This window comes from Talpa europaea, assembly GCF_964194135.1.
Source record: "Talpa europaea genome assembly, chromosome: 15".
Taxonomy (NCBI): Eukaryota; Metazoa; Chordata; class Mammalia; order Eulipotyphla; family Talpidae; genus Talpa; species Talpa europaea.
In genome coordinates this window covers 30,841,662-30,894,022 of record NC_140083.1, presented here as the reverse complement: position 1 = coordinate 30,894,022, position 52,361 = coordinate 30,841,662, and the positions used below count along the sequence as shown (strand labels likewise).

The window sequence follows — 52,361 nt, the reverse complement described above, 5'->3', positions numbered from 1 at the left end:
GTTCTGGGTTATTTTCATTGGCTTCATTTTTCTTCTTCTTTTTTTTTTTTTTTTTTTTTTTTATTTTTTTTTTATTTTTTATTTTTTTTATAAATTTTATTGTTATATTCCCCATACAATTGCAGCCCCCCATTCTGACCCCAATCCCTCCCCTCCCGCCCCCGCCCCCCTAAAAGTGTCTCTGGTTCATAGTTTTTTGTTGATTTTGATTTTCACTTTCTTATAGTTATTCATTTTCCTGGTCCCTTATTTAAGTTTTCTAGATTCCTGCTATGAGTGAGACCATCCGGTATTTTTCTTTTTCTTTTTGGCTTATTTCGCTGAGCATGATCCCTTCCAGCGCCATCCATGTTGCAGCAAATTGCATGTGTTTATCTTTTTTGAATGCTGAGTAATATTCCATGGTATATATGTACCACATCTTCTTGATCCAGTCATCTATTTTTGGGCATTTGGGTTGTTTCCAAAGCTTAGCTATTGTAAACAGTGCTGCTATAAACATAGGGGTGCAGGTGTTCTTTGGAATTGATGTTTCTGTGTCCTTTGGGTAAATACCTAGGAGTGGAATTGCTGGGTCATATGGTAGCTCTATGTTTAGTAGGTCCAGAAATCTCCACACAGCTTTCCACAGTGGTTGGACCAGTTTGCACTCCCACCAACAGTGCAGAAGAGTTCCTTTTTCTCCACACCCTCGCCAACATTTGTTGTTGCTAGTTTTTTTAATATGTGCCATTCTCACTGGTGTAAGATGGTATCTCATGGTAGTTTTGATTTGCATTTCCCTGATGACAAGTGATGTTGAACATTTTTTCATATGCCTGTTGGCCATTTGCATTTCCTCTTCAGAGAAGTTTCTTTTAAGCTCTTCTGCCCATTTTTTGACTGGATTATTTTCTTTGTTGTTGTTGAGTCTCATCAGCTCTTTGCAGATTTTTGTGATCAGTCCTTTATCATTAGTGTTGGGTGCAAAAATGTTCTCCCAGTTGGTGGGGTTTCTCTTTGTTTTTGTTATTGTCTCTTTTGCTGTGCAAAAGCTCTTTAATTTGATATAGTCCCAGCTGTTTATCTTTGCCTTCACTATCACTGCTTTGGGTGATGTGTCTGTAAAGATGTCTTTGATGTGCAAATCACGTAGTGTTTCGCCTATATTTCCTTCTATATATTTTATGGTTTCAGGTCTTATGTCTAGTTCTTTAATCCATTTTGAGTTGATTTTTGTGTATGGTGTGAGGTGGTGGTCAAGCTTCATTCTTTTGCATGTAGCGACCCAGTTTTCCCAGCACCATTTATTGAACAAACTTTCTTTGCTCCAATGCATAGTCTTTGCTCCTTTGTCAAAGATTAGTTGACCATAAATCTGTGGGTTTATTTCTGGATTTTCTATTCGATTCCATTGGTCTGTATGTCTGTTCTTGTTCCAATACCATGCAGTTTTGATGATTATGGCTTTGTAGTATAGTTTGAAGTCTGGGAGTCTGATGCCTCCATTCCCTTCTTTTTTTTTCAGGAGAGCTTTGGCTATTCGGGGTTTTTTGTGATTCCATATGAATTTCATCAATAATTGTTCTATTTCTTTGAAGAATGACATTGAAATTTTGATTGGAATAGCATTGAATCTGTATATTGCTTTTGGAAGGATGGCCATTTTAATAATGTTTATTCTTCCAATCCATGAGCAGGGGATGTCTCTCCATTTCTTTGTGTCTTCTTCTATTTCTTTTAACAGTGTTTTATAGTTTTCTTTGTATAGGTCCTTTACCTCTTTTGTTAGATTTATTCCCAAATATTTGATTTTTTTTGTTTCAATAACAAAAGGGATGGTCTTTTTGATTTCTTCTTCTTCAGATTTATTGTTTGTGTATAGGAAGGCTACTGACTTTTGCGTGTTGATTTTGTATCCTGCCACTTTACTGAACTGATTGATGAGTTGAATTAGCTTTTCTGTGGAGTTTTTGGGGTTCTCTATGTATAATATCATATCGTCTGCAAATAGTGATAGTTTGACTTCTTCTTTTCCTATTTGGATTCCTTGGATGTCTTTCTCTTGTCTTATTGCCCTGGCTAGGACTTCCAGTATTATATTGAAAAGCAATGGTGAGAGTGGACATCCTTGTCTTGTTCCAGATCTTAATGGAATTGCTTTCAGCTTTTCACCATTGAGAATGATACTGGCTGTTGGCTTGTCATAGATGGCCTTTATGATGTTGAGGTATGTTCCTTGTATCCCAAGAATTTCAAGGGCTTTTATCATGAATGGGTGTTGCACTTTGTCGAAAGCTTTCTCAGCATCTATTGATATTATCATATGGTTTTTATATTTCTTTTTGTTGATGTGTTGGATAACGTTGATTGATTTTCGGATGTTAAACCATCCTTGTGCCCCTGGAATGAATCCAACTTGGTCGTGGTGAATTATCTTATGGATACATTGTTGGATTCTGATAGCTAAAATTTTATTGAGGATTTTTGCATCAGTGTTCATTAGGGAGATTGGCCTGTAGTTTTCCTTTTTTGTGTTGTCCTTGTTCGGTTTTGGTATTAGTGTAATGTTGGCTTCATAGAACGTGTTTGGTATTGTCCCTTCCTTCTCAATTTTTTGGAAGAGTTTGTGAAGGATAGGCACTAATTCGTCTCTGAATGTTTGGTAGAATTCATTTGTAAATCCATCAGGTCCTGGGCTTTTGTTTTTGGGGAGGTTTTTGATTACCATTTCAATTTCGCTAATTGTAATTGGTCTGTTTAGGTGTTCTATTTCTTCTTTATCTAGCTTTGGGTGATTGTAGAGTTGTAGGAATTTGTCCATCTCCTCTAGATTGTTAAACTTGTTTCCATATAACTGTTCATAGTAGTTACTGATTATTCTTTTGATTTCTGCTGTGTCCGTTGTGATTTCTCCTCTTTCATTGATGATCCTGTTTATTTGTGCTTTCTCCCTTTTTTCCTTTGTGAGCCTGGCTAGGGGTTTGTCTATTTTATTGATTTTTTCAAAGAACCAGCTCTTGGTTTCATTGATCTTTTGGATTGTTTTTTTAGTTTCAATTTCATTTATTTCTGCTTTGGTTTTTATTATTTCTTTTCTTCTACTGGTTTTGGGGTTTTTTTGTTGTTCTTTTTCTAGATCTTTGAGCTTCGAGATTAGGTTGTTTCTTTGCGTTCTTTCTTGTTTCTTGATGTGAGCTTCTATTGCTATATATTTTCCTCTTATTACTGCTTTTGCTGCATCCCATACATTTAGGATATTGGTGTCCTCCTTGTCGTTCAATTCAAAAAATTTTTTAATTTCTTCTTTGATCTCCTCATTAGTCCAATGGTCTTCCAGTAGTGTGGTTTTTAATCTCCATGAGGTAGGAAAGTTCCTTGCCTTCTTTTTATGGTTTATTTCTAGTTTGATGCCTTCATGGTCAGAAAAGATGGTTGATATGATTTCAATCTTGGTGTATCTGTTGATGTTTGTCTTGTGCCCCAGTATGTGATCGATCCTGGAGAATGATCCGTGTGCGCTTGAGAAAAATGTATACTCCGTTTTTTTGGGGTTTAGTGTTCTATAGATGTCTGTTAAGCCCAATTGCTCTAGGTCTTTATTTAGAGCTTTGGTTTCTTTACTTATTTTTTGTCTTGTTGATCTATCCATTGTTGATAGTGGTGTGTTGAAGTCTCCCACTACGTATGTGTTTTCTCTGATGTCTGTTTTCAGAGAGGACAACAGTTGTCTGATATATTTTGGTGCTCCTTCGTTTGGTGAGTATATGTTAATGAGTGTTATTTCTTCTTGAAGTATTGTCCCCTTGATCATAATGTAGTGACCATTGGGGTCTCTTTTTATCTTTTTGAGTTTGAAATCTGTTTTATCTGATATAAGTATAGCTGTTCCTGCTTTCTTTTTTGGTCCATTTGCTTGTAGGATTGTTTTCCATCCTTTAACTTTGAGCCTATTTTTATCTTTTGTAGCTAAATGTGTTTCCTGGAGACAGCAAAAGGTTGGGTTTTGTTTCTTAATCCAGGCTGCAACTCTGTGTCTTTTTATTGAAGAGTTTAGTCCATTTACATTTACAGTTAATATTGATATGTTAACATCTGTATTTGCCATTGTGTTTGTCTTTCCTTTGATTTTATTTATTTATTCTTTTAATAACTTTTTTTTTTGGCCTTCTTTCATTGTTATTCGTCCCTCTGAGGTTCTGGCTTTAGGACTCCTTGTAGTATTTTTTGGAGTGGGGGTTTAGTTGCAATGAAATTCCGGAGTTTCTGTTTGTCTGGGAAGGTCCATATTCTTTCTTCAAAGAGGAAGGAGAGCTTTGCGGGATAGAGTATTCTTGGTTGGCATCTGTTTTCTTGGAGTCTGTTGACTATGTCCCTCCACTCTCTCCTTGCCCGTAGTGTTTCTTCGGAGAAGTCTGATGTCAGCCTGATTGGTTTTCCTTTGAATGTTATCTGTTTCTTCCCTCTTGCCAGCTTCATTATTTTTTCCTTGTCCTGGATTCTTGGGAGCTTTACTATTATGTGTCTTGCTGTATTTTTCCTTTCGTCGTGGAAGTTTGGTGTTCTTCTTGCTTCTTGTATATCAATTTTCAGCTCCTTCTTCACATTTGGGAAGTTCTCTTCAATTATCTCTTTGAATATTTTCTCTGTTCCTACATCTCTCTCCTCTCCTTCTGGTATTCCTATAACTCTTATATTTCCTTTCCTCATGGAGTCAGATAGTTCCCGAAGTCTTTCTTCATTCTTTTTCCTTCGTACTTCTCTTTCCTTTTCTGTTTTGGTTCTTTTTATTTCTGTGTCTTCAAGATTACTTATTCGTTCTTCCATTTCATCTATTCTGCTTTCATTGCTTTTCCCAGAATTCTTTAGTTCTTCCATTAATTCTTTGATCTCCTGCATTTCTTTTACTTCCCTCTTTAGGGACTCAATTTCTTTCTTCTGACCATTGTTTTCCCTCTCTAGGGACTCAATTGCATTCTTCTGATCGTTGATTATTTTTGTTTTATCATTGTTTTCCTTTATGACTTCTGTCAGTTTTTTAATCACGGCAATTTTAAATTCTCTTTCTGGAAGGCTCAGAAATTCTTCCAAGTTATTGTCGTTGCAATCTGGGGGCTGGCTTTCTTTTTGTGGTGTGCTTTTTCTCTGGAGAGTTGCTAGGTTGCGTGTGGTTCTTCTCCTCCCTACTGTCTGTTTTCTAATTTGCCGTATGCGTTGGGACACTGTGTTGTTGGGACTTGCCGGCATCTTGGGTGGGCTTCTCTGTTCCCCTCTGGTTCTTCCAGGAGTCATCTGTCAGTTTCAAGCAGCCTTTACTGGAGAAAGGTCCCTGTTCTAAAATGCCGATGTGGGGACACACTCCCCTGTGCGCCTGGTCTGCCCCGGCGGTGGGTTCCTGCTCCCCTCTGGGCTTGGACTGCAGGCCAGAGGGGGTCTGGCGTGGGCGAACTTCCCCCGCTCACCTCTGGCTCCTGAGGAAGCCTTCTGCAGGTAGTCTTTACTGTAGAAATGTCCCTGTTCTAAAATGGTGATGTGGGACACACTCCCTGCGCTTCTGGTCTCAGGCACACTATTCTGCGCGCCTGGTCTGCCCCGGCTGTGGGTGCTCGCTCTCCCTGTGGGCTCAGACTACTTGTTCAGAAGGGGCCCGGTGTGGGCTAACTCCCCAGCTGGCCACTAGCTCCTTCAGTAGCCTGTGCTGGGGTCAAGTCGCTAGGTGGCACCAGAGATCTCTCCTAGAGCCCTTGGGGAGCTGATTTTCCACCCCGTGGGACAGGGAGCAGAGCGGGGATGGTAGGGTACACCTCAACGGCTTTGGGGTGCTGTGTCTGCCTTGTGCCCCACCGTCGAGGGGAACCCACGCCCCTAATTTCGTGCCCCGGGTCTCAGTTCCAAAGCCCTCAGTTCCAGGACGCGGGCTGTAGCCCAGATCAGTGGCGCGGGAATGGCACCTTTTGAATCCCGCTCCCCTGCCTGGGCACCTTGTTCCTGCTCACTCAGGGAGGGCCTCCGTCGTCTCCCCGCAAGCCTAGGTCGCAGGCGCAGGGCCCTCGGCAGCTGCAATCCGAGCGCCGCTTTCGCGCAAGCTTACCGGGCGGCCGGGGCTGTGTGCTGGTGCTGGTCTCCTCCTGGTGGGCGGGGCTCTCTTCAATGGCGCCCGGAGCTCACCTCCTTGGCGGATCCTGCAGGGTTCGCCCCAGCTCCCGTTCACGGGGTGCGGTGGCTGAAATAGTTCCTTTCCACTCACAGTCCCACTTACTGCATCCGTTTTTCTTGTTGGGCGCTTTGGTTCGTTGTTTCCCTCGTCTCTGCCGGTCGGAGAGTGCCGCCTCTGTGGGCGGGGGAGGGGAGCAGGGTTCTGCGCTTCCCTCCCTTCTCGTCCTCTTTTATGGCAACTTTCTTCTTTGGGCAGTTTGCTGGAGTCGTCCGTTTATCTTCCGTGTCCCAGTTCTCACTGGGACCTGCCGCTTTTCCTCCCTATTAACTTTTTTTAATGGGAGATCTTACTCGCAGCGTCTCCTCGCCGCCATGTTGCTCCGCCCCTCCATTTTTCTTCTTCTTTATGGGCTAAAATTTTCTATCTTATCACATTGGGTTTTTCCTTGTTGGATGCTGGCCTTATTTATGTACATGAAAATGTTCTTGAAGTGTCTTCTGGCATACAGTTATCTGGAATTTGTTTGATCCTTTTGGCTCCTGCTTTTAAAAAGTGTCAGTTGGAAGGAAAGCATTATTTATTCTGCAGTGAATTATCTACCAGTGAGGTAAGCTTTTTCTGTATTGTCTCCCAAAAGCCCCAGATATTATGAGAGCTTCCTGCTTGCTGCTGGTAACAAGCTTATCCCTGGCCATGCACAAGCCTCAGTATTGTTTCCTCCAGTTTTTAGAAGAGGTTCTTTCCCAGAGGTTCTTTCTAGATTAATTTCTTCACATGCATGCTCTAGTTAGTGCTGTGGTGATGAGGACCATCTGTAATCATTACAGTTATGTCACATCTCCAATATTACACTCTCTAATCTCCTACCTCTCCAGTCTCCACAGACTGTCTCTCAACTATGTGAATCCATTAAGCTCCTCCTGGCTTCCCCATACCCCACCCTCAACAGCTATGTCCTACAAACTCTCTCAAAGAAGTAAGCTGGGACAACTGTATAGCTCATATTCTTTTCTGCTAACACTCAAGTAGTATTATCATTTGTTACCTAATATCCACTATCTTGAAAAAGATTAGTTCTTATAATTTTGGTAAGAAGTAGAATTCACTATTTAGCCAAGCTAATCCTAAACATGGCATTGAGCTCACAGGAAAGTCCCTTCAAACAATACTGATAGCTAACTTTCTTTTCCAAACTTACTCACCTGTGTAAGCTGAGTTAACATTGAGTGTTTTTTGTTTGTTTGTTTGTTTGTTTTTTTGTGGGACCATCGCCTGTAGTCGGGGATCAAACTGGCGCTGCAGAGGCTGCTGGGGCTTCGCAAACCAGCACTCAACCACTGCGCCACCAGGGGAGGCCCAACAAGTTGTTTTTGCCAGAGGTGCAGTGAACAAAGAAATTAGCAGCTCTCGTACTCCCTTCAATTCACTCTTTGCCCAAAAACAGGATACTGTAAATCTGGAAACCCTTTTGAGGATAGATATTTGCAAAGAATATATTTTGGTCATTGCTAGAAAATGAAAGAATAGAATCAAATGTTAGGTGTCCTAATAACAAGCAGAATGCAACATTCCTAATATGGCATCAAGGCCGGGTCACAAGCTTAACACAGTCCCTTGTCTTCACTTTTATTGCAAGAAAAAAAGGAACGCTACTCCCTTTCTCCTAGCATTGCTACATCAGAAACAGAAGTTCATTCCTCAGGGCTAATTTACACATATGCTTAAATAACTTGGAGTGGGTGAGTTATTCTCATTATTGCAGCTACTACGTCTTGCTTAGTATTCTAAACAAAATGAGCTAAAGGTTTCTTTCATTTACCATCCACAGAGGTTCATATTGAAGTAATAACCAATGTTCAACCCCTTCAATGAAAGCAATACGTATTAAACTTATATATAGTCAATATTTTTACCATTCCCAAAGCAAAAAAAAAAAAAGGATAATGATTTAAATATATTAAATATATTAAACAAATGGGATTTCATAGCGTAGTCAGTTATTCATGAACCAAAATTTTAAACATTGGCTTATTTTTTAAAATATATAAACTTGAAGCCATACAATTTATTCATGTTCTAAAACATCACAATGGAAAGGGATTTTTAAAGAATCTAGCTTAATTTGATTTTATTAAGTGGGAAATTAACTCAGAATTCATCTGTCACCATGGTTAGTTGCAAAATTTTGTTGCAAAACTCTGTTCATTGTACTTTTGTTGCAATCAAAGAGATATCAAAATATATTTTGGAAAACTGGCTAAACCCAGACCATGGCAAATAATTACTAAGAGATCAGATTATAAGATATGTTTTAATATATTTTCCAAGTTGAAAGATTTATGTTATCAAGATTTATATCAGTTTTCCTTGGATTTCATTTTCCAAATGGAGTAAATCAGCATTTTTTTTGGGGGGGGGGAATGAAGAAAAAAATATGCCATTGTCACAAAGAAATAGTAATATTCTTCACTTCTTTCTCTCTCTCCCCGTAGCTCCTTTTCCTAAGAAGTCTTTTTACTTTGCATAGCACTGTTATCCTTTGCAACTAGACAAAACTAGAGATTCACCATCTCCATGGCAGACATGTTTTGGCAATAAACAATATATTCTTATCTGTCTTCTATTTGTCTCTTATGATTTAACAAAGGTAAGAACATGGTTAAGACCAAAATATATTGGGGGCCTCCTTGGTGGCGTAAGGGGTTAAGCACAGCACCATGAAGCTATCAGCAGCCACTTCAGCCAGGAAGGTGACCCACATGGTGCAGCAGACCTCTCCTGTCTGGCCCACTGCTCCCCTCAGCAGTGTAGTTCAGTCAGTCTGCCTGTTCTGCTCCCCACTCTTGTCTCTAGTGAATCCTCTCACCCCCCGCCCCATACATCTGGCCTGTTTTTGTGTGCATAAATAAATAAATATTTAAAAAAAAACACAAAATTTTTAATGTGATCATAAATATGTTCTTTCTGAGAAAAAGCAATAAAGTCAATTGTTTATATTTATAAGCTGTTTTTAACATTGCTGATATTATATGCCCATGGATAAAATTAAAATATACATCTCATAAATCATCTAGAAGAATTATTGTTGTTTATTATAGATAATATTTGCCTTTTGATTTATGAGAATAGGAATTTATCAATAAGGAAAAACTAGTGAAGTAACTGTCATGAGAGAGAGAGTAGCCTTCACAAAATAATTGTTTTAAGCCAAATAATAGATATTGATGTACATTCATTTTTCCTAGTATGACAATATTATTCCTGTTTTTATAATGCATTAATTGGCATAGAGTTGTTTTGGTATTTTATTTTAAAATTCCTTTCATTATAGGTAGTTTGGGCCACTTCAAAGAAAGTTGGTTGTGCAATTTCATTATGCCCTAACTTGGGAATCGGTCAAACGTCAATATTTGTATGCAACTATGCACCTCCGTAAGTTATTTGCAATTAAAATATATTTTCAATTGATGTTAAAATATTTTTAATTTATGTTTCAATTAATGTTTTAAATACATATTAAGAATCATTTCCCAAAGTAAGATCTTATACTAAAGAGACAATATATTATTTATATAAGAAGTCTGCCTCTACATTACTTATCAAAAGAAAGAGATCAAAACAGTAAATGATAAGAGAATGTTACATGTGTAAAGAATTATAATTGTTATGAAACATTTAAACTTGAAAATGGAAGACACTGCTAAATTGAAAAAAAGAGATAATAGAAAATGTATTGCCACAGTAGTAGCTAAATAGTGGAATACAAAATAGGTTGGCAGAGGCTTCTCTAAGAAAACATAACTTGGAATGAGTCAATTATTTAGAAAGGTGGTGAAAAGCACCTTCCTCTAAGAAAAGAAGTCCATAATTTTAATTGCCTTTCTGATAATTGTACATGTAAATGGAAATACAATATAAACCTAAAAAGACGTTCCAAAAATGAAATTCTGGAACTCTATTTCCAATAGAGCTGTACAAGGAAAAAAATATAAAATCAGTTAATAATCCAACTCTTTAACAAAAATTAAAAAGGATAAAATGTACAAAAGATGAAAACACAGTCAAAGAATATTTATAAAGAACTGGCAAGCAAAAGCTAAGTCAAAATTGGTGTGAAGAGGTACGTGTGTGTAAATATCTTTCTGAATATTTTTTTCATCCTCTCAGAAGCAAAAACAAGAACAACAAATTAATAGTCTTAAAGTTTGGAGTAGAGTACAATTTTTATAAATACTAGAGACTGAAGAACTACTCAGTGCTTATTATCATCTAAAATAAAATACAGAGAGAAAAGACTCCACAATTGATGTAAAGAACATTAGTTGGCTATGTGACAACTTCAGTGGAAATTAATATTCTGAAAGAGGTGGGGCCAAAAAATATTTGAAGTAATTTTCCAAGCTCTCAGGAAATTATAAATTCACAGATTCAAGAAGCTTAACAAGTCCCAGTCACAAGAAGCCTGAAGACTACTACACAGGGAGTCCATGGTGGCGCAAGGGGTTAAGTTACAACCTATGAAGCTATCCACAGCCACTGCAGCATGAGTTCACTCCCAGCCAGGGAGCTACCCACATGGTGCAGCAGACCTCTCCTGCCTTGCCCACTGCTCCCACTCTGTCTCTGTGAATCCTCTCACCCCCCACACCTCTGGCCTGTACCCAGTTCCTATATGCATAAACAAATAAATCTTTTTAAAAAAACACCTACACAAATTCACCTGATAATAAAAAATTCCAAAGCCAGTAACAAAAGAAAAATTATAAATGCAGCTAAAGGACAAAGGCATGTTAAAAACAAAGGAGCAAAGATAAGGATGACAAGAGAGTTCTCACTGTAAGCAACGCAAGACAGAAGACAGTAGTTTCTTAAACCATCAACTGAGATTTCTAGATCCTATGAAAATAGCTTTCAATAAAGTATTTGCAAACCACCAGGAGAGATAACTACATAGGTAAAAATGTAGGATATTTTTCATATTATTTTATTCTTTTCCAAAGATAATTATATAATGCTCATCATCAGGGAAATGTTAATCAAAAACAAAATTAGGTAACTTCTCATACTATGAGAAAGGCCCACATCAAGAAGACCAGAAACAATGAGTATTGGAGAGGATGTAGGGAGGAAGGAAAAGTTGTGCAATATTGGTGGGAATGCAAACTTCTCCAGCCTGTATGGAAAACAGTGTAAAGTTTCTTCAAAATATTCAAGGTAGGAGCCATTCTTACTGGAGGTAGTATCTCACTGTAGTTTTGATTTGCATTTCCTTGATAACTAGGGATGGTCAACATATTTTCATGTAATTGTTATCCATTTGCCTTTCTTCTTTGGAAAAGTGTCTTTTTTGTTCTTTTGCCCATTTTTTGACTGGGTTGTTTGCTTTGGTTTTGCTGTGTTCTGTAACCATAGAACTGAGGCAGGGCTTCCTTGCTCCTTCTCCCTGGCCTGGTTCCACCTGCCTGGGAGTCCCACTTGATTTCTGTTCCTTTTTTCCATAATAAACTTTCATACAGCAAAGGAAGGGACAGGAGGGGTAGCAAATTAGGCATGGTAAGAACACAAGGGAATATGGTGATGGTTCATGGGGGATAAGATGACAGGAAAACTATGGGGACTACAATGATGTAAGAAAAAAATTTAATTAGTAAAAAATTAATTAATAAAAAAACTTAAATGTAGACCTACCATATGATCCAGCAATTCTACCTAAAAAATATAAAACCACTAATTCAAAGGGATATAAATCTGGCAAAAAGCATGTACACAGAAAACTACATAACGTTCAAGGGAGAAATTAACAATGACACAAATAGAGAGATATACCTGGTTAGTGGGTTAGTAGACTCAGTATTGTTAAGATGCAATTTTTCACTGAATTGATGTACAGATTCAATACAATCACAGTGAAAATCTTAGCAATCTTTTATTAATGAAATCAGTAAGCTGATCATAAAATTCATGTGAAAACACAAAGGACATACAATAGCCAAAACAACTCTGAAAGATTAAATTGAAGGACTAACACTATTGTTTTCAAGAATTATTAAAGGTAGAATAATCACATTAAGAAATTTATGTAAAGTTAGACCAAAAAAATCAGTGGAATCGAATACGGAGTATAGAAATAAACCCACCTATGATTTATCACATACTTTCAATTGATTTTACACAAATGTGCAAAGCCAATGAAGCAGAAAAAAATTTTTTTCATTAAATTATATGGAAGAATTTATCATGCAGATATAAAAAAAGAGAAATAAACTTGGATCTATACAACATATACTCTTCGCAAATGAACCCAAAATGGATCACACACCATGTCAAACTAAAACTAAAAAACTTTTAGAAGAAAACATAAATAAAACTTGTGTCACCTTAAATTTTTAGCTTAATATTTTGTCACCAAATATTTTTTAGCTTCCACATCAACAGCATGATCCACAAAAGAACAAATTAACAAATTGTATTTTATTAAAATTAAAAGTTATTACTGTTCCAAGACACTGGTAAGAGAAGCCACAGACTGGAAGGAAATCTCTGCAACACATCTATATTGAGTCAAGGACTTATGCTGAGAATACATGCAATCCCTAACTTATGATTGTTCAAATGACAATTTTTTTACTTTAATGTTATGAAAGCCATATGCATTCAGTAGAAACAATATTCAGATTTTGAATTCTGACATTTTCCCAGACTAGCAATACACAGTTATTATATTTTCTGATCAAGAAGAGCCTGAGCTCCCAGTCAGCCACATGAACACCAGAGTAAAAAAGGGATGTGGCCTCTCTCCCACTTGGGGCCTCTGTACCTGTTTGGCCTCTCTCTCTGCACCTGTGTGTGTGAAAGAATTGGATAAGGCACCCTGCATGACTGCCTTAAGACAATGGCCCACATCACAAGGCAGCCAGGGATACCTAGGAAACCATTGACCAATTGTGTAGCCATGGTCTGAGGTGCTCAGGGAGTAGCTCAGAAATTACACCAAGAAACTGCATGGGAATTCCTCCCTGTATATGTCATTTGTCCTCCTGTTCCCCATAAAGTTGACTACTCTTTGTCTTCCCTGGGCCCTGCTGCCTTTGCCATTGGCACATAATCAATCATGATTGTCTATTACTGCTAATAAATAGCAAAAGAGCTGCCCACTGAGCAGCAGAGTCTTGCCTTGCAAACCTGTCCCACGACATGTACCTGCTGGCACATTCCCGACCCAACTGAGGGAAACCCCATGATATAGTGTTTGTTGGCTTTTTTGTTTGATGTTGTTTCCTGGATATTGTGTTATATTTTCAATGCTTCAAACATTCTTCAGGTTTACTGTGCTTTCAGAAGTATATGACAATGTGAGAATGGATACAACCATTCTGTTTTTCACTTTCAGTACAGTAGCCAATAAATTACATGAGGTAGGCAACACTTATTATTTTGTGTTAGATGATTTTGTACAACTGTAGGCTAATGTAACTGTTCTGAGCACATTTAAGATAGGCTAGGCTAAGCTATGATGCTTGGTTAGGTGTATTAAATGCAATTTTAACACAGGATATTTTCAACTTACAATAGGTTAATTTTATGTAACCCCATTGTAAGTTGGGAGCAACTATACAGGAAGAATGCTCAAACTCAAGACAACTTTTTTTAAAAGCCAGTTTTTTAAAACTGGACCAAAGATTAACAAAGAAGATATGCAGGTGACAAATAAGCACATCAAAAAGAGTTCAATATAATTAATTATTAGGGAAATATAAATTAAAGCCACACTGAATATTATAATAATAATAATATTCTTTTTTTAAAAAGAAATAAAACTGCCATACACTGGCCATTCCAAAACCCAAGGAGAACATGGAGAGACTGGAATTCTCACATGCTACTGATGGAAAGCTAAAGTTTTACAACTGCAATGTGAAAACAATATGGTAGTTTCTTAAATAGTTAAACATACATGGACCATATCCATGGTGCATTCCACTCCTAGGTATTTGTACAAGGAAATGTACGTCCATATAAAGACTTACATATGATTGCGCAAAATGTGCCTGGTAAAAAATAATAACAGTACAAAACACAATGAAGCAAAAATGGACAATTATAAATCAGAGACATTCTGCATGACAAGAGGAGGGAGAGTAATGAGAGGGAGGGAGGGAGGAGTAAAAGGAACTGAGGTGGTGGTGCATGGTGCATTAGTGAAGGAAACTCTATGGGGACTACATCTGAGGGGGTGGGGGGCAGCAAATATTGTTTAAAAATGAGCAATAATGTAAAAAATAAAAAGTAAATATATTTTAAAAATGAACAATGATGTAAATTTATATAAATTATATATAGAAATTTTAAAAAATTTCCTTGCTTAGTAAAACTGGCACCTACCCCACACTCCCAAAAAAAAAAACAAAAACAAAAACAAAAATTTGCCTAGTAACATAATATTTGTAATAGGCAACTACTGGAACAACCCAATTGTCCATAAGCACATGAACGGATAAATAAATTGTGAAATTTTCTTTAATTCTAAATATGAATTTTAGTATTTCCTTAATATTACTCATGTTACTAATGTTTTTCTTTATGTACTCTAGGTAAGTAACATTTTTTAAGCCTTCCACAGACACAGATGGAAAATAAGGCATTTGCTAAAATACATCCACTTATATTATTGAAAAGCAGGCATAATAGCTGTAAAATCTTTTTTTTTTTTAATAGAGGCATGTTTTATTTATTTATTTGTTTGTTTGTTTGTTTGTACATGCACTGGGTACAGTCAGAAGCGCGGGAGGGTGAGAAAATTCACCAGAGCCAGAGCGGGGAGCAGAGCAGGCAGAAGGACTGAAGTACACTGCTGAGGGGAGCAGCGGGCGGCAGGAGAGGTCTGTGCGCCATGTGGGACCCTTCTCTGGTGGCCGGGGAGCAGCCGGGGATCGAACCGGTGCCTCAAAGGCTGTGGGCAGCTCGCAACCCAGTGCTCAACTGCTGTGCCACCCGGGAGGCCCTGTAAAATCTTTTTGATACCTCACCAAATAGAGCTAATTAAGGACTGTGATATTGTATTTTTAATTTTAGATTAAACCATAAGTTTTCATTTGCAATTTAAATTTTGTTTATTCCATTTATTAAATCAAATAGTAATAGTGATTGCAAAATCTTTGTGACTGTCACATTAATAATTACATTGGGTTCACATCTAATTTGTGTCCTAAAGGATATTCAAGAATATAACTGCCACAAGGAGTAGGGACATCCAGTCAGGAAGAGTTTTAAGAGTCCAGCAATTTCTGCTTAAATAAATTGTGACAATGTTGTTCTTTTCTCCTTTCAAAACTCATGACTTAGTAACTAAAACAATTTGCATTAATGCATGCACAAAATTAGAGAAATTAATATCTATATGGGCTAATCAATCTTTCTTTTTTACAGAGGAAATTATCCAAATACGCCCCCTTACACTAAAGGAACACCCTGCTCTATGTGTGAAGTAAACGATACTTGTGAAAACAATCTCTGCAGTAAGTAAAAAGGAAAAAAAAAATAAGCATAACATTCTATTTGGAAAGCAAATCTTCCATAAATTCATTGTATTTTAAAATTTGGTTCAAGTTTTTAGATTATAGTCAAAATTTGATTGCCACTTTATAATGACATAAACCATTTGTCATAAATATCATATTTAAACTCAGATAATCCCTCTCAGACTAAAGAGGAGAACGGAGTGAGGTAAAACTATAATCTAGTTTACTCTATGCCCGAAATAACTATTGATTGAAATGTTTCTTATTTGTATTTGTGTCCATTCACCTCCTTTTATTAGATATTATTAAAATAGTGGCTCACTCAGAAGTAATACAGTAATTTATATCCAAATTAATTATGGTTTAAAACTAATAGGTTTCTCTTCGTTATCAGCCTTTGTTCCTCAAACTAAAGATAACTTTTTAAAGATAAATATATAAATTCTTGATTGAGGATAGTGAAGTGGATGAAGAGATGATTTGAAAATTGTGAAAAAAGAGAAAAGATGTGGTGACATGAAAGACAGACACAAAAAGAATACATATTACATTATTCACTTCATATAAAGTTCAAAATCAGGCAAAACTAATCTAGCTGTGGAGTCAGGTCACAGTTTCCTTTGAAGAGAAAAGAGGAATTACTAATTAGAAGACACAAGGATTTTCCAGGCCTATGTTTTGGTTAACTTGGTGTGTTCACTTTGTAATAGAAAAGTGTAATAAAAAGATCATAATAACAGGATTTATCAGTTTTCCCACTTATGAGGTATCCATGTTTGTATTCATGTTGTATTTAAATTAGAGAATGAATTGGAAGTATGATCCCTCTAATGTCAGATTCTAATCGAAGCAGTTTAAAAAATACATTGTATACATCCTATACGGAAACTCTGTTTTCCCATCAAAGGGATCTAAAATTAACAATAATATACTCTTTATTTTACTTCCCCTTTCCAGTATCCAAGACACTGACATTTCACCTGACTTACTGTAGTCTCCCATTTCATTTCACTCCCTGCTCTATGCTAAATATGAAGAAAATCAGGTCAAATCACTTTTTCTCTTAATTCCTCAATTGCCTCTTATTGCAATTATAGAAAAATCTGACTGCATTACATGGCTGGCAAGCCCAAGTGTGATCTGGCTCTTCCCCCCTCTATCAAAATTTTTATTAACCTTCCTTTGATATAATAAGCTACAACATCACCACCCTCAAATATACCAACCTTTTCCTCTAGCTCCAGCATCTGAATCACCTGTGGGTCTGTTTCTAGTTTTGAGAATGTTATGTTTAGTTTTCTCTTGATTGTAATAATATGCCCAGTTTCTTGGTATGGTGAATTGTCTTTAATTTCACCAACAATTCCTCCCATCAAGAAGTGGAGACTATTTCTCCTCCCCTTGATTTTGTCAAATTTAAGAGTGCTGACAGTTTTGACTTTTGCTTTGTCGGAAGCCCCCCAGCATCTCAAGAAATCCATGTTCTTCTGCTCGAGAGGTCGTGTGGAAGTGAGTGTGATGTTTAATAGAAATATCTGGATACCTAAAACTCAACATTGTTTTCCAGAGACTTTAAATAAGAATGGCAGAATGTCAAAAATATCATTTTGCCAGTTTTAGACTTTTGTGGTTTCAATCTAGGAGGCATGCAAGAAATATTTGGTGTGAAATTGTTGGCAGGACATTATTACAAAATTATAATTTTATAAATTTTTTGTAGTTTAGAAAACAAAGAAGCTTATAAACATCAAAGTGTACATCAAAATACTTCTGTATTGGTTCAATTATTTCTTCCCCTTAAAACTAAATTGAGCTCTGAACTGTTGTGTATGTTTGTATGTGTTTATGTGTGTTTGTGTTTTTTTATAGGCGGCGCAGCTGCAAAGTGGAATTCAGCATCTCAGTGCATAGTATATACAGCAATGTGCCTAATTTACAATCTTCTGAGGGTATTCTAATCGGCATGTATATGCAAAATAATTTCTCATATATGACAATAAAAGAACAGTCTATGACAAAATATAACTTTCATCTGTTTAATTATCAAAACTTCTACACCCTTATCTGGTATCCAAATTTAATGTTTTTGTAATTCAAAAGGTGTAGCATAGTAGAAGTATAGCAGTAAAAAAAATCTTAATTTTTAATCATAATTTCAGATATAACAACACTTCCATTCTCTAATATCCTGGATTATCATATTAATTACAATAGATTAAAAAACATTTGAGATATCTGTTTATATGCCATTAGTTTCCTTAAAGAATACATATGATCAACATATTTCAGAAACAAAATGTTATTAAGAAAAGTTTTAGATAACAAGCAATGCTGTATTATGGTCATAATCAACTAAACTCAAAAAGGAAATGTTAATATTTGAAAAGTAAGCATATGTTCTGAAAATTAAAATCACATTCCTTGAGGATATTTTATTTTTAAATATGCTTTGTGTAAAATAACAGGGTGCAGATACTATGGCCTTTAAAACCTATACAAAATTATCTGTAGTGTGGTTAGCAACATTTCCACAAAGCAAAGAATTAGTCAGTTTTAGCATTTCTTTTGTCTGAAGAACAAATTTTAAAAACCCAAACAATTCCATTAATCCAGTTTCAAAAACCACTTACATTGAATTGTTGACTCCTGTGAACTAAGTATTCTAAATTGTTTTCTTCTCAACTAAAGTAACCACCATCTTCCCTCAGCTATAATTTTTTTTTTAGATCCATCCATCTATACAAGAACTGGGGTACAAGCCAGAGCTGTGGGAGGGTGAGAGAATCCACTAGAGACAGAGCATAAGATCTGAAACCATAAAATCCATAGAAGAAAACATGGATAAAACATTCCATGACATTGGCTTCAGTGATGTCTCTGGAGACTCCAAAGGCAAGAGAAAGAAAACAAAAGCATGCAATTGGTACTACATCAAATTAAAAAGTTTCTGTACAGCAAAAGAAATTATCAATAAAAAAAAAGACCACCAACTGGATGAAATATTTGCACATCATACATCCATCAAGGAGCTAATAGCCAAGATCTATAAATAATTCATACAGGGCCTCCCCAGTGGCAAAGCGGGTTGAGCACAGCGCTGTGAAGCAGTCTGCAGTCTCTGCAGCCCAGGTTCGATTCCCAGCCGGCCAGGGAGCAACCCACATGGTGCAGCAGACCTCTCCTGTCTCGCCCGCTGCTCCCCTCACAGTGTATTTCAGTCAGTGTGCCTGTTCTGTTCCCTGCTCTGTCTCTGGTGAATCCTCTCACCACCACCCGTACACCTCTGGCCTGTACCCCAGCTCTTGTATGAAGAAAGAAAAGAAAGAAAGAAAGGAAAGGAAGGAAGGAAGGAAAGAAGGAATGAAAATTCTACAAGATCCCATTTTCTGAGAACTACCATTACTAGCAAGTGCCAATTTAATACTCTGACAAATAGTTCTTCAAAATCAGACAACATAATTCTATAACAATTTCTTTTCATGTATTCTGTAACACAATTTATCTGATTTGAGGAAACATATGCTTTTGTATGAATGAGACATCAGAAGAAGTCATAGAATAATGTTTAAAATCAGAGGCTATTTGAATTATTAATGAAAAAGTTAAATTAAAAATCTAAGAAAATAATACAACATATAGTAAAGTATACCCTATATATGCAAATTTACCTTAGCCTATTGCAAACCACAAGGAATAAATGACATTTAATTTTCATAATGCAATAGTTAAGCTAATAGCAATAGTTTACTAAAGAGGGCCTCCCCGGTGGCGCAGCGGTTGACCGCTGCGTTGCGAAGCTGCCCGCGGCCTCTGCAGCGCCGGTTCAATCCCCGGCTGCTCCCTGGCCACCGGAGGAGGGTCCCACATGGTGTGCAGACCTCTCCTGCCGCCCGCTGCTCCCCTCAGCAGTGTGCTTTGGTCCTTCTGCCTGCTCTGCTCCCTGCTCTGGCTCTGGTGAATTCTCTCACCCTCCCGCGCTTCTGACTGTACCCAGTGCTTGTATAAACAAACAAATAAATAAATAAATAAAAATATGCCTCTATAAAAAAAAATAGTTTACTAAAGAAATTACTCCATATATAATGAAATGTCAGAGAATATGCCTAATACACGGGACTAGTAAAAGTGTCTAACATTTCCCCCTATAATTGCATTATTCTCTTTATCTTGTGCTTTAAATGAGCAATTTTCAAAGTTTAACAACACTACATAAAAAAGGAAGCCCATTTTTCAACACTTGCCACCACCACCCCCAGCAATAGGCTCCGGTTATACTAAAACTCTTAGCCTATTACATGCTTTCCCTTTGTTTAAAATGTGTTGTTTGGGCCTCTCCTGGTGGCGCAGGCAGTTGAGGGCCGCGCTGTGAAGCTGTCCGCAGCCTCTATAGTGCTGGTTCAATCCCAGCCTGCCTCCGAGGGTCCCACATGGCAGACCCCTCCTGCCATGCCCGCTGCTCCCCTCAGCAGTGTATTTCAGTCAGTCTGCCTGTTCTGTTCCCCGCTCTGGCTCTAGTGAATCCTCTCACCCTCCCGCGCATCTCGCCTGTACCCCGGATCTTGTGCAAATGAATAAATAACTTGAAAAATAAAATAAAATGTGCTGTTTCACCTGTGTGCTTCACCTTCTTGATGTCATATTCTCTAGAAAGACCTCCCTGATCCTCAAAAAGAGTTTTGCACCGAACATGCTGCAAAAGTGTCTTGATTTTGTATTTATCTCATGGAATAAAAGTTACCTATGTACTAGTTCTCTGAACTGTAATCTGCTTGGAAAAAGGGTCTGTGTCTTGCCGGCTGGTCTTTCCCAACCACCTAACATATTGCCTAGTAAATACTTACTAAAAGAATAAGGGCATAAATGAAGCCATCTTTTCAGGCCTCCTGCTTTTAACTTGTGTACAACAGAGATCATTTTTCAAAGCACATTTAAGATTTTTGGCCAACAGTTGAAATGCTTTCTTTGTAGCAAAATTCTGTCCCAGTATTAATGACTTTGAGTATCTCTTTGATGCTATTAAATAAAATGTTATAAATGCAAAGCACATGGGTTCCCAAAAAACAAATTCTTTTATTTTGTGTCTAGATGGTATATTCTTCAAAGCAAGCTTTTTTTGAGCAAAAGGTAAAAACACCAGGTCATTGAAAGAAAGACATGAACACAAAAATGAATTCAACCTTGTTAGGAACAGGACAATTTGTCAGATAAGATGAATCCTGATATTCAGGCTATTATACAGTACTAGTGAGAGAAGAAATGGATATATTTCAACCTTATGAGAATCAATGATCACTAGTCTATCCCCTAAATGCTGAGCTTTTTATTCTTCCATTTATTTTGTGGATTCGATAAGTAAGTAAGCAAAAAAATCTCAGTTAAGGAGGAAGTCCTTTTTAGAATATTTTCTTGTTGTTCGTAAGGAAAATAATAGGATGTGACCTGCATCAAACTTCCAACAAGTAAGAAGGGGAAAAAATAATGGAATTTTCGTCAGTATCGCTGAAGAATGATCATTTGCTCTTCCATAACTAGAAGGTTCCTCTGACATGATAATAACTCAGCTATTGACCTTTAATAACTTTAATAACATGTTAATAACTTAGCAATTGACATGTAAAAATGGCTCATTAATAAACGGTGACACAGCATTTGATGGCAGAAATCCACCCTGAATAACATTGAGCTACATTAGCTCAGTGAAAAGCCTGCACCCACTTAACTTACGCCTCTTTGGCTAGACAGTTAAAAACAAGCTTTTACCAGCCCGCAGTTCTGGCTCTGCTCCAACTTCTCGCTTCTTCTCCTAGGCAAGCACCGCCGCGCGCCTTGGCAGGGCACCCGGGCCGGCGTGCGCGTGACCACGGCCTGTCTGTGGCCGGTAGACCATGGAGGCCCTAAGGTGGTCAGCCCGGGAGTGGGCCGCCCCGTCTCACCTACTGCCGCGAGGGGGCGTTTTGAAGCTGTGGCTCTTTGAGTTCTGGCTATTACTTCTGGGTTCAGGTTTGAACGAGGGATTCTTGCCTGATGAAGAGGATGTGGACTTTATCAATGAGTACGTGAACATCCACAATGAGCTCCGGGGCCAAGCCAATCCCCGACCGTCTAACTTGCGCTTCATGGTGAGGTCCTAAGGGTCTTTGCCCCAATTTCTGATAACCTTTGTCTCTACAGACCCTAGCTCTCAGCCTCGGAAAGTCTGGGCCACTGATCTTTAGGGTCAAAGATCACAGAGAACTTCACTTTTAGCTTGGGTTTTTCTTTATTCAAGTTTGAACAAAGGAATTTGGAACTATCTTATATGTACACTATTATGGAAAACAGTGAAGAAAGTTGCTTAGGAACTTGGATATGAGATTTAGCTTTCCAGATTTAAATGCAGGCTCCACAATATACTGGTATTAAGTAGCTGGAAGTAAGTTATTGAACTTATTTGTGCTTTAGTTAATTTCTTTGTGAAACCAAAAGAGTAATAATAATGCATAGGGTTATTGTGAATATTAGGTGAAATAATGCACAAAAATACTTAGAATAGTGACTGTAAATAGTAAACATATGATGTGTAAACAATATGCAAAATAAGGCAGTAGAACAATAGTCCATGGAGCATTATTTGCAAATGAGAAGCAATCTAATAGGCTATTACTAGTGGAATGCTAACATAATATGCAATTTATAGTATTCAGTATCACATAGAGTTTGTAAAACATTGGATTGGTGCAATTGGCAATTGTGCCAATTTGGTAGTATCTCCAAGTGAAAACCAAAAGTTAACAAGCCAATTATATCGGAGTGTGTGTGTGTGTGTGTGTGTGTGTGTGTGTTATGATTATAGTAGTGCAAGGGAAAAATATCATAAAGTACCCATTTTAAACATTTCTGATGTTTGATGTGTGTGTGTATATACAGGTACAAAGCAGTTGTTTTAACAATGATATTCTAAAGGCCGATTTTGCTTATCTTCTATAATATATTTTCTATTTTTTTTTATAATCTATGAAAATAAAATAATCTAAGGGAATCTTGGTATGGTGTGGGTTCCTATGAGCTGAGCACTCACAGGCAACTGTGACCTATTTCCTATGTGCTAATCACAGCAGAGCATTCTTTGACTACCTACAGGAGTGTAGTCCTTATCAGGAGGCAGGCCTGGGACCACCCTAGGCCGCTCTTGATCTGATTACGAGACTGTCTCCATGGTGGTCTCAGATAACTCTGCCTGTGATAACATCATACTTTGCTGATGCAAATATCTCTTGACTCATGATGTCCCCTTCCCTGTCCCTCATAAAACTTTGTCTCTGATTCCTCCACCCTCCAATTCCTTTGACTCCAATCCCACCCTCCCAACTTTATTCCTCATACCACTGTCACGTGATCAGCTTTTACTGGCCTGTGTGCTTTCAATAAGTGGCACAAGAACTTCTGCTCAAGTAGCAGAGTCTTGCCTTGCAAACCTGCTCCAAGACTGCTTTGTCCCTCATGGTGTTCTCACCCCAAAGCCTGAAATTTTTGCTGCTACTTTTTAGATATACTGTAACATATGACTGCAATATTTTGGTTTTACAACTTAATTTGTTGATTTTATTGATTTTTTTATGTGTTTTGTTCTTGTTCTTGTGATTAACTATAAACAGTGGACTCAATGAGACTCTAATGACAAAGGCACACATTTCTGGGGACATAGACTATCCCTGGTAGTCTAACAGTAGACAATCAGATGACAAAATTTAGGTTTTACTTCTTATTTTACTCCTCACAATAGTTTGCATATAGTCCTTGTTCAAAAGATAGTTCTTAGATAAATATTTCAAATGATTACTATGTATGAAAAGGCTTGAGATTAAAAATACATATTCTGAACAGATTATATGTAAGATTATACTGTTTTGAACAGACTACAAGATTATTATAATCATTTGCATCATCTAACAATCTGATTTAATTTTAAATATATGCATAGTCCTTTCTCTCAAGGTGTAGTAGTTTGACTTTCGATTATCTCCAAAAACTTTCCCTCCATAGAAATTCTGCAAACAAGATCCATCTGCACAAATTTAAATGTGTTTTCCTTAAACTTAACTATGAACACGCAAGGGAAATAATTTTGAGTACACACAAAAAAACTCATTACGTTGTTTTCTTTGCTTTTTGCATTTTTTTCAGACTTGGGATGTAGCTTTGTCTCGGACTGCTAGAGCATGGGGGAGAAAATGTTTGCTTCAGCATAATAGTCATTTAGAAGAAGTAAAGATGGCTCATCCTGTATTTAACGGTATTGGTGAAAATATTTGGGTCGGCCCTGAAAATGCGTTCACTGCAACTATTGCCATTAGAAGTTGGTATGAAGAGAGGAAGAATTATGACTTTGAAAATGACACTTGCAAATCAGAGTGTTCTAATTATCTGCAGGTATATAATTTTTATACTATTAATTTAATAGATGTCTTAATTGCTTTACTGCCAAGTTTTTATTGATGATGTTTCAATTTTATAAATAAACTTAACTGGTAAAAATTATCACTTCTAATAGAATAAAAATTCTAAGCAGTTCTAAATCTTCAAGATGTCTATAATTTCATCTATTATGTGAACCATGCAATTAAAACAATCCTTTAAATCTAGTAAATTGGATCTCCTATCCAAAGGTGAAAGGTGTTTTTCTAAAAAGAATGTGCATTTGGAAAAGGAAGTAAGCAACCAGCAGACAAATTATTTTAAAAATACTGACCATAAATATAAAGAAAAGATTTGATATTTTTATGTTCAGTATACATACTACTAAATAACTGATTGATTAAAATATTTTAATTCAAATTAATAGTTTTATTTCCCTGCCTCAGGTCTAACAATTTACCCTGTCACTTTATACTCTTTTGAACCATTTTTTATTTCCTATATATGCACTAATTATTTTACATATCACCTTCTTCTGTCTTTTTTATTCCCCAATTCTATTCTCCTAGACACTTTTGTTTACAGCATTTGACTTCACATTAACTGCTGTAGACATTCTACTCCCTAGTCTTTTAATGCATCACTGTTTCTTTAAGAATCACATGTTTAAAACCACTAAGGTTGTGGTAAAGAGAAAAGGAAAAACAAAAATGACTCCTGTCTCTTCCACAGAGCTTAACAAACAAGTTTTTGGTTTTTTGTTTTTTTTTTCCCACTTGGAATTAATGGAAATAGCCATACAGAAAATTTCAAGAATACTTTCAGTTATTCTCATATTTTCATATATCAAGACTTGCTTTTCCTTTTATAGACCTGATCTTTTTTATTTTTTAAGAACAGCCCTTTTATTTTATAATGGAATTTCCTCGATAAGTGGAAAGAGAAATGTTAATAACATTCCATTACTCTCTATCTTATATTTCTTTTCCCTCTCTTCTATAATCTTGGGGCCTTTCTTCGCCCTTCTATTCACAACTTTTTTTCTTCCAAAATCTTTCTCCTCTCTTTTCCCTTTTCTTTCTACCAATATCATAGAACTTTCAGATTCAACCAGAAGTTGAAAATTTATTCAGCAGGGATGCCTTCCTTTGGCTCTACAACATCATTCTGGGTTAGTGTTTCTCAAATTCTTTCTCCTATGAATACAGAATTGCCAAAACCTATTAAAATATTTCTCTAAATAAAGTTTTAAAACTTCTTCCCTAATTCATGACAATTTTCTACCTGCATCCAAATGAAGAGTAATTTATATTCTCAAACTGCTTGATTAAAGTTTTATGTGGATTCAATATACTATTGTTTGTAGCATACAAAATAAATGTTTGGAATTATATTTTATGTTTTCTCTGAAATTTTTATTTTAGGTTGTTTGGGATCTCACTTACAAAGTTGGTTGTGCTGTTACTGCTTGTCCAAGAATAGGACGTATTCAAGATGCAGCACTTTTCATATGTAACTACGCACCAGGGTAAGCAACTTTAAATTAAAATAAATATATATTAAAATTGTATATTTTTCAATATTAAACTTATCTAGGTTTCAATATAGTCTTCTAATGTCTCTGTGAGCTATAAGTTAAATATAAGATATTAAAGATTGGATATTGTGATATTTTCCATTCTATCTTGAAATGAGTCTTATACGGGCATGTAACATGGTCATTTTGTATATAAACAAATCAATTACTTCCTAAAAGATTTTAACTTTAGTATTACTTCATAATCTAGCCTAATTAGCATAGGATTGTTAAATTATTTATTTTTAAATTACTTTCCAAAATAGATTATTCCCTTATAAAAAAAAGGCAAAAGAAAATAAGGTTAGATGTGCTATAATAATTGTTTCAGGAGTACATCAGTCTTATTACTTTAAGCATACTTTTAGTTGATTATCCTTTAGAAGTTACATTAATATTTGGGACTAGTTTCACACATGTGAGTCATTATAGTATCTCAGAGTTGAAATAGTACTTCAAAAGTCTTCTTGTCAAATTTTCCATACAAAACTTGAATTATTTCCACTTTACTTACCATGTGAATATTCTCTATTTGAATACCTTTCTGTGGTGAGAAATAACTACCTTCTAAAGTAGCCTCCATGTCTGTCTGGAGGATAGAAAATCTAGCCTCCTAGTCTAGAAAATCTCAAGCTCTCTTTTGGCCAATATGATAACAGAAGTAGTAGCAGTATAATGTCCAGCTATGTGAAGAAATAGCCTAATTAGTATGTCAGGTAAACAGGAAAAATTAAAAAACATGTTAGAATTAAGAAGGCATTTCTGTTTGATAAAATGCTTTCAAGACTAAACCCAAAAGAAAAAGAATATTGATTACTGACTGTATGTCCCGAGATAGGGACAAAAACCTAACCATGATCTAATTGAATTAGACTCAGAAAGGCCCTTCCTGCTGTACAACTTTGCAGACTTTGAACATAGGCACCTCAAAACAAGTTTGGGAGAGCCATTGCAAAAAAAAATTTTTTTTAAGATTTATTTTATTTATACAAGAACCGGGGTACAGGCCAGATGTGCAGGAGGGGGAGAGGATTCATCAGAGACAGATCGGGGAACAGAACAGGCAGACTGACTGAAATACACTGCTGAGGGGAGCAGTAGGCGAGACAGGAGAGGTCTACGGCACCATATGGGATTCTCGCGCGGGGCCGGCCAGGATCGAACCCGTGCTGCAGAGGTTGCGGACAGCTTCACAGTGTGGCGCTCAAACGCCTGCGCCACCAGGGAGGCCCTGCAAAAATTTTTAAGCCTCCTTTCATTCCTACACACTAGAAGCATTGGAATGTTATCTATTATGTGGAGAAACTGGAAAATTGACTACCAATTAATATTGAAAATTTAGACAGAGAACTAGGTACTGGTGGGAGAGGGAGAGAATGGATTCATTCGTCTAAGGTACCATTATTCATTTATGTACTCAGCATCTATGTACAATCTATCTCCTGTTCTATCTCCTAATAAGACAAAAAGAAATTGCTTACCATATTTAGTTTATAGTTTTAGAAGGAGATGATAAATGAACACATAAATAAATACTATTTACTTAGGTTTTGAAATATGCCATAAAATATGTTAAGATAAACAAATAAATAGCTAAAATCAAATACAGATTAAAAAAAGAGGTGGCATTTGAGCTGAAAGTCAAATGAGAAAAAAGTGGCTAAAGAATGTTTCAGATAGAAATAAGAACCTGTATAAAATCTCTGAACTTAGACTGAGTTTAACATGTTTGAGAAATAATTAATTGTGGTTAGAACTACTAGTTGAGGTAAATTATGTGACAGCTTAACCAAATAGAAGATCACAGGAAATATGAAGGACTTGGGAATTTATTCTAAGTAATGGCAAAACCATTGGAAAATCTTTAACAAGTGTGTGATATTACATCTGTGTTTTGAAAAGAACATACAGACGCAAAAATATTAATCTAACTATTGTGTTGTGAATGGAATATAGGGAAAATAGGGTACAAAGTGGAAGCAAGAACTTGCTTCTTAATAATTGTTTCTGTGGTAGTACAGCTGTGGTATCAGCTGTGTATATATATGTGTGTATATATATATATACACATACAAGAGCTGAGGTGTAGGCCAGAGGTACAGTGGTGGGTGGTGGTGAGAAGATTCACCAGAGACAGAGTGTGAAGAAGAACAGGCAGATCTACTGAAATACACTGCTGAGGGGAGCAGCATGTGAGACAGGAGAGGTCTGCTGCGGCATGTGGGTCAGCTCCCTGGCCAGGGATTGAACTGGTGCTGAAGATGACTTCATGGTACTGATTTAACACCTTGCACCACCAGGGAGGCCCACAGACTGTGGTATCTTGGAGGAAGTTTAGAGCATGCAGATTGGTTTTCTTTTATTACATATAAATTACCACAAACTTAGTGTCTTAAAATTTAACCCATTTATTATCAAATAGACCTGGTGGTTATAAGTTCAGGCACGATATACCTAGATTCTCTGCTTAGAGTCTCAAAGCCAAATCAAAGTATTGACTAAATTCTTTTTTTTTCACTTTATCACTGTATTCTACAAAACATTTAAATAGTTAATACAAATTCTTTACAAACGCTTTTAAAAAATAAGAGGAAACTGCAATCAATTCATTTTATGAGGTCAGCATTACCCTAATATCCAAACCAGACAAAAGATAGCACAAGCAAACATAACTATACATCAATGTGGATCCAAAAATTCTTAACAAAATATAACCAAACCAAATCCAAAAACACAGAAAAAGAATAATATACCCTAAGTGGGACTAAGTGACTAAATTCTTATCTGGAATCTGCTTCCAAGGTCATTTAGGTTGTTAGTAGAGTTCAGTTTCATGTGACTATAGGACTCAGGTCCCCATTTCTTTTGTGAGTCCCAGCCAAGAATTGCTCTCAACTTCTAGAGCCTGTCCACATTCCTTGATGCATGTCTCTGACCATTTTCAAGTCACTAAAGACACATCAGATCCTTCTAATGTTTCAAATCCCTGGTTTATCTTCTGTGACCAGCCAGAGAAACTCTCTGTTTTTTAAGTTACCCAACTGATTGGATCAGGTCCACCTGGATAATATTTGTAATTTAAGGTCAACTATGCTATATAACCTAATTAAACATGGAAATAGAGCCCATCATATTCACTGACCTGGAATTATTCAAGGCTTATAAACATTGTGTGGTCAGTATGAAGGTATTCCTGTGTTGGAGGCATAAATATTAATGGGCTGTTACAGCTTCTAAATGGATTGACCCTTTGATCATGGACACTGTATAGCCTGGCATTTCTGGCTATTCAATATAGATACTAACAGAAACTTTAAATCTTGGAGAAAGAGGGTCCATTGTATTCTAGATCAGTATGAAATTAATTGATTGGTTGACTAATATTTATATATTTATTTGTTTATTTATTTGCCTTTTCAGAGTTATTCCAGGCTACAGTTATCAGACATTATGATCACAGGGTGATTGGCCTGTGCTACCGATTTTAAAGACAGTGTTTATAGTGAGTAGTTTTTTGCATAGGTATAGAGGTTGTGTTCCTCTATCCCTTGGGTCTTGGGATAGGTAGGATAAGCTCTGTTTTTGTGTTGGAGGTGTTTCAGTGATAAAGGTTTAGGGCAGGAAAAGTATACTAGGACATAGGTAAATATGGCCAGATCAATTCTTACATTTTTGGAAGGCTAGTGTTCTAGCTGGGATCTGTGGCCTCTCTAACACTTGGGGCCTCTGCACCTGTATATATGGCCTCTCTCTGCACCTATGTATGTGTGAAAGAATTGGATAAGGCACCCCTGCATGATCGCCTTAAGACAATGGCCCACATTAGGAGGCAGCTGGGGACGCCTAGGTTGTTGTTGACTGATTGTGTGGCCATGGCCTCAGGTGGTCTAGAAGTAGCTCAGAAATTAAACCAAGTACCTGCGTGGGAAGTCCTCCCTGTATATGTGGCCAACATGCCCCCTCCTGTTCCCCATAAAGTTGACTTCCCTTTGTCTCCCTGGGCCCTGCTCCTCCTGCCATTGTCACATAAACAATCATGTCTATTTTTTACTGCTAATAAACACCAAGAGGGCTTCTCACTGAGCAGCAGAGTCTTGCCTTGCAGACCTGCTCCACGACTCGTCCCTCAGCATGTCCCCAGGGTCATGTTAGCACATTCCTGACCCAACAGGGATCTAAAAATACAAAAATGTATTTTTTTTCCTTGAAGTGTTTTGATAGCAAAAAGTGAAATTAGAGAAGTGATATGCGCTCTACAAATAACCACAAACTTCTGAGTGTCCTTGATAGACTGAAAAACTTGCTTTTCAAGGGTATCAGATAGCTAATTGGGTATCAAAAAAAAAAAAGACATGACTCAGAAGTTTAATATTCACATATTTGTATATGTATTTCTTCTGTTTGGCCATTCTTTTACATGATCCAGAATGGCCTAACTGAGATTTATATGCCTGATGCTTGCTTATATGTCTAACAGTGCACTGAGTAAATTAATAAGCAATCCTATTTAAATGATGACTATTAATGACCCTCCCCTCACTCAAAAATATTTTTCCATATCTTTCTTATCATAGAGCTTTCATATCTACTTTTGGGCCTATTTTCCTTACTTAACTCTGCACAGTTGATGTAATAGTTACTCAATTCTCCCCTGTGCTGTAGGCAGTGGATTAAAACATCTTTGTAAAAATCCCACTTAGATTTTTTTCACTGTTCATATATTTACGTTTTTTCTGAGTGGACCTTGAAATAATCCATGCATCTTGGTCTTTGAGACAATAGGCATTTCAGGATTTTGTGAATTCTTCAGAAAATAAATATATCACTTCTATTGAAGTTTTTATATACCTATGCCAACTAGAGAGCAAGTAATTACTAAACATTCTATAGCATTCTATTTAAGGGGAAATTTTGCTGCAAACTAAGATGAAATAAAAGTGCTTTAAAACTCAGGCTTAAATAATAATGTTTTCAAAGAAAGACCTGGAAATAGTTTCAGAAGACAATGTTTTCCAAGGGGGGGAGAGAAGGGAAATATTGTGTCTCTTGCTTAAGACTTTCTTGAGCCCATTTTCTTAATTCAATTGCCTTTATAAACTAAAAATTGATGACAATAAATTTAAATAGCACAGGATTTGAGACATTTTCTAACTAAATGGTTTTGTTTTTGTTTGTTTGTTTTAGAGGAACTCAGAAAAGAAAGCCTTACAAGCCAGGGCGGCATTGTTCTAGATGTGACAGATATGACAGATGCACAGATCTTCTATGCAGTAAGATAAAGAAAATAACTTAAAGATCAAAATAAGTATAATGCATTTTATAATAAGAAAAATGAACTGTACACTAGTTATTGTCATGTTAATATTGCACGGGATATACTTAAGCTAAAAGATTGTTACATTCTAAAATTTACCTGTATAGCCTATATTTTTGTTTCCTAAATCTGACAGCTCTACCAACCTGATGTGTGCTGTGACAGCTTATACAGGATGAAGAGGGTACCCATGTAAGGGATGAAGTAGAGGCAATGATAGTGTTACAGGGCAGCCCTGATACAAAACGGGTTGCCTGACTGTGGGTCCTCACCTGCACGCTTAATGGGACTTATCAATACTCTACTGCAGGCTCACGCGTAAGGTTAATAAAAGGTTTATTCACAAGGGAAGGGCAAATGAGGAAATATGCAACTCAGGGAGAAAAGTGGGAGATAAAGTCTTAAATGTGTCCTACCCGATCCGCCAATCTGGAATCCCAAATAGCACTCTGAGAGCTGGCCACGAGCCACCAGCCTTGAAGCCAGGAGGCGAGCGCAAGAGAGAGACCCCAAGGCCCACGTGTTTGGTTTTTATACTAAACCTGGCTGCTTAACTCCACTCTCAGGTCACAGCCACCTTCCCTTTGGTGGTGATGGGATTTGTCTTTCCCAGTGTCCTGATGGCTTTGGTCTAGAATATGGGGGTGGAGTCCACAAAGCTTATATGGGATTAGCTCAGGACATCTTTCCCCCTAACAATTGGAGATTGGAAGCACACTGGGGGTTTGATCAAATATGCAAATAGATTAAGAACAATGAGAGCCACAATGGGGAAAAAAAGAATAGGCATCAGTTCTCTGTCAGAAGATGGAATACAAATACATAACGGAGGAAAATAAGCATGCACCTTGTGGTTATGAATTCGAAGTACAGGTATTAGCATGTAAGGATTTCAAAACATGCAACTAAACATAGATGGAAATACTTGTATATGATCTATCTATATACACATACTCCCTAAGCTCAGAAATGACCTTGGAGCAGAACCCCCAACCCCCATTCTACCATCGCCTCCCCCCCCCAATGAACACAATTAGCACCCAGACCTTGATTTCTAAATTTCAGCCTGTACTAAAAGTGAGCATTGGAGAAAGAAAATATCTAGGACAGAGGCAGGGAAATCCAGAACTTCTTTTTATATCCAAAAGCAAGAAATGCTTAAAGAATATAGACATGTAACCACAAGGACACAGCCTCTTTTTTTTTTTCTTTTTGAAGAGCCCAGTTAGCCAAGTTGTGTTCACAAAGCAAAAGTTCTTGAAAGAAATTAAAAGTAGTGCTTCAATTAATACATGAATGAAAAAAGCAAAAGCAAAACAGCCTGATTGCAGATAAGGAGAGAGTTGAGTGGTGTGGTTAGAAGACCAACTAGCCATAACATTTTAGCCAAGGACTAATCTAGCCCAGTGCCCTAACTCTTCAATTCTGTGAAGACCAAGAGAGATGAGATCATCTGGTGTTCTTTTAGCTTCGTGCACTCATATATTTAGTTCTTTCCCAGGTTTGGGAATTTTTCCTCTATTAATTTCTTTGAATAAGTTTCTGTTCCCTTCTCTCTCTCTTCTTCTTCTTGGATACCTATTATTCTTATAATTACATTTCCTAATGAAGTCATAATTCTCATAGTGTTTCTTCAGTTTTTCTTTTATATTTCTCTTTTTTCTTCCTCATGGATTATTTGTGTGTTACCATCTTTGAGATCAATGATTCAATCTCCCATTTGGTCTATTCAATTTGCATAGCTTTCAAAGAATTATTTTATCTCGTCTAATGATCATTTTACATCCTGAAACTCCTTTATTTTCTTATTTAATGTTTCGATTTTATCGCCTGTTCATTAATTTTAATTCTCAGGACATCCATTTGCTTTTCTGTATTTTCTTGTATATCTTTGATCATATTTTCTGTGTTTTTTTCCATTCCTTTGAATTTCTTTCACATGGCAATTTTGAACTCTGTATCTGATAGGAAGAAAAGGGCTCTAATGCCTTTGTGGTTAGATTATGGAGATTTGTGGGATGCGAGGTGCCATGTATTTTATTTTTCTGTCTGCCCACTGTGTAGCTTTCCAGCTCGCCATCTTTTCAAATGTTCTAAGGATGCTGAATTTCTACTTTTCCAGCAGATGGCACTGTAGTTTTTCTTTTTCTTGGCTTGGCCTGTCAGTATCTCGTGTTTTGGGGGAAAATGACTTGTAGCTGGAGAAGGGAGGTGTGTAAGATCTCTGAAGGGGACCAGTTACTGGTGAAAATTGTACTGAAGTGGGCTTGTGTTTGTGGCACCTTTGAAAACACTCCTCTCTGGGCTTTCCAGACCTGTGTGCCTACATCTGTCTGTTATCGGAGAGCTTCACAGACTAGCACCAGTCCTGCCAGGGTGGGTAAGGGAAGTACATCCACTTCCCTATCCTCTTCCCTGGGAACCTGGCAAGCCTGGCACACCCCAGCTCCTCCACACAATATCCCTTCAGTTAAGAGGGTGCCTCCATGCCACTCAGCTAACCTTTCTCAGAGCTGTCACCCAAATCTGAGAGTACAATTCTGAGTTTTGCATGGCATGCTGCCACCCCTAGCCATAGTCTCTAGCAACTCTCCCTACCCACTTTTTGTTGTATGGAGTTGAATTTCCTCAGTATTCCTTCTTGTGTGCTCAATGCTTGCCTCTGATGTCCAACAAGTACCCTAGTTTTGCCCCGTCACTGGACCCTCTCAAACTAGTTGCCCTCTGGGCTACTTTTAGATTATCTTTCTGGAAACAAAGCAGAGAACACTGTTAATGTCATATTCACTATCTCTCTATGCTTTAAATCTTAATTGATCAAGATTAAAATCTAAAGGCTATGGTTATAAAAACAAAATGTAAACATAACAAATTTTGCTAACATATACAAATGGCATAATTAAGAAAAGAGAGGGAAAAAAAGAACAATGTACTCAATTTTCTTGTCTTTTATAACCAAAGTCGTTTAAAGCTGATAAATCAAACAATAGAGATTTAAGTAAATATAAATGTATTTTAATACTAAATCAAAACCAAAAGTAAAACAAGAATGCAATCAATGAAAATTAGTGATGAAGAGTAAATGTACTAATTATATCATGGCTCTACTAAGCTATCATTAGTTACATATACAGAGTGAAGCAGAAAAAATACAGATGATGTGATAAAAGATATTTTTAAAAGGGGCTGGAAAATCAGAATCATTACATAAAATATGAAACAATAAATAATACCACGCACAAAAGGCTAAAAGCTTCAAGTATCCAACAGAAGGTTACTAACTCTCCAAGGTACCTGAATAGCAATTTCTAAATTTTCCTCTAAGGTTAGTATCAACACAAGAAAAAGCCCCTGGTTTCACTGGGCTGTCTATGTGTGAGAACTCTTCTATGCTCCCACTCTCCTTCCTAGTGACATCTAGGAATAGTTGTGTGGGCCTCTCTGCCCAGGTGAGCAAAGGAAAAGAAATGTATTTCCTGTAAAGTATAGAAATTTATTTCCTGTAAAGGATTGTAATAGTATAGGGGGCTACATAGTAAAATGATTGAATGACAGGTTAGAGAGTTAACTTTGCCATCTAGGGAAGGAAGAACAACGGACAGCTTCTGAAAATAAAAATTCTTGAAGAAAGTGAGTAGATTCAGAAGATTAATTGGAAATGATTGCGGGTAGAAGGGTGGGGAAGAGAGATAAAAATAAGATATTATAAAATCCTAAAATGTTGAAGCTGCAACAATCTTTTGAGTACAGAAGTGAAATGAATTAGATAAGGTGAAAAAAGGATTTAGAGAAAGAATTAATACCAGAATCCACAATTTCTCTTATATATCAATGTTTTCCCTAGCAGAGCAGGCTGACTTTTACTAAAAGCAAATATAATGTATTTAATTCAGGCTACTAGTTTGAGGAGCAGCAATGATGATACCATGTTGCTTAAGAACTCAGAGAATGATGTCATGGTTGTTGGACAAATTATCTTATAGTCTAGAGAAAAGGTGAAATTATAAAATTTCTTTACGGTCTTTTTCTTTCTAGGTAATGCAGAGCGTGACCAAGCCACATGTATGTATTATTGTCCTTTATTTCTTCAATAATTTTACTAGTTTATGTGAAATCTTGCTTTCAATCGCTTCTTTATTTACAGATTACAAATTTTGGTATCCAAAATGGGAAGTACCCCGGCCACTTGTGTGTGATCCAATGTGCATACTTACTTTATTACTAAGACTGGTATGCTTGTCGCTATGTACTACAGCTGTTTTGATAGTGCAGTCTCACTTTCCAAATATATTATTAGAAGAAGAAATGTTAAACAAGCTTGGGGAAACTGAAGGAGAGCCAAAAGAGGTGGAGAATAAAGTGCAAGAGGTACGGGAGAAGGAGGAGACATAGAAAAGTACTGTGAAGATTAACACTGATGAATAAACAAAGGGAAATATTTTTTAAAAAGCAAAAAATAAAAAACACTAAATTTTAGCAAACGAGAACTACTCTTGCAATACGTTTTTTTCCCTCTCTCTTCCCATCCTTATCCAGCAAATTTAAATGAAACAAAGAAGCAAAAAATGTATTTTATAGTATATGTTGTAAGGCAAACTCTTGGCCCCTAAGAATAGCTAAAGATGTGATGATAAAAATTCTAAAAAGATTTGACAGTCTAATTAATATTAAGATGATACTATGTTAATCTGATAAGGGAGGGAATTTCCATTTTTTAAATATGTCTCTATCTGTATGTTTCTACATCTGTATTTTAAATATCTTTAAATGAGTTTCTCAAATATTAAAAAAGATCATATAAGATGCTTAATACCATTCCAATTTCAGAACAACCATTTAATAAGTTTGGATTATGTTGTTTTTAATCATTTTTATTATAGTTGTTATTGCTATTGGTGATGGTGGTATTTTCCATGTGATATCAAGGCATCTAATATCATTATTTATCTTTGTAATATTTGTGTTTGGAATAGTTTGAGTGGTACTTGTGTACGCTGTTAGAGGACAAATTTATTATGTCTACTTCATGTTCAGCATTTCACGAAAGCTTTGCTGTAATTCTTTTAGACTATATAATGTGTTGCTGCCAAAGACTAATAAATGTCAAAAATCAATTCATTGTGATTGAGCAATCTGGCTATCATTTATGTGGAAAAATAAATTTCATGTTTAAAAATAGTTATTTATATATAGTTATTTAATAAGTATAGTAAAAGCTCACAAATTAACTACTTACTACTTCTAACACTAATAAATGAACTGAATAAAAAATCTAATGTAAAAAAATACATAAAGTGCTAGAAACTTTACATTTAGTAAACTTATTATATTAACAGCCTGTCCATAAATGAGACAAGATAAACTTGTACAAAAAGTCCTGAACCATCCTCTTGGATTTTGTAATTTCTGGGTTTTTTATGTGTTTGTTTTCATTTTATTTTTTTGTTTTTTCCCCCAAAAGCTCTGCTCTAAATATATTGATATATATATATTTATATATGTCTTAAATATAGAGAGAGATATATAGACATATATATATAGTTTTATGAAGTCAGTCTCCTTTCTACCCAGTCTCCTAAATGCTTTCACCTATTTAATATTCAAAACCACTATGTGGAGTTAGTATTGCTTCTGCTGTTAAAAAGAGAAAATTGTCCTTTGATTCATGATACCACGTTCAGTTCCCACTATGACAACTTTTTAGGAATCTACACGTATAACTTCTCCATCTATTCTTCAACATATTCTCTAGGTTATTTCAGACTATGATTGCAAAAATCCCCATGGAAATCTTTTGTGTTGGAAGATGTACATATTGGACAGAAGTTACTTGGTAAGGCTGTCGTGTCTAGTCATTGACTGGGATTGCTGGGGAAAAGCACACCCTTGGCTGAGATGTTGTAGCAGATCCCAAAGGCGCTGCAGCTGGAGGCCATCAGTGAATTGCACTCCTCATGGCAGTTTCTACTTTAAAATGAAATCTTAGGTATTTACTTACACGTGACAACTTACATGCTGTCATAGTGGGTAAGAAAGGATTCACCTACAGTGCCTGACATTTTACATAGATCAAAGCATATCTGTAGCCTATCTTACTTAAACTTTTAAGATTCCAGAGAGGAAAATTGTTACTTCCCCAGGATGACAGCTAAGATCTGAATACAGAGTTGTTTGTTGTCCTCTTAAATTCTGCAATTCAAAATTAATGGTACAAAGGGTTAAGTCTCAGCACTATGAATCTATAGGCAGCCACTGCTGTACAAGTTCCATCCCCGGCCAGGGACTAACCTACATGGCGCAGCAGACTTCTCCTGTCTTGCCTGCTGCTCCCCTCAACAGTGTATTTCAGTAGATTTGCCTGTTCTGCTCCCCACTCTGTCTCTGGTGAATCCTCTCACCTCTCTGAACCTCTGGCCTATACCCCAGTTCTTGTATGCATAAATAAATAAATCTTAAAAAAAAAAAAGAAATCAATACCCCTTGCAAATCTAGGGTACATGCTTTATTACTTCCCAGGGCTAATGTGAATAAAGTGCTGCAAACTGGGTGACTTAAAACAAGAGAAATTTATTCTTTTAGAGTTCTAGAGCTCCCTAGTTCAAAATCAAGGTGCTGGTTGACACTGTTCCCACTGAGCATGTGTGACATGTTTTCTTGTCTCTTTCAACTTCTAATAGCCTCTGGCATTCCATGGAAGAGTCCTTGGTTCCAACCTCCCCCTCTACCTTCACATGGTCTCCTCTCTGTTTCTGCATTCTCTTCTCCTTTTCTTATAAGGGTACTAGTCAACCTCATCTGAATGTGATTACATCTACAAGAACCCAATTTCCAAAGATCATTCTGAGGTACAAGGGGTTAGGAACTCAACATGTCTTTCGGATGAACATAACCTCACCTACAATAGATGCCTTGACCAGCGATGCTGATATCTCTCTGAATGACAGATCTTGAGGTGACTTATTTTCCTGCCTCCTACACAAAATAGAAATTAGTTATTTCCATTGTCTTCCTAGTCTGATGTAAAAACACAGTCCCTTCCTTCTTCATCTTTGGGGTATAGGCATGAGGTCCTTGATGGAGCACTTGTCTTGTGACCATGAGATAAGAAGCAGGAGTGGAAAAATCACATGTTAAGAATTATGAAGCAGGAAAATAAGAAGAGCTGGTAATACTGAAATCAAGTTGTTAGACTCCAAACTTTTGCATTTCTTAACTAAGTCTTGTAGTCAAGTCACTGTAGATGAGTTTTGGTACAATTAATACACTTTCCCTCCCTTCAAGACAATCTAAAAATAGTGAAACTCAAAATGAAATATAGTGTTTAATGGACTGCTTAACCCCAGTCCTAACTGCTCGTGTAAAGCTATGAGAGTCAATCATGTTAACCAGTGACTTAAAATTGGCATCTTAGTAACTCAACACTAGAAGATATCTTTCTTAAAATGACAAATAGTATTATTTTATTCTATTTTCTTGTTTTTCATTTAAATCAACATGTGATCTTCTACATTTCCACATCTGTTCATGAAGTTGTAAGTTCAGTCTCATAGATGACAGGTATCTTCCTTAGAAAAGGCCTATAAAACAAACTCACTTGTTCATGCCTGTGATTTTTTTTGAAGATTTATTTATTTATGCATACAAGATCTGGTGTGCAAGCCAGAGGTGTGGATGGTGAGAGGATTCACCAAAGAGAGTGGGGTAGCAGAACAGGCAGATGTACTGAAATTCACTGCTGAGGGGAGCAGGCGGGGAGACAGGAGAGGTCTGCTGGACCATGTGGGTTTCTCCCTGGCCAGCCTATGGAACTCAAGTGCTGCAGTGGCTGGGAATAGCTTAATAGTGCTATCTTTAACCCCTGCACCACCAGGGAGGCCCTGCCTGTGGTTATTTTTGACTTTTTATTTGCAGACTTTAAATTTTAGATATCAAAAGACCTCAGACACTGACCATTAGCAAGTTTCCTATTTAGGTTATGATTTGATTTGCTTTTTTCAATCCTTTCCCTCTGCTTGGTTCACTGATTTTGGCCCAAGCTTTTAAACCTCTTTGCAACTGTCAGCCCTATGGAATCCTGGCTGAGCCCATGTATATGGATGGGTTAATAACAGTGGTAACCACCTAGCAAGACTGATCAAGAAAAAAAACAAAGATGCCAATGTCAAGAATAAAATAAGGGACACTTACTAGAGGTCCTAAAGAAAGTAAAAGAACAGCAAATGAAAATACTGACTAATTTTGTCAATAGAGGTCATATTTAAATGAAATGTGCAAACATTTTAATAAGTTCACTTCAAAAATAAACATGAGGATAAAGAAGTCCAAATCATCTCACGTTAGGAAGTCTTGTGTTTTTGCAAGCTAACAAGCTAGTAAACCACAGTTTCAAGGGTACTAACACAAGATACAGGATTCCTGGGTCATGGACAAAGGATAGTATTGAAGATGTTAAAAACATTTTTTTTGGGGGGGGGCCTCCCTGGTAGTGCAGGCAGTTGAGCGCCGCACTGTGAAGCTATCCACAGCCTCTGCAGCACAGGTTCGATCCCGGCCAGCCAGGGAGCTGATCTACATGGTGCAGCAGCCTCACCTGTCTCGCCCTCTGCTCCCCTCAGCAGTGTATTTCAATCTGCCGGTTCTGTTCCCCGCTCTGTCTCTGTTGACTCCTCTCACCCTCCCGCACATCTGGCCTGTACCCTGGTTCTTCTACAAATAAATTTTTATTTTAATCTGAATAAATAAATAAAATATGTTTTTTTCTTATTAAAGATATATAAATGCATAATTTAATAAATCAAGTAATCTTAAAAACCATGTAATAAAAATATAGTTGCTCCTGAAATTGCAGCTGAAAGGACATGTTCTTAAAGATGTTTCAACCAAAAAAGTGCAAAAAATTTTACTTCCACAAACATTATTTGAAAAAAAATAAAATAAGAAAAAAAAATGAACTAAAATGTTCACAGGAAACGACAATTGCTGTTTAAAAATGCAGTTTCCTTTGGTTTGAGGAAGTACAGTCATTTTTTTCTCAGAAATGAGAAACGGGTCCTCCATGGTGGTGCAAGGGATTAGGCACAGCACTGTGAAGCTATCCACAGCCTCTGCAGCACGAGTTTGATCCCCACCCAGAGAGCAACCCTCATGGCGCAGCAGACCTCTCCTGTCTCACCCGCTGCTCCCCTCTGCAGTGTATTTTAGTCAATCTGCCTGTTTTGCTCCCCACTCTGTCTCTAGTGAATCCTCGCACCCCCTGCACCTCTGGCCTGTACCCCAGTTCTTGTATGCACAAATAAATAAATCTTTTTTTTTTCAAAGAGGCATGTATTTTTATTTATTTGTTTGTTTGTTTATACATGCACTGGGTACAGTCAGAAGCGCGGGAGGGTGATAGAATTCACCAGAGCCAGAGCGGGGAGCAGAGCAGGCAGAAGGACCGAAGTACACTGCTGAGGGGAGCAGCGGGCGGCAGGAGAGGTCTGCGCTCCATGTGGGACCCTCCTCCGGTGGCCGGGGAGCAGCCGGGGATTGAACCGGCCCACAGAGGCCGCGGGCAGCTTCGCAACCCAGCGCTCAACCGCTGCGCCACCGGGGAGGCCCAATAAATAAATCTTTAAAATGAAAAAAAAGAAATGAGCGATGGGACTAAAATGTGTAGGTATTTGAATAGTGTAAACATTGACTGAATATTTGATGAGAAACTCCATTCTGTCAGATTACAATGACTACAGTAGCTCTTTATATCTTATATTTCTACCATTGTTGACCTCGAATACAAAGCAATCAGCTACTCCACCAACAAAAAATGGTGTTTTTCAGAAAGAACAGTCTCAGAAAGTATAGTAAGACATATGTACACCCTCCCCTCCCCGCGATGAGAAGCCAACACACCCTCATGTAGCATCTGCAGAGGACTCTGCTAAAAGCATCTCTGACGTACTTTGGCTGGACTAGGGAAGTAGCAGCACTTCCTTTTGAAGATGCCTGGCGTACCGGCTCCTACAGTTTGCTCATTGTACATGGGCAGGAATTCCTTTCTAGCTGCCTGACATCGTTTATAGCGGTTTTCTGCGTGTCCAATTTTCAAAATGTGTAATAAGTTTCATAGTCAGGTTTTGTTCAGATGCCTAATAAATTTAACTCTTGAATAAACTAAACCTAGTACTGTTATTGAGATGACATAAGCACTTCATAAGCACAGGTGTTAATCTATTCATATTTCTTCATTTCTGCATGCTTACTAATAGAAAACACACTTATCTGGTTTGAATTTATAGTGATGTTTAAAATTTAGCAAGCACAACTGATTTAGGATAATTGGTATTAGAAAAGGACTATTTTAAGCAAATATACTTTTTATGGGCACCAAAAATTCAAAGTGAAATGTGGATAAAACAATTTTAATGGGATTTTCTTTTGAAAAATAAATGTGAAAATTTGAAAAATTTTTCCCCTCACATTTGTCAAATTTTTAATTGGGATTTGCAAGTATAGACTAATTTGAAAAATGAAAAAGGATAGAATGATTGTTGATTGAGGGAACCAAGATAATTTTTTAGTAAAGTTATGTGGTAACACAAAACAGTATAATTCACTTCACCTTTCAAAGTAAAGAGAATAATTATATAAACTTATGTGTGTATATATACATTTGTACATATATATTTACCACACACACACAGTTGGTATGCATATATGAGAGCTTTTTATCAATTTTCCCAAGAATTTTTACAGTCCTTTGAAATTTAATTTTTTACTTTTTAAGGATGAATGGAGTACTTGTTATTCTCCTTCAAATGTTAACTGATTTAATTTTGGTCAGCATTTTATTTGTCATCAGTTTTTGAATAAATATCTAAAAGTCTGACTCTTTGATGAGTTGCAATTTCACTTTGTAATTGACTTATTTTATTGTATATTCTAGTATTGCAGGATACTGACAGCATTACAAAATTAGGAAGAATTACAGATATTAACACTCCTTGAAAAGATTAGATGTTGATGATCAAGAAATCATAACATTTCCATTCACAGTAATTATATATAGGTTTATTAATGAATTTGTGTGTGTGTGTGTGTGTGTATTGAGAGTTTTGACTGCTCTATGCCACCTTGTAACGATGGTCACTTGAATATAAATATTTGGATCACAGAATGGCTATATTTAAACATTATACAAGAATATGTTAGGACAAAACCTATATAAACATTTGGGTAGGGGTAGTGCTGTCATCAACTGCTTTCTGATCCTAATTTCATATTGATAAGAAAATTGAATTTACTATATAGTTTGGAAAATTATAAAAGCCATAATATTCCTGTAAGTACAGGCTAGTACACAAAGTTCATAAAATCTCTCAGTCCATACTTGTGTATTGGTCACTATTCATACTGAACATCATGGATTATGTAAGACATCATGTCTGACGGAAATATAACACAAGCCACACATGTTATTTTAAACGTTCTCATAGTTATGCTAAAAATAAAAAGTAGGAGTAGGTGAAGTCAATTTTAAAATAAATCTTAATCCAACATATGAAATATTTCAACATGTAATCAATATAAAAAATATATTGAGGGAAACTTAATATTCCTGTTCCATGCCAAGTCTTTAAAATACAGTGCATATTTTACACTTGAAAGACTTTCCAACTGAGATGAGCCCTATTTCAAGGATTAGCCCTGCTTGCTAACCCCTTGTGGCTAGGACTTAGGACATCAGACCAAACATATTTAAAGACTGAGCTCTTCCAAGTGTCTCAGTGAGAGAATTTACCAGAGACAGAGCAGACAGACCAAAGAATGGAGATTTTTAGGGAAGTTATAAAATGCAAGACTAAAAGCACCAGAACATATCTTATCCAAGTAAGCTTCTGTTTATTTAAAATGATTTGATGTGGAGATTCAAAATTGGAGGGTGTATTGACTGAATGTTTCTATCCCTTCCAAACCTACATGTTGAAGTCCCAAGTCTCAATGTGATGGCATCCAGAGGTAGGGCATTGGGAAGTAATTAGGATTAGATGAGACCTGAAAATTCAGCCCACATGGTAGGATTAATGTTTTTATAAAAAGAGGAGTGGACCAGAACAGTCTCTCCCTCTCCCCTCCCTGTCATATGAAGAGTGCAGAAGCAGCCTCAACAAGCCAAGCGGAAGGTCCTCAATAGTCACCAAATCAACCAGCCCCCACATGGCGGGATGTACCATTCTCCAAAAGTATGAACAATACATTTTATTGTTTAAGTCACCCAGTCTATGATATTTTGTTATAGCAGCCAGAGCTGACTACGATGGAAAGATAAGAGGTAGTATAATGAAGAAAGACTGCTTTTGCCTCATATTTTAATGGAAAAGGAAGACATGTATGTGAAGGAAATAAAGGAGCACAGAAGAATGGGGATATTTAGGGAAGTCATAAAATGCAAGACTAAAAGGGCAATAGTTGAGTTGGAGTGTAAGGCTGAGTAGGACTTTGATCAAAAAAGAAGTGAAACTCTTGAGTCACCTTGATTTGGATCAAAACTAACAGACACATTGACTCACAGAAAACTCTGGCATTTGGTGTCTGGTTACAAGTTAATGCAACTGGTTTGTTGCTATGGCAACTGCCTGTCCACTTTCCAGCATCTCCACATGAGAGGTGATTTTCCCGAACACAATTTCCCTTTGTGTTCAAAGATATTTGTTCAGCTACTGAGAGATTTCCAGCATAACTGCTGAAGCATATGACTCATTTTCTGAAGTTTCCTTAGCAGAGAATCACTGACGGAACTTCTCACATACTCCACAGTAAAACAGAAATGTTAACCACCAGTTTCACTTTCTGCTGAAATTTAGTTAACTCGTATTTGGACTCACGAAATTACATGAATTAGTAAATTTTTTTTCTCTTAAATATCTATGCAGGGCCTCCCCAGTGGCGCAGTGGGTTGAGCACTGCGCTGTGAAGCTGTCAGCTGCAGCGCGGGTTCGATTCCCGGCTGTCCAGGGAGATTCCCACATGGCAAGACAGACCTCTCCTGTCCCGCTCTGCTCCCTTCAGCAGTGCTTTCGGTCCGTCTGCCTGTTCTGTTCCCCGCTCTGTCTCTGGTAAATTCTCTCACCTTCCCGCGCCTCTGGCTGCACCCCAGCTATTGTATAAATAAAAAAAATAAAGCTTTTTTAAAAATGCATGTAAAGGGCCTCCCCGGTGGTGCAGCGGTTGAGCGCTGGGTTGCGAAGCTGCCCGCAGCCTCTGCAGCACTGGTTCAATCCCCGGCTGCTCCCCGGCCACCGGGCAGGGTCCCACATGGCGCGCAGACCTCTCCTGCCTCACCTTCGCGCGCTTCTGACTGTACCTGGTGCTTGTATAAATAAATAAATAAACAAACTAATTAATTAAAAAAAGCTATTTATCAAAAAATGCATGTAAAAATTAATATTTAAAAAATGAATGAATATGCAAAAGAAAATATTTAGAAATATTTATAGAAACACAAGTTTGGCAATGTGTCAGAGTTTAGAAATGCACATTACTCCATTTTCATATTAATACCTTCAAGTTAATATTTTATAAAGTGACTACTTATAAGTAAGAGCAGCAATGATTCTGCACTTACGTATTTGGTTTGGGTGCTGACTCTGTGTCATAGTACAACAAAGGCAAATGTTATGTCTCAAGTTCTGCGAGCTTAGGAGGTGATTAACTAGCATGAAAAGGAAGAGGAAACAGTAAATAGTTAAATATGTATCTTGACAAGGCACCTTCCTTGACCAAAATTAGTCAGACTTCTCTAATTCCTGTTCCTGACTAAGCCTCAATCTTGTTCCCTCCATCCTTGCCAGACCCACAGAACTCAGTCTTAGCAAGTAACCCAGTAAGTCAGTTTAGATAGAATCTCCCCTACCTGTGATAGCTGATCTCTCCCCACACCTAATCAATTCCCCACCCTTATGCTTGATATCTTATTAATCTCTTGTTCTTAGTAATTTCCACCCACCAATACCCTCCCTCCCCAACACTGCTCCTTCACTGCATTACAGGACACTTCGGACCTAGAACTTGCTTGCCTAACTTTCCTGTTATTATGACCCCAGGACAACAGAAACAGCACAAAACCCCAGCCAGTCAATCAATCACCAATGAGAAGCAGACCCTCCACCCTGAAGCTTCCTGTTTTCTAGCAAAAGCGGCTGAACCTGATGGCTGTGCAGATGTAGATGGCAATGGACCTGACCTAACTGTGCCTGACGACTCATTAGCATGTCCAAATGCACACTCTTGGGTGAAGACTTAAGATGCTAATGAGCCATGTAAAGTATGAAGAAGCATGTAACCCGTGGGCGCGTTCCGCAGTGTAGCCCAACCTAAAACAGCCTAAGATGCTGCTCCTGCTTCCCTGCCCTTTTAACCAACCCCATAAATCACGACTCCACCCCTCACAGGCCAAGAGCATGGCTCAGGGAAGTTGTGTGCCTCCCCTCTTCTAGTGTGTGATACATGATAAATATTATTCACTTAAAACTTATCGGTGGCTCATTCAATTTGTGAGGGATTCATTAGTGGAAGTCAAACAAAGATCCTTCAGAATATATAATATCTGTAAATCCCTTCAAAGCTGTACATATCTGTTGCCACTGTCAGGATACAAAGATAATCATCCTATAGCCCTATGAGTTTTAGATTGGTAAATAATCAAGCATCGGAGAAACTGATAAATAAAAAAGCTATAAACAGCATGTACAGCTCCTGTACACATGGGAAAGACTAAATTGCCGGTGCAGTTTTAGATACCATGTTAAATAACTTAGCTAGGACAAGGGAAGTTGGAAAAAGAAAAGGGAAATTCTATTAGGTGTTACTGAGGAAAATTATATCACTGTCAAAACAGGGAAGGGAAGAGCACAAGAGACTATGGTGACAATTCACAGGTGATTTGGTGGTTGGAATTATATGGGGATTATACCTAAGGGAAGAAATCAAACATTGTACAAAATGAACAATGCTGCAAAAAATACATAAATTTTTTAAAATTTCACTGAATGTTGTGTTTTAAAGCATTTAAAATATTGCATTTTGAAAATGCTTCTTCAATTTCCAAGTAGAGAAAAGAAATATTTAAGCCTCCCTGGTGGTGCAAAGGCTTAAGACGCAACCTATGAAGCTATTTGAAGCCACTGCAGCATGAGTTTGATCCCTGGCCAGGGAGATACCCACATGGTGCAGGAGATACCCACATGGTGCAGCAGCCTCGCCCGCTGCTCCCTTCAGCAGTGTATTTCAGTCAATCTACCTGTTCTGTTCCCCACTCTGTCTCTGGTGAATCCTTTCACCTCCCACACCTCTGGCCTGTACCCTAGTTCTTGTATGCATAAATAAATAAATCTTTTAAAAAAAAAAGAGAAATATTTCATAGTATTAAAAATAGCGTATTAGCATAGTGTTCAAAGCATAGCAGCAAAGAAGTATTTCAATCTAATAATTTAAAATGCCAATATTCCTGTATTCTACATTATTCTAGAAGAAATTAGTGTATTTATTAATAGGAGTTTTTCTCTGGTCTTTGTATGAAAAGTCTTTGTATAAGGAGACCATTTACTTATCATTTTCTAGCTGAATCTCCCAAAAGTTTTAAAAAATAATTAGAGGCTTCCCTAGTGGCGTAAGGGATTAAGTCTTAGCACTATGAGCTATTTGCAGACACTGCAGCACAAGTTCGATCCCCAGCCAGGTTGCTGACCCACATGGTGCAGCAGACCTCTACTGTCTCACCTGCTGCTCCCCTCAGTAGTATATCAGTCAATCCGCCTGTTCTGTTTCCCACTCTGTTTCTGGTGAATCCTCTTATCCCCCCACACCTCTGGTCTATCCCCCTGTTCTTGTATGCATAAATACATAAATTTTAGAAAATAAAATAAATTAGAGAGTATTATAACATATAATTCCATCCACTTTTTTCTAAAATTAGGAAAATAATTTATTTAGACAGTCCAAATGAATGTCAAATGCACTGGCATGAAAAATGATAAGAGAAAGAATCTATTAAGAAACAAGTCTAGGGCCTCCCCGGTGGCGCAGCGGTTGAGCGCTGGGTTGCGAAGCTGCCGGCGGCCTCTGCGGCGCTGGTTCGATCCCCGGCTGCTCCCCGGCCACCTGAGGATGGTCCCACATGGTGTGCAGACCTCTCCTGCCGCCCGCTGCTCCCCTCAGCAGTGTACTTCAGTCCTTCTGCCTGCTCTGCTCCACGCTCTGGCTCTGGTGAATTCTCTCACCCTCCCGTGCTTCTGACTGTACCCAGTGCATGTATAAACAAAACAAACAAATAAATAAATAAATAAATAAATGAAACATGCCTCTATTTAAAAAAAAAAAAAAAGAAAAGAAACAAGTCTAAATCCCTTCTGAATAACATGCATTAAAATTTATTGTGACTCTATAGCAGTAATTTTTATAGTCTCAAGATTTTTTTTCCCAAAAATTAACTTAGTTAAATGTAATGCTATAAATTATGAAGAAGATCTAGATTAAATATAGTCTTAGCTGTCCCAGTTAAATACATACATACATACCTAGGGTAATAGAAGGAAAGTAATAATAATAGCTAATATAACTAGGGCTTACTGTGTGCCAGGCAATTTCTAAGATTAACCTCATAATAATTTCATACCTATCCGATGAGATGGTGCTATTATTATTCCAATTTTACAGATAAGGAAGGGGAGGTGTAGAGAAGTAAGATGCAGTCACAAAATCATCACATAGGACTTGACTTGAACCCAGTCAGTTCAAAGAACTTGTCCTCTTTACAACTACAAAAAGGATTTGCAATCAGATGGACACTACCTCAGTATCTTACTAGTGTCATGTTCTTGGTCCAGTTATTTTATCCATTTCAGGAAGTTATTCGGTTTTCCTGGCTATCTCCCATGTATCTTGGAAGTATAAATACCATTAAATTACTATTTTCTTCTGTTAATCTGTCTTTTTATTACAGAGGCATGTCAGGCAAAAACCTAGAAAGGTGAATGGAACATTATTTTTCTTTCCTTTCATAAAAGATCACCACTGAGCCCCGGAGAAGGCAATTCTCATCATAGTGATACCATAAATTTCAGGTTTTCAGGCCTAGTCTCCCAGCCAGGAACGGATCTCCCCAGGCTGCAGTGGCAGCGCTGAGTCCCAGCCACTTGACCCCCGTGGGTTGGTGTCTCACGAAGATGAAGCCTCAGCAGGAACTTCGATTACGCTCAGGTGAGCAAGCAAAAGGAGGCAGATTTGCTTAGACAAAGAAAAAGTTTATTGAGGAGAAAGGGAACAGAAATAAAATGTGACTCCCAGGCCGGTGGAAACAAGCGGGGCTGGGGGGTGGGGGGTGGGAAAGAGAGCTGACATGAGTCGTGCCTCAGGGAATATATTCCGTCTTTTCCTAATTATCCTACAGCTCCCCCAGTCTCTGTGTGTGTGGTTAGTTCTCCGTGGTCTCACTCACTGCTCTAAAGTCTCTGTGTCCCAGCCCTTATCTTAGTATACTTTATCATCCTTGTTCTGGAATGTCCTGTTGCCCCTAATCCTGGGGTGTTTGATTAGTCCCCTTTGGAATTTGTTGCCCTTATCTTTGGAGCCCTCCTTATTCCTCCAAGGCTTTTGCTATTTTATTCTGGACACTGGTGTGACCCCAGTGGGGTTCACAACTCTAAGACTCTGGTCATAGAAGTAGGGACCATATGATTACCTGCCTCCTTCAGGGCATGCAAAAGGCAATTGTTAAGCCATTCAGTTATAAAAGGGCTGAGGGAAGTCACTCAGAAGCCCAAAAATCCCACATCCTTTCAGGTTGGATTTGCTGAGGCTATGAAAGGTACACTAATCTAGACTCAGAGACTGCAGAAGGATAAGCATTTTAGCGGTCTCCTTCATTAGCCAGTCTTGCCCTGACATCAGGCACAGGCTCCAGACACTAAATCAAGGATCTAAGACTATTATAGGGCAGCCCCGATACAAAATGGGTTGCCTGACTGTGGGTCCTCACCCGCGCGCTTAAAAGGACTTATCAATGCTCTACTGCAGGCACACATGAAGGTTAATAAAAGGTTTATTTACAAGGGAAGGACAAATGAGGAAATGTACAACTCAGGGAGAAAAGTGGGAGACAAAGTTTTAAATGCATCCTACCCAATCCCAAATGGAATTTGGAATCCCAAATGGCACTCTGAGAGCTGGCCGCGAGCCAGGAGCCATGAAGCCAGGAGGTGAGCGAGAGAGCGAGAGAGCAAACCCCCCAAGGCCCACGTGTTTGTTTTTTATACCCAACCTGGATGCTTAACTCCACCCTCAGGTCCCAGCCACCTTCCCTTTGGTGGTGACGGGATTTGTCTTTCCCAATGTCTTGATGGCTTTGGTGTGGAGTGGGGGTGGAGTCCAAAGCCTGCATGGAATTAGCTCAGGACATCTTTCCCCCTAACAAGACCATTTTAACAGTTTTGGGCACAGCCTTCAAGGTCTACAATGACATGGAGGGGACTAGCTAGACTAAGAAAAAGAAAGGGAGAAAAACAAAAGAAGGGCCAAATATATGGCATTCACCATAGTCAGTGCCCTGCCACCTCAGATTCACCCAAGGCCCCTTGCGCCCCAGGGCATTTGGGACCTCAACCTCTTAATGGGCTGCCAGGCTGCTTCCACTGCCAGCAACCGGGACACCTCAGCAGCAAGTTCCTAAAGAAGCTGTCCCCAGGCCAAGCCTTCAGTGCCATCGCACAGGGTACTGAAAGAGGGACTGTCCCACTCTCCAGAGAGGGAGGGGGCCAGCCCAAACCACAGGACAGAATGGGAGGACAGGCTTGATCATCAGCTGCCTCTGACTATGAAGAACCCTTTGCAGGATTGAAACCATGGCTGGGGATCTAGAGCTTGATCTCAATTACAATACCAGGTCATCCAGCAGATGAGAAATGCCTGGAGGGCAGACTCACAACCCCTGATACCAGAGATGACAGAGCACGTTTTTTTTTTCTAGTTTCACCCCAAGGCGTTTCTGTTTGTCCTCCTTCCCCTCACAACTGATGCTGTATAATTCTTCTATCAATAAAATCTTTTATCAACAAGGCCTTCCACTGATCAGCTTCTGGGGCCCCTTGTATGCAAGGACTGATGTATGCATCAGTCCTCAGCCCTCGGGCATTCCTGGTCATACCTCGTGATGGATAGCCTTCCCAGAGTGATCAAGCTTTAAGCTCTTGGTTGATTTTGAAAGGCACGTTGTTAGATTTGGCTCCTATGACTGATTGACCAGGCAGTTCTGACCTTGTATAGGAATGCAGAACTTCAGGTAAGAAAAGGGTGGCCGAACAGGCCTCTTAGGATTAGCAGACCCACAGTGAAGAAGGGGCCACTTACTCTGCCTTGCTTCAATTCTTTGGACAATCGTACCCCTTACTAGTCCTGATGGCCAGCTTGAGCCAGGACACTTTACAGCCCTGCTACCTTGCTCACTACAAGGCCACATGTTTATACATTTTTAGTCTTGTTTCCCTAACTTCTTCCATTGGGACAGGACATTGTACTAAATTCCAAAATAGCAGTCTCCCCAGCCACTATGGGCTCTTCTAGCTGCTGCTGCAAAAGGAATAGTACAGAAGCCCTAGTTCTCACTTATTCTGTCATTTTGGTATAGCACCTCCAGGTGTTTGGGACACTACAGTTCCCAGCTGAGGTATCTTTGCCTCCCCTATTAGGGTGCAATTAAAAGAACCTCATATCTTCCTATGAATCTGTTACAGGACAGGGAGAGGGCTACCTTAGAACCCCCAAACCTGCCTGCTCTAAATAGTTTCTGCCATCCGCCGCATCAACACAAAACATATAAGACTTTAATGAAAAGGAATATTAATACAATTAGTAAACAATACAGGAAAGGCAAAGAATATCATTTCTAAATCAAGTACCCAAAGTTACCTAACCCCTCGTGGGTAAAAGTCCACCCAAACTGGATTGGCCCAGGGCAAGGCCCAAAAGCCTGCCACAAATCTAAAGCATCTTCTAGTGGGGACCCACAGAAAAGGATCAGAAACACCCAGACAGGAAAAGAAACAAACCAAAATCAAGATAAATGCTGCCATTGTGATCCTCCCCACAGATCTCTCACCCACGTCTGTTTCAACCAGTCCAGGGCCAAAAAGCAAGTGCAATTTCTTCATGTGTCTCTCTGCTCCATGTGCTTCCTCCAGGTCTCCTTCTGGCTCCCCATCATGCTACCTTCCTTCCCCAGTCTCCTCTGCAACTTCTTCTCCTCCCTGCTCAGCTCCAACCTCTTTTGGGTGGGACAGGGAACCTGGAACCTCCCATTTTCCTGGGTACCACCCTGTTACACAATATCCCTCAAGCCAAAGTCCAACAGTGCTCCTTAAATTCCCTAGTCACCATGGTTGTGTAATACCATAGAGTCCTGGACTTGCTCATGAGTTTTGTGCCCTCCCTAATAAAACTTAACTGTTTTGGATTAACAATTCTAAGGAAGTAAGTCTTAAAAGCAAAGCCAGACAAGGGCTTAGCCACTTTATAGCCTTCAAAAAACAACTTCTGTCCTGGCTGCTCCCCTTTATCGTTCCCTTACTAATTTTTTTTCATTTTTCTCTTGCTTTGGCCCTGCATCCTCAATGCCCTCATTGAGATCATCTGGAGGCCATCAAACTCCAAAAGGTCCTTCAAATGGAAGGACCTCCACCGTCCTTCTTCCGAGCTCCCTTAGATCGTCCTGCGATGAAACACTGACTGCTCCCCCTTCCATACTCATGTTCAGCAGGAAGCAGTTATAGATCAGATCAATGCCCCTTACCCTAGCAGTAGTTAGAGGTTCCGTCCATAGAGGGGGGGAATGAGTCATAGGGCAAGTGGCTCATAGGTTCACAATAGAATAGGAAAAGCCTCGCAGGAATAAGGAGGGATCCAGAGATAAGTGCAACTGTAATGAACATATAAAGTCTTACAAATAACATAAACATATAGACGAAAAGTGAAACTAAAAAAATACTAAGGTGCCTGTGAGCACCTTGTATAAAAGTGGTTGCTCCACATCCTGAGGGTTAAAGACTGATAAAGCAGGTGTTGTCCCAATCCGAGCCTGATGAGGGTATATAAAAGGAGCAGATTTCTGAAGCAAACTCAAAGCAGTTCCAAGAGACCAGAAGTTCCAAGGACTTGCTGTAGGCTACTCATTCTGAGTGTAGCTTGCTGCTCTGTTTGGACTTCAGGCTGCTCTCCAAACCGAGCTTCCTCTCGCTCCCCAGGTTGACCCATAGCAAACCAGCTTGACATCCTGCGAGAACGTTCAGACTCTGGACCCTCGAGCCTAGAGACTTCCACCAACGGAAGACTTTCACTTAGGAGTGAGAAAGGGCAAGCTAGGGTTATTAGGCAGTTTTAGGGATAGTGCAGGAGGGG

General features: G+C 38.0%; 1 protein-coding gene across 1 annotated transcript; it reads left to right on the top strand.

Moving 5' to 3' along the window:
* Positions 1–21,539: 21,539 nt before the first annotated feature.
* LOC311185335 (GLIPR1-like protein 2) lies at positions 21,540–35,330 on the top strand (the record flags this gene model as incomplete). The annotated part of the gene is made up of 6 exons (XM_084255974.1): positions 21,540–21,773; positions 23,818–24,063; positions 25,473–25,576; positions 30,809–30,894; positions 34,974–35,000; positions 35,083–35,330. The coding sequence occupies 6 exons, from the start codon at positions 21,540–21,542 to the stop codon at positions 35,328–35,330; spliced, it is 945 nt and encodes a 314-aa protein (XP_084112100.1).
* Positions 35,331–52,361: the final 17,031 nt, after the last annotated feature.